Source organism: Hordeum vulgare, chromosome 6H, assembly GCF_904849725.1.
Source record: "Hordeum vulgare subsp. vulgare chromosome 6H, MorexV3_pseudomolecules_assembly, whole genome shotgun sequence".
Classification (NCBI taxonomy): Eukaryota; Viridiplantae; Streptophyta; class Magnoliopsida; order Poales; family Poaceae; genus Hordeum; species Hordeum vulgare.
The window spans coordinates 115,627,364-115,699,054 of record NC_058523.1 but is presented as its reverse complement, the minus strand read 5'-3'; the positions used below and the strand labels follow the sequence as shown (position 1 = coordinate 115,699,054).

The following is a 71,691-nucleotide window of genomic DNA, read 5'->3' as shown; positions in this document are numbered from 1 at the left end:
TAGGCATGTATACCATATATAGTCATACGTGCTTATGGAAAAGAACTTGCATGACATATTTTGTCCTACCCTCCCGTGGCAGCGGGGTCCTAATGGAAACTACGGGATATTAAGGCCTCCTTTTAATAGAGAACTGGACCAAAGCATTAGCACTTAGTGAATACATGAACTCCTCAAACTATGGTCATCACCGGAAATAATCCCAGTTATTGTCACCCGGGGGGATGCAGATCATAACTCGTAATAGGTGTTTATAACTTACAAATTAGGATGAAGAAAACATATATATTCATGAAAACATAATAGGTTCGGATATGAAATCATGGCACTCGGGCCCTAGTGACAAGCATTAAGCATAGCAAAGTCATAGCAACATCAATCTCAGAACATAATGGATACTAGGGATCAAATCCTAACAAAACTAACTCGATTACATGATAGATCTCATCCAACCCATCACCGTCCAGCAAGCCTACAATGGAATTACTTACGAACGATGGAGAGCATAATGAAATTGGTGATGAAGGATGGTTGGTGATGACGACGACATCGATTTCCCCTATCCGAAGCCCGAATCAGACTCCAGATCTACCCTCTCGGGGAAGAACATGAGGTGGCAGCGGCTCCGTATCGTAAAACGCGATGAACTCTTCTCTTTGTTTTTTTATCTCCGGATAGGAATATATAGGAGTGGAAACGAGGTTGGTGGAGCTACAGGGGCCCCACAAGCCAGGGGTGCGCCCTAGGGTGGGCGCGCCGTGCAGGCTTGTGGCCAAGGGGTGGCCCCTCTCTAGTAGATTATTTCGCTAGTATTTTTTATTAATTCGAGAAACATTCTCTGTAAGTTTTCAGGTCAATCCGAGAACTTCTATTTCTGCACAAAAATAACATCAAGGCAATTTTGCTGAAAACAGCATCAGTCGAGGTTAGTGCCATTCAAATCATGCAAATTAGAGTCCAAAACAAGGGCAAAAGAGTTTGGAAAAGTAGTTATGTTGGAGACATATCAACTCCCCCAATCTTAAATATTTGCTTGCCCTCAAGCAATTCAGTTGATAAACTGAAAGTGATAAAGAAAATCTTTTACAAACTCTGTTTGATCTTGATGTTGTAAATATGTCTAACTTATGTTCAGTTCTTTGGCTAAGATTATAGACTAACCATATGCACAATAATATTTAGGTCTCATATTTACTTATTCAATGGCATAATCAACTAGCGAGCAATAATAACAAGTCTCGGATGACAACAACTTTATCAAAACAATGATAATATAATATGATAAACTGGTATCTCGCTAGCCCTTTCTGAGACCGCAAAACATAAATGCAGAGCACCTCGAAGAACAAGGACTGACTAGACATTGTAATTCATGGTAAAAGAGATCCAGTCATACTCATACTCAATAGCAATTAATAGCAAAGCATATGGATGACGGGGGTGCTCTCTAACTAGTGCCTATTTATAAGAAGAGGATGACTCAACGATAAAGTAAAATAGATAGGCCCTTCGCATAGGGAAGCATTGAATTGCAGAGGTGCCAGAGCTCGAGCTTTTAAAACAAGGATGAATCAAAATTTTGGGTGGTATGCTTTCATTGTCAACATAACAACTAAGAGTTCTCAATATCTTCCATGCTAAATACATTATAGGCGGTTCCCAAACAGAATAGTAAAGTTTTTACTCCCCTTCCACCAATCAATCACATTCCACGGCGGGCCAAATCCACGGGTACCGTCCATACAAACAACAATCCTGGGGGAGTTTTGTCTTATTAAATTTGATTTGACTTTTGAGCATGGAACTGGGCATCCCGATTACAAACCACTTTCTCGTGAATGATAGTGAATCAACACATATCTTGAGAATAACCCACCTAGCATGGAAGATACTGATTGCCCCTAGTCACCACATGAGCGATTCGGGCATACAAAACAGAATATTTATTTGAACGTTTAGAGTATGGCACATGCAAATTTACTTGGGGCGGCACATGAATACCGCATATAGGTAGGTATGGTGGACTCATATGGAAATACTTTGGGTTTATAGAAATGGATGCACAAGCGGTATTCCTGCTTAGTACAAGTGGAGGCTAGCAAGAGACTCGGAAGCGACCAACTAGAGAGCGACAACAGTCGTAAACATGCTTTGAGATTAACCAACATTGAGTGCAAGCATGAGTAGGATATAAATCAGCACGAGCATAAACATCATAGAGGCTATGTTGGTTTTGTTTCAACTACATGTGTGAACATGTGCCAAGTCAAGCCACTCTAATCATTCGGAGGAGGATACCATTCTATCATACTACATCACAACCATTTTAATATGTATGTTGGCACTCAATACAAACAATTATTCACTCCTAGCTATGGCAACCCTCACTGGGGTGGTACGAGCAACCTTGCAATAATGGCTGGTGTGATCAACCTCACGAGGCGCGCCCTCAGGACAACACGGTACTCCCTCCGTTGTCGCCGCCGCCGAGGAGGAACAATGACAACCAACACAACGAGGAGGTCGGAGCCTATCAGGAACCTCGCGCAGTGGCTTGCATTCTTAGTGGAGCTCATACCCCCGCGTCAAACTACCAGTTCAAGGAGCTCTATCATGAGGTGAACATCGCCCTCCTAAGGCTGGGGGATGCGAAGCCCCTCAAGTGGTCCCAGTACGCCATCACCTTTGACACCAGGGACAGCCTCAAGTTTGCGGCCGTTGCGGGCACGCTCCCCATGATGTGCATTCCCACCATCAACAACGTCGCGGTCACCAGGACTCTCATCGATGGAGGCGCATGCCTCAACGTGCTCCCGGTTGAAACCTTTGACACGCTCCAGGTTCCTTGCGAACAGCTCATGCCGACCAGGCCGTTCTCTGGGGTGACCGACGGCTCCACCACTCCGCTGGGTAGGTCTGCCTTTCAGTCACCTTCGGCAAGCATGACAACTATCACACCGAGCTCATCGACTTCAATATGGCGCACATTGGCCTCCCGTACAACGTCATCTTGGGATACCCGGCGTTGGCCAAGTTCATGTTGGTGACTCACCATAGTTACAAGGTCCTCAAGATGCCGGGTTGCAGCGGCATCATCACCGTCACCTGCGACGAAAAGGACGCGGTTCCCTCCCTCAAGCGTGCCTACACGGTCGTCGCAGTGGAGCGCTCTGATGATGCTGATGATGATGTGCCTCGCGAGGTCGCACCCCCGAGGAAGAAGTAGTCGCTGCCCACCTCTAGCTCTGCCAAGGCGAAGGGCCCGGCGACTGAGGCCAGGGCCACAAGCCCCGTGCATGCTGTAGGTGCCTTCCCTCTTCTGGCATAGGAAGGCACACCTGGCGCCTCCCTCGGGTCAGGCTCGGGGGCTTCCACCTAGAAGGCATATGACATGGCTGCTACATCGAGAGAGGTGCTCGGGCACCACCTGGAGGTGTGCCTTAATGCACGCCCTCGCGAGCAAGGGGTACGACGCCGGGCACCAGGGGCACATGAGATCATCGCCCACGAGATCGACAAGTTGTGGGAGGCACGCGCCATGCACGGCGAGCGTCGCCTAGAGTGCTTCGTCACGAGGATTATCGCTCCCGGGAGGACCCGTGAGGTGCGCATGTGCGTCGATGTTGCGGGCGTTAGTGGGATCGTCTCCCGAAGCTCCTTCTGGACTTCACGCGTGGGCCTAGGCCGAGGCACCGCCACCGACCATGTTCACATGCCCTTCGGCCTCGAGAACGCCAGTGCTACCTTCCAAAGGTTGGCACAGCTCGCACTGGCGCCTCACATGGCACCGGGACCTCACGAGCCCCCAACTCTACAGGAGGCAGCCGACCCCTGAGGGATTGGCCTTGACGACGTGCTTCATCAAGCAACGTGAAGCTCCCACAATAACACAATCGCCACGTGAATTTTTGTTTAGTTTTAGATCGAGGGCACCCTTCGGGCTGCGTTATCCTCAAGCGTGAGGGCCGCCTTGTGGAATTCTCGCTTTTTTTGTTGTGTGGTAAACCCCGTTATTTCCCTTCAAAGATTATGTCGTTTGCTTGAAATGCATCATTGCTGGTTTGGCGCTTCGTCGGCTCGGGTTCCATGCAGCGGGTGATTTTTGCGTGATCATTCCATGAAGGAACCTCGAACGGCGTCTGTGCTCGGGTTTGTCCCTGTAGCGTTGCTAAATCCAATTGACTAAGCTTCGTATGAAGGGCTTACCCCCACATACGTCATCGTGTGGGGTTCGATGCCAAACATCTTCATGCGATGGCCTCGCAATGATCACCCGGCACGTATCGCCCCCATATCCCAGGTTCCGTAAGCATGCTGATGCACGAGGAATGAGTCCCAACCCGCTTGAAGACTGAGACTAGGAGCTCCTGAGCCTTGTGCTTAGGGTATCTGACACCTCTGTAATCGCCACCCCTAACACGCTCACGTAATAATGAGTTTGTGGTTGTACACGCCACGGAGCCTCCTAAGTGGAAGCCCACGAGGAGCCGCGTCGTGACCTCGGTGGAGGGCTCGTTCCCACGCCCAAGTGGAAGTCCCCATGCTCTGCGCTGGCAGAATTACTGTTGAACTGCGACTATGCCCATGCCCAAGTGGAAGCCACATGCATCACGATGGGGGAGGATCGTCAAAGCTCCATGCTCGCCAGCTTCCCCTTGTACCTCGCACGGGTGGGGGCTAGACACGGTGCCTGTGCTCGGGTTAGTCCCTGCAGCGCTAAAAAATCTAAGTGATCGAGCTGTGTTTCGCGGACTTACCCCCGTGCACATCACCTCCTCGGGTCCTTGGTGTCTAGTTTCCCCGCGCGACACCCAAGCGTAAGCAGGCGGGTGTACGGCGCTCTGATCAATTCGTTTGTATCACAGCTGCTTGCGCGTCAAGGGGGGTTCTTGAGCATCACATCTCAAGAATCTGCACTAGTCCTGTAGCCCCTCACCCCCTGGCGTTCCAGTGGCGGCTGAGGTATGCGCAGGGCTGGGCCCTGCGGATGCAGAGTGCAAAGGCTTTCAACACGAAAAGCGAGTTGCTTGCGCGTCAAGGGGGGTTCTTGAGCATCGCGTCTCAGGAACCTTGACTAGTCATGTAGCCTCTCGCCCCCTGGCATTCAAGTGGCGGCTGAGATACGCGCAGGGCTAGGCCCTGTCGACGCAGAGCGCAAAGGCTCCCGACGGTGAGTACTAAGACCCTTGAGGGAGCTATTTGCGCATCAAGGGGCGATCTTGAGCATCGTGTGTCAGGAACCTTCACTAGTCTTGTAGCATCTCACCCCCTGGCGTTCAAGTGGCGGCTGAGATATGCGCAGGTTTGTGCCCTGCCGACGCAGAGCGCAAAGGCTCCCAACAGTGAACGTGAAGGCCCACAAGCGAGCCGCTTGCGCGTTAAGGGAGGGATCTTGAGCATCACGTCTCAAGAACCTTCACTAGTCATGTAGCCTCTCACCCCCTGATGTTCCACTTGCGACTGATATACGCGCAGGGCTGGGCCCAACCGACGCAGAGCACAAAATAAAGCGAGAAGGAAACAAAGAGTTGAAAAAGAAATTACGGATCACAAATAGTTATTACAAAGTTCAAATTGTTCCATACGATAAAGTTGTCATCTGACGCCTCGTCAAGGCAAGAGTAATCTATTTCAGGACGAGGACACGGGGCTCCTCGCCATCACCACAAAAGAACTTCCCCAGCAGCGTGTTCATGTGGCCCTCCATGGCAGCCGTCAAGTTGCCACGGGATTCCTCGGGCATGGGGCCCATCACCTGTCGGGCTCCTAGGACCGGGGGTACCAAGGCCCGTCGGCCTGCGACCCCAGGCGCAATGCACGACATCGGTTCATTTCGGCCTAGAGGTGGACCCAACAAGCAAGACCCCCGTGAGGGCCCTCTCCTTGCGAGGCAGGTGTCGGGGGCTCGGCATCAAGGGCCTCAAGGTGCGGCTCGCCCCTGAGATGCATCCCGAGGCTACCTAAAGCCCCCGAGGGGTGAACTGGTCAAGGGCAACCAGGTAGTGTCACATGGCCCTGCCCCCTCACATGGGCAATGTGAGATGCACAAGCAGCACAGGAGCGGTGCCAGCCAGCATGTTCCGAGAGGATTTCCCCTTTGGTGCTACGAGGGTAAAGCCAGCTCGCGGGTCCCCAAAGCAACCCCCAAAGGTTTCTTGTTTGGTGCAAGAGGACCAAGACCGGGGGCTCGGTGGCACGAAGGTCACCCCCGAGCCCACCAGCGCGTCACGAAGAAAGGCTTTTGTAGGCAAAGACCACCTTTGTCGAGGCGGGCCATAGTCCTATCCCCTTTCAAAATGGTCGTTGTGGCGACCCTTTCCGTCGAGTCTGTTTTTCACGGGAAGAGGACCAAGCCAGTATAAAAGGAAGGCCCGACCTTTGTAGTAGGGGAGGCTGGTCCAATCCCCATTGTTTTGATTAGCGCAAGAGTCTGTCTTTGTACTCGTCTTACACCCCAAGTAGTCTATACAACCAGGGGTAGAGTTTTACACCACAAGGTGGCCCGGACCTGTTGGGGAACGTTGCATGGGAAACAAAAAAAATCCTACGCACACAAAGACCTATCATGGTGATGTCCATCTACGAGAGGAGATTAGATACACATACCCTTGTAGATCGCTAAGCGGGAAGCATTAAGAAATGCGGTTGATGTAGTGGTATAGCTTCGTGATTCAAATCACCGTCGTCCCACAATCCGTCCCACGATCCGTTTCGATCTAGCGCCGAACGGACGGCACCTCCGCGTTCAGCACCCGTACAACTCGATGACGATCTCGGCCTTCTTGATCCAGCAAGAGAGACGGAGAAGTAGATGAGTTCTCCGGCAGTGTGACGGTGCTCTAGTGGTGGTGATGATCTACTACTGCAGGGCTCCGCCCGAGCTTGGCAGAAATCCGATCTAGAGGAAGAACTACGTGGTATAGGTTTGAGTTGCACGTGGCCAAGTTGTGTCTCAAAAGCCCTAAAACCACCAGTATATATAGGAGGAGGGGAGGGACTAGCATTGGGGCTCAAGGGATCCCCAAGGGCACTGGTCGAAGGAGGAGGTGGACTCCCACCCCAATTCGGTTTGGGGGAAGGAGTCCACTCCTTCCTTCCCACCTCCCTCTTTCCTTTTTTTTCTTTCCTTTGGTATTTTTCCCTTGTGGCGCCATGGCCCTATTGGGCTGGCCTCACCTGCCCACTAAGGGCTGGTGCGCCACCCTAGGTTCACTGGGCTCACTCCCGGGTGGGTGGGCCCCTCCAGGTGAATACCCGGAACCCATTTGTCACTCCCGGTACACTGCCGGAAATGCGCGAAACTTTCTGGTGACCAAATGAAACCATCCTATATATCAATCTTCATTTCCGGACCATTCCATAAAACCTCGTGACGTCCGTGATCTCATCCGGGACTCCGAACAACATTCGGTAACCACACATACAACTCAACTATACTAAAACATCATCGATCCTTAAGTGTGCAGACCCTGCGGGTTCGAGAACTATGTAGACATGACCCGAGACACTCATCGGTCAGTATCCAATAGCAGGACCTGGATGTCCATATTGGATCCTACATATTCTATGAAGATCTTATCGGTTGAACCTATGTGCCAAGGATTCATATAAACCCGTATGTCATTCCCTTTGTCCTTCGGTATGTTACTTGCGCGAGATTCGATCGTCGGTATCCGTATACCTATTTCAATCTCGTTGCCGGCAAGTCTCTTTACTCGTTCCGTAATACAAGGTCCCGTGACTTACACTTGAGTCACATTGCTTGCAAGGCTGGCTTGTGATGTTGTATTACCGAGTGGGCCCCGAGATACCTCTCCGTCACACGGAGTGACAAATCCCAGTCTTGATCCATACTAACTCAATGGACACCTTCGGAGATACCTGTAGAGCACCTTTATAGTCACCCAGTTATGTTGCGATGTTTGATACACACACGGTATTCCTCGAGTGTCAGTGAGTTATAGGATCTCATGGTCATAGGAATAAATACTTGACATGTAGAAAACAATAGCAATAAAATGACACGATCACATGCTACGTTCATAGTTTGGGTCTAGTCCATCACATGATTCTCCTAATGATGTGATCCAGTTATCAGGTGACAACACTTGCGTATGGTTAGAAAATCTTAACCATCCTTGATCAACTGGCAAGCCAACTAGAGACTTGCTAGGGACATTGTTTTGTCTATGTATCCACACATGTATCTATGTTTTCATTCAATACAATTATAGCATGGATAATAAACGATTGTCTTGAAACGGGAAATATAATAATAACTATTTTATCATTGCCTCTAGGGCTTATTTCCAACGGTCTCCCACTTGTACTAGAGTCAATAATCTAGTCCTCACATCGTTATGCGAATTACATTGTTATGAATCTAACACCCATACAGTAGTGTTGATCATGCTTTGCTCGTGGAAGAGGTTTTGTCAGCGGATCTGCTACATTCAGATCCATGTGCACTTTGCAAATATTTTCGTCCTCTCCTTTGACGTTGTCGCGGATGAGGTTGAAGCATCGTTCGATGTGTCTGGTCTTCTTGTGAAACCTTGGTTCCTTTGCTAAAGCAATGGCACCAGTGTTGTCACAGAACAAATTTATTGGATTTAGTGCACTTGGCACAACTCTAAGATCCATCATGAACTGCTTCATCCAGACACCCTCCTTAGTTGCCTCCGAGTCAGCCATGTACTCCGCTTCACATGTAGAATCTGCTACGACGCTTTGCTTCGAACTGCACCAGCTTACCGCACCCCCGTTAAGAATAAATATGTATCCGGTTTGAGACTTAGAGTCATCTGGATCAGTGTCAAAGCTTGCATCGACGTAACCCTTTACGACGAGCTCTTCGTCACCTCCATAAAGGAGAAACATTTCCTTAGTCCTTTTCAGGTACTTCAGAATATTCTTGACCTTCGTCGAGTGATCCACTCCTGGATTACTTTGAAACCTGCCTGCCATACTTATGGCTAGGCTGACGTCCGGTCTAGTGCACAACATTGCATACATGATACTATGGCTGAAGCATAGGGGACGGTACTCATCTTTTCTCCATCTTCCGCAGTTACTGGACACTGAGTCTTACTCAATTTTACACCTTGTAATACTGGGAAGAACCCCTTCTTGGACTGTTCCATTTCTTCAAAACTTTATCAAGGTATGTGCTTTGTGAAAGTCCTATCATGCGTCTCGATCTATCCCTATAGATCTTAATGCCTAGAATGTAAGCAGCTTCTCCTAGGTCCTTCATAGAGAAACTCATATTCAAGTAATCATTTACGCTCTCCAAAATCTCCACCTTGTTTCCAATCAGCAATATGTCATCCACATATAATATTAGAAACGCCACAGAGCTCCCACTCACTTTCTTATAAATACAAGATTCTCCAACCACTTGTATAAACCCAAATGCTTTGATCACCTCATCAAAGCGCGTATTCCAACTCCGAGATGCCTGCACCAGTCCATAAATGGATTGCTGGAGCTTGCACACTTGGTTAGCATTCTCTGGATCCACAAAACCTTCGAGTTGCATCATATACAACTCTTCCTTAAGAAAACCGTGAAGGAACGCCGTTTTGACATCCATCTGCCAGATTTCATAATCGAAAAATGCAACTATTGCTAACATGATTCGGACGGACTTAAGCATCACTACTGATGAGAATGTCTCATCGTAGTCAACTCCTTGAACTTGTGAAAAACCCTTTGCCACAAGTCGAGCTTTATAAACGGCCACATTACCGTCCATGTCCGTCTTCTTCTTCAAGATCCACTTGTTCTGAATAGCCTTGCGGCCTTCAGGTAATACTTCCAAAGTCCACACCTTGTTTTCATACATAGATCCTATCTCGGACTTCATGGCCTCGAGCCATTTGTTGGAATCCGGGCCCACCATTGCTTCTTCATAATTCGCAGGTTCATTGTTGTCTAACAACATGATTGTTAAGACACGATTATCGTACCACTTAGGAGCAGTACGTGATATTGTCGACCTACGAGGTCCGATAGGAACTTGATCCGAAGTTTCATGATCATCATCGTTAACTTCCTCCTCAACCGGCGTCGCTTCAAGAAAGGTTTCCCCTGCCCTACGCCACCATCTAGAGGGATTAGAGGTTCGACAACCTCATCAAGTTCTATCTACCTCCCACTCAATTCTTTCGAGAGAAACTCCTTCTCAAGAAAAGCTCTGTTTTTAGCAACAAACACGTTGCCCTCGGATTTGAGATAGAAGGTGTACCCAACTGTCTCCTTTTGGTAACCTATGAAGACGCACTTTTCCGCTTTGGGTTCTAGCTTTTCAGGCTGAAGCTTTTTGACATAAGCATCACATCCCCAAACTTTAAGAAATGACAACTTTGGTCTTTTGCCATACCACAACTCGTATGGTGTCGTCTCAACGGATTTTGATGGTGCCCTATTTAAAGTGAATGCAGTTGTCTCTAATGCATAATCCCAAAATGATAACGGCAAATCGGTAAGAGACATCATAGATCGCACCATTTCTAATAAAGTACGATTACGATGTTCGGACACACCATTACGCTGTGGTGTTCCAGGCAGTGTCAACTGTGAAACAATTCCACATTGTCTTAAGTGAGCACCAAACTCGAAACTCAGATATTCACCCCCATGATCAGAACGTAGGAACTTGATCTTCTTGTTACGATGATTTTCAACTTCACTCTGAAATTGCTTGAACTTCTCAAACGTTTCAGACTTGTGCTTCATCAAGTAGATATAACCATACCTACTCAAATCATGAGTGAAGGTGAGAAAATAACGATATCCGTCGTGCGCCTCCACACTCATCGGACTGCACACATCAGTATGTATGATTTCCAACAAGTCACTTGCATGCTCCATTGTTCCGGAGAATGGAGTTTATTCATCTTGCCCATGAGGCATGGTTCGCACGTGTCAAGTGATTCAAAATCAAGTGACTCCAAAAGCCCATCGGAATAGAGTTTCTTCATGCGCTTTACACCAATATGACCTAAGCGGAAGTGCCATAAAAACATGGCGCTATCATTGTTAACTCTACATCTTTTGGTCTCAATGTTATGTATATGTGTATCATCACTATCAAGATTCAATATGAACAATCCTCTCACATTGGGTGCATGACCATAAAGATATTACTCATATAAATAGAACAACCATTATTTTCTGACTTAAACGAGTAACCATCTCGCAATAAACAAGATCCAGATATAATGTTCATGCTTAACACATGCACTAAATAACAATTATTTAAGTTCATAACTAATCCTGATGGTAACTGAAGTGAGACTGTGCTGACGGCGATTGCATCAACCTTGGAACCATTTCCCACGCGCATCGTCACTTCATCCTTCGCCAGCCTTCGTTTATTCCGCAGTTCGTGTTTCTAGTTGCAAATATGATCAACAGAACCGGTATCAAATACCCACGCACTACTACGAGAGTTTGTTAAGTACACATCAATAACATGTATATCAAATATACCTCATTTTTCCTTGGCCGCCTTCTTATCAGCCAAATACTTGGGGCAGTTGCGCTTCCAGTGACCCATTCCCTTGCAATAATAACACTCTGTTTCTGGCTTAGGTCCATCCTTGGGTTTCTTCGTCGGATTGGCAACAAGCTTGCCGCTCTTCTTGGAGTTACCCTTCTTGCCTTTGTCGTTTCTCTTGAAACCAGTGGTCTTATTGACCATCAACACTTGATGCTCTTTCCAGAGTTCTGACTCTGTGACTTTTAGCATTGCGAATAACTTGCCGGGTGACTTGTTCATCCCTTGCATGTTATAGTTCAACACAAAGCTCTTATAGCTAGGTGACTGTGATTGAAGAATTCTGTCAGTGATAGCTTCTTGCAGGAGTTTAATCCCCAGCTCACCTAGACGGTTTGAGTACCCAGACATTTTGAGCACATATTCATTGTCACACGAATTCTCCTCCATCTTGCAAGCATAGAATTTATCGGAGGTCTCATACCTTCCGACCTGGGCGTTCTTCTAAAAGATAAACTTCAACTCCTGGAACATCTCATATGATCCATGACGCTCAAAGCAACGTTGAAGTCCCGGTTCTAAGCCATACAAGACTGCACATTGAACTACTGAGTAGTCCTCCTTAGGTGTTAACCAGGTGTTCAAAACATCTTGGCTTGATGTAGCGGGTGGTTCATCTCCTAGCGCTGCATTGAGGACATAATCCTTCTTCCCAGCTTGCACGCGCAACTTTAGATTACGAGCCCAGTCTACAAAGTTGCTTCCATCATCTTTCAACTTAGCTTTCTCTAGGAACGTATTGAAATTCAGGGTTGCTACTGCGTGAGCCATTGATCTACAACATAAAATATTGCAAAGTGGACTTAGACTATGTTTAAGATAATTAGAGTTTAACTAATCAAATTACTGATAAACTCCCACTCAAAAAGTACATCTCTCTAGTCATTTGAGTGGTACATGATCCAAATCCACTATCTCAAGTCCGATCATCACGTGAGTTGAGAATAGTTTCAGTGGTAAGCATATCTATGCTAATCATATCAACTGTACGATTCATGCTTGACCTTTTTGTTTCTTGTGTTCCGAGGCCATGTCTGCACATGCTAGGCTCGTCAAGTTTAACCCGAGTGTTCCGCGTGTGCAACTGTTTTGCACCCGTTGTATGTGAACGTTAAGTCTATCACACACGATCATCACATGGTGTCTCGAAACGACGAACTGTCGCAACGGTGCACAGTCGGGGAGAACACAATTTCATCTTGAAATTTCAGTGAGAGATCACCTTATAATGGTACCGTCGTTCTAAGCAAACTAAGGTGCATAAAAGGATTAACATCACATGCAATTCATAAGTGACATGATATGGCCATGAACATGTGCTTCTTGATCTCCATCACCAAAGCACCGTCATGTTCTTCTTGTCACCGGCACCACACCATGATCTCCATCATCGTGTCGCCATCGAGGTTGTTGTGCTATCTATGCTATTACTACTAAAGCTATGACCTAGCAATATAGTAAACGCATCTGCAAACACAAACGTTAGTTTAAAGACAACCCTATGGCTCCTGCCGGTTGCCATAGCATCGACGTTCAAGTCGATATTAACTATTACAACATGATCATCTCATACATCCAATATATCACATCATGTCTTTGGCCATATCATATCACAAGCATGCCCTGCAAAAACAAGTTAGACGTCCTCTAATTTGTTGTTGCATGTTTTACGTGGCTGCTATGGGTATCTAGTATGATCGCATCTTACTTATGCAAAAACCACAACGGAGATGTGCAAATTGCTATTTAACCTCTCTCCAAGGACCACCTCGGTCAAAACCAATTAGACTAAATTTCAAGAAACAGGCACCCGCCAGTCATCTTTATGCAACGAGTTGCATGTTAGTCGATGAAACTAGTCTCTCGTAAGCGTACGAGTAATGTCGGTCCGGGCCGCTTCAATCCAACAGTACCGCCGAATCGAGAAAAGACTAAGGAGGGCAGCAAATTGAACATCAACTCCCACAAAACCTTTTGTGTTCTACTCAAGATAACATCTATGCATGAACCTAGCTCATGATGCCACTGTTGGGGAACGTTGCATGGGAAAAAAAATACTACGCACGTGAAGACCTATCATGGTGATGTCCATCTACGAGAGGAGATTAGATCCACATACCCTTGTAGATCGCTAAGCGGGAAGCGTTAAGAAACGGGGTTGATTTAGTGGTACAGCTTTGAGATTCAAATCACCGTCGTCCCACGATCCGTCCCACGATCCGTTTTGAACTAGCGCCGAACGGACGGCACCTCTGCGTTCAGCACACATACAACTCGATGATGATCTCGGCCTTCTTAAACCAGCAAGAGAGACGGAGAAGTAGATGAGTTCTCCGGCAGCGTGACGGCGCTCCGGTGGTGGTGATGATCTACTCCTACAGGGCTTCGCCTGAGCTTCGCAGAAATCCAATCTAGAGGAAGAACTATGTGGTATAGGTTTGAGTTGCACGTGGCAAAGTTGTGTCTCAAAATCCCTAAAACCACCAGTATATATAGGAGGAGGGGAGGGGCTAGCCTTGGGGCTCAAGGGAGCCCCAAGGGCGCCGACCGAAGGAGGAGGTGGACTCCCACCCCAATTCGGTTTGGGGGAAGGAGTCCACTCCTTCCTTCCCACCTCCCTCTTTCCTTTTTTCTTTCCTTTAGTATTTTTCCGTTGTGGCGCCATGGCCCTATTGGGCTGGCTTCACCTGCCCACTATGGTCTGGTGCGCCACCCTAGGGTCACTGGGCTCACTCTCGGGTGGGTGGCCCCCTCCCGGTGAATACCCGGAACCCATTCGTCACTCATGGTACACTGCGGGAAATGCCCGAAACTTTCCTCTGACCAAATGAAACCATCCTATATATCAATCTTCGTTTCCGGACCATTCCAGAAACCCTCGTGACGTCCGTGATCTCATCCGGGACTCCAAACAACATTCGGTAACCACACATATAACTAAACTATACTAAAACATCATCGATCCTTAAGTTTGCACACCCTGCGGGTTCGAGAACTATGTAGACATGACCCGAGACACACCTCGGTCAATATCCAATAGAAGGACCTGGATGTCCATATTGGATCCTACATATTCTACAAAGATCTTATCGGTTGAACCTCTATGCCAAGGATTCATATAATCCTGTATGTCATTCCCTTTGTCCTTCGGTATGTTACTTGCCCGAGATTCGATCGTCGGTATCCGTATCCCTATTTCAATCTCGTTGCCGCAAGTCTCTTTAGTAGTTCCGTAATACAAGATCCCGTGACTTACACTTGAGTCATATTGATTGCAAGGCTTGTTTGTGATGTTGTATTACCGAGTGGGCCCCGAGATACCTCTCCGTCACACGGAGTGACAAATCCCAGTCTTGATCCATACTAACTCAACGGACACCTTCGGAGATACCTGTAGAGCACCTTTATAGTCACTCAGTTACGTTGCGACGTTTGATACACACAAGGTATTCCTCCGGTGTCAGTGAGTTATATGATCGCATGGTCATAGGAATAAATACTTGACACGCAGAAAACATTAGCAATAAAATGGCACGATCACATGCTACGTTCATAGTTTGGGTCTAGTCCATCACATGATTCTCCTAATGATGTGATCCAGTTATCAGGTGACAACACTTGTGTATGGTCAGAAAACTTAACCATCCTTGATCAACTAGCTAGCCAACTAGAGGCTTGCTAGGGACATTGTTTTGTCTATGTATCCACACATGTATCTATGTTTTCATTCAATACAATTATAGCATGGATAATAAACGATTATCTTGAAACAAGAAATATAATAATAACTACTTTATCATTGCCTCTAGGGCATATTTCCAACAGGACGTGGGTAAACTGCTCAATTGTTCATGCTTGCTTTCCATAGCTCTAGCCGTCGGGTAGGTGTAGTGAGGTCGAGAGGTAGAACAAGGTTGGAGAGCAAGCGCACCCCGTAGCTCGAACCTTTCTGAGTCTGTGGAGCCCTGATTTCGACATTTGGCGCGTCAGGTAGGGGTGCACAACCGTCCTCCAGCTTCTGATTCGCCTCTAGCTTCACCGACCCCATGGCCGACGGTCACTACACGTGCCCGTAGCGCTCGATGCCGGACAGTCATCACCAGCCCACCAGCATCGCGGCCACCACAGTCGTTGCCCGCGTCACCCAAAGACAACAGGGCCCCTCGTGGCCCCGAACGCGGCCAGGCGACCGCCCCGCTGCACCCCTCGCGGCGTCCCCCTCGGCCTGCATTCATGTGGGAGACTTGAACGCGCAAGACACACTACTCATGGCGGATGAACTGCTTCCCCACCGCCCAATGGACAGAGGGAACGACGCCTAGGTGGACCACATTACCGAGCTTGTCACTGTCGCCAGGAGGGGCTTGGCGCCCTATGCCCCATTTCGTCCCCGGGTGCAAGAAACGGGGGGCTCGGCCAGCGAGCCGCCTCCACCACCACGTGACGATTCGCTCAGGCCTCGGATCAAGGGGCTCGGGTAAGGTCCGGCCGACGTTGTACTCTTGCTCCTCCGGGTCCCGGTGACCGGCGTTGGGACGCCACCGGGCCCCCGCGGGGGCATGCCCGGAAGGGTCGGTGGGATGTTCTGTGCTCACCACAATGTGTGCACCCACAACATGGAGGACTGTCGGGTAGGCGGGTCTGCCCTAGGCTAGCGCACTGCCTGGTGTCGGGCCCGCATTCGCACCGACAGGCCAGGAAGTGCCTCGACTAGCGTCGGTGTCATGCACCTCGTGCCTTCGGTTGTTGCACACCTCCCTCTGGCATAGGATCATATGCATGACACCCTTGTTAGTCCAGGCTCGGGGGCTCCTGACTGGGATTCGCCTGGCTTGGCCGGCACGACATATGGGTGCTCGGGAACCGTGTGGTGGGGCACCTCAACTTGTGTCCCATGAGCTGGAAGCGTGGCGCAAAGCGCCAGGGACGCGGGAGTTTGTCACTCAGGAAACCAGCAAGCTGCAAGAGACGCGGGCCATGCACGCCTCGTGAGGTGAGAGGCCCCACGGCCACTTGAGACGTCACAAACCATCCCCGCAATGTGTTGAAGATTCCAGAGCCAGTCGCACTCCCACCAAGAGGTGAGCCAGGTGTGAGGTTTGTCCTTCATCCTGGCGATGAACTCCCGGATCGCATCGGCAGAGTGACTTCACTACCGGGGAGGACGGGCTTCTGCGCCGTACCGCTGGTCCAGTCCGCGGTCGCCTCTTCCACCGTGCCCGCGCCCGCAAGCACAACCCCTCCCGCGGCTGCACAGTCTCCGTTGTATCTACTTTTCCAAATTCTTTTGCCCTTGTTTTGGACTCTAATTTGCATGATTTGAATGGAACTAACCCGGACTAACGCTGTTTTCAGCAGAATTGCCATGGTGTTGTTTTTGCATAGAAATAAAAGTTCTCGGAATGACCAGAAAATTTACGAGGATTTTTGTGGAATATATAAAAAATACTGGCACAAGAATCAACCGGAGGAGTGGAGCGAGGAGCCCACAAGCCAGGAGGTGCGGCCCCCTTGGCCACGCCTAGCAGGCTTGTGGGGCCCTCAGGGCTCCGCCGCCTCCAAGGAAAAAAATCAAGGAGGAGAGTTCATCGCGCTTTACGATACGGAGGCGCTGCCACCACCTGTTCTTCCTGTGGGGGCAAATCTGGAGTCCGTTCTGGGCTCCGGAGAGGGGAGATCGTCGCCATCGTCATCACCAACCTTCCTTCATCGCCAATTCCATGATGCTCTTCACCGTTCGTGAGTAATATCATCGTAGGCTTGCTAGACGGTGATGGGTTGGATGAGATCTATCATGTAATCGAGTTAATTTTGATGGGGATTAATCCCTAGTATCCACTATGTTATGAGATTGATGTTGCTACTACTTTGCCATGCTTAATTCTTGTCACTAGGGCCCGAGTGCCATGATTTCAGATCTGAACCTATTATGTTCTCGTCAATATATGTGTGTTCTTGATCCTATCTTGCAAGTTGTAGTCACCTACTATGTGTTATGACCTGGCAACCCCGGAGTGACAATAGCCGGAACCACTCCTGGAGATGACCATAGTATGAGGAGTTCATGTATTCACTAAGTGCTAATGCTTTGTTCCGGTTCTCTATTAAAAGGAGAACCTTAATATCCCGTAGTTTCCATTAGGACCCCGCTGCCACGGGAGGGATGGACAATAGATGTCATGCAAGTTCTTTTCCCTAAGCACGTATGACTACATACGGAATACGTGCCTACATTACATTGACGAACTGGAGCTAGTTACATATCTACCCATGTTATAACTGTTGCATGATGAATGTCATCCGGCATAATTATCCATCACCGATCCAATGCATACGAGTTTTCCCTACTGGTCCTTGCTACGTTACTTTGCCGCTATTGCTGTCGCCGCTGCTACTGTTACTCTGTCACTACTGTTGTCACTGCTGCTACTATTATTGTTGTTACTCTTGCTATCACAACACTTTGCTACTGATACTTTGCTACAAATACTAAGTCTTTCAGGTGTGGTTGAATTGACAACTCAACTGCTAATACTCGAGAATATTCTTTGGCTTCTCCTTGTGTCAAATCAACATATTTGGGTTGAATACTCTACTCTCGAAAACTATTGCAATCCCCTATACTTGTGGATTATCAAGACTATTTTCTGGCGCTGTTGCTCGGGAAGCATAGCTCTATTCTCTGAGTCACTTCGGATTTATGTCTGCTGATCACTATGAGGAATCCGAGAGATCCAAAAACTGAAGTCTTTCCCTCAACAACGAGGATAGGTAAAGAACTGCCATCTAGCTCTACACTTGATTCACCTTCAGTTATGAGTAAGTTTGCGACACCACCTCCTGCTAGAAATTTTGATGTGTCGTCTGTGCTTGATGATGTTACTTTTTTTATCCATGATGCTTGTGATGATGTTTTAATTGATACTGCTTTGCCACTAGGTGCATTCCTTGATGCACAAATTGCTAGAGTTGCTGCTGAATGTGATGATACTTCTGAAACTGCTGAGATTATTGAAGTAGAACCTGCTATTTCACCTGTTAGAACTAGCTCTCCTAGATATGAATTGCCTGATATGCCTGAGGGTTATGTTATGGAGGGAGAGATAGCTGAGGACTATCTTGCTTGTAAGGATAGCTATGATCTTGAGAAATTACTGCGCAAGTGGAAAGAAAAATCTTTGAACGCTAGGATGAAATACGACCCGAAGTTTCCTACTTCACCTATCTTTGTGACCGATAAGGATTATGAATTCTCTGTCGACCCTGAGTTAATCACTCTGGTCGAATCTGATCCTTTTCATGGTTATGAGTCTGAAACGGTTGTAGCACATCTTACTAAGCTGCACGATATAGCCACCCTATTCACGAGTGAGGAAAAGATCCGCCACTACTATATCCTTAAGTTGTTTCCTTTCTCGCTAAAGGATGATGCTAAGACTTGGTTCACTTCTCTTGCTCCTGGTTGTGTGCGTAGTCCCCAGGATATGATCTACTACTTCTCTGAGAAATATTTTCCCGCCCATAAGAAACAAGCTGCCTTGCAGGAAATATATAACTTTGTGCAAGTTGAAGAAGAGAGTCTCCCACAAGCTTGGGGGAGGCTTGTCCAGCTACTGAATGCTTTGCCCGATCACCCTCTTGAGAAGAATGAAATACTTGATATCTTCCATAATGGACTAACCGATGCTTCTAAGGACCACCTAGATAGTTGTGCTGGTTGTGTTTTCACGGAACAAACTGTGGAACAAGCTGAGATCTTATTGAATAATATCTTGTGCAATGAGAATGCTTGGACTATTCCCGAACCACCTCCCAAGCCAACTCCGAAGAAAAGAGGTATTCTATTCCTCAATCTGAAGATATGCAAGAAGCTAAGAAATCTATGAAAGAGAAATGCATTAAATCTGAAGATGTCAAAAATCTACCACCTATCGAAGAGATCCATGGTCTTGATAACCCGACACAGGTAGTAGAGGTAAACTCTCTTCGTATATTCAATGAGAGTGATATTCCTTTTGATAAACCTGCTAGCTTATGCCTGGATGAATTTGATAACTTTGTTGCCAAACAACAAAGTTTCAATGATTATGTTAGCAGACAATTGGAACAGAATGCTCGTATGCTTAGTCATTTAAGTGCTTGTGTGGATAGAAATGTCAATGATCTTAAGCTTTTGAGTAAACATGCCCCTATGGTTACTACTCAAGTAGAACAAGTACTTAAGGCTCAAAATGACTTGCTCAATGAGTTGAATGACAATTCTGTTAGAGTCGTCACTAGAGGTGGTAAAATGACCGAGGAACCTTTGTATCCTGAGGGTCATCCTAAGAGAATTGAACAAGATTCTCAAGTAGTTAGCACTGATGCACCTAGTCCTCCTAGAAAGAAAAAGAAAGATGATAGGAACTGGCATGCTAGCAAACTTGTTGCTGTTACACCCGAGAATCCAAACGATGTCTCTGTTTCTGATGCCGAAACACAATCTGGTGATGAACATGAGCCTAATGATAATATCAATAGTGGTGTTCATGATGATGCTCAACCTAGCAATGATAAAGATGTGGAGATTGAACCAGTTGATCTTGATAACCCGCAACCTAAGAATAGGAGATACGATAAGAATGACTTCATTGCTAGGAAGCATGGTAAAGAAAGGGAACCATCGGTTCAGAAAACCATGCCCTTTCCCCCCAAACCATCCAAGAAAAAGGATGATGAGGATTTTGAGCGCTTTGTTGAAATGATTAGACATGTCTTTTTGCAAATGTGTTTGACAGATATGCTCAAAATGTCTCCTTATACTAAGTACATGAAGGATATTGTTACTAATAAGAGGAGGATACCTGAGGTTGAGATTTCCACCATGCTCGCTAATTACACCTTCAAGGGTGGAACTCCTAAGAAACTAGGTGATCCCGGAGTGCCCACTATACCTTGCTCCATTAAAGGCAACTACGTTAGAACTGCTTTATGCGACTTTGGAGTTGGTGTTAGTGTTATGCCTCTCTCTCTTTATCGTAGACTTGAATTGGACAAGTTGACACCCACTGAAATCTCTCTGCAAATGGCTGACAAATCAACTGCTTTCCCTATCGGCATTTGCGAGTATGTGCCTGTTGTAGTTGCTAACGTTACTATCTTAACAGACTTTGTTATTCTGGATATTCCCGAGGATGATGCCATGGCGGTCATCCTTGGAAGACCCTTTTTAAACACTGCACGGGCCGTTATTGAGTGTAACAAAGGCAATGTCAATGGTAATGAGCATACGGTGCACTTTCCGAAGAAACAATATCGAGTACATTGCATCAATGCTATTGAAAAAACTTCATCGATTCTTATTCGGAGCTTCAAATGCCCTATACCTACTGTTAAGATGAAGTATGATTTTCTTGTTGGGGATATGCACATCCCCATTGAGGTAACCTAGTGACTATTCGAAAATTCTCCGTTTTTACGCGATTCGAAAAAAGTTTGTCAAGGAGACTTGATCAACCTCATTGACGGATTTCTTTTGATGACCATGAGATGGATGAATCTGAGAGTCACAGCCCTGTGTTCCAAACCTTTACTTTCGGTTGTTTAGAAGAAAAATAATAGATTTAGCTTTAGTTTTTCCTGTTTTCTGCTTTTTGCGTCCCGTAGAAAACTGTCCCGAAAATAAAAGTTCTCTGAATGCCCTGAAAATCAAGTATGATTTTTTCTGGAATTTTTGAAAAATTCTAAGACGGAGAGCTAGTCAGGGGGATGCCCCAGTGGGCCACAAGCCCAGGAGGCGCGAGCACCCCCCCTGGCCGCGCCTACTAGGCTTGTGGGGCCCACGTGTCCCCCTCCACTTATTCCAGCTCCCATCTCCTTCTCCTACCTCCAGAAAAATTCATTCTACTACTCAAACCCGTGTTATTGCTCTTCTTGCTGCGATTTTCGATCTCCTTGTGCAAAGCCCCATTCACCAAACTATTTTGGGGGAATTGTTCCTTGGTATGTGACTCCTCCATTGGTCCAATTAGTTTTTGCTCTAGTGCCTTATTCGTTGCGTATTTTTGCTGCCTTGGTGACCCTGTTCTTGAGCTTTGCATGCTAATTTTAGCTGGTCCCAAGTAGTTTTTATGTGTGATATGGCCTCTAGGCACTTGTAGGAGTAGTTGCTACGAGTTTCGTTGGGCCTTGTTCCTTTTCCTTAGAGTCACTAAAAATTTCAGAAATTTTCACAGAAAGAAAAAGGAAAGGATGAGGAGGTTCCTAAGAGGCTCTTCAAGTCGTGACCCCAAGGATGATGAAAATGAGAAGAAGAAACCCAAGTATCCGGTCCCCCGAGTTGCAGAAGTTCGAGCATGCGAGTGGCCAAGCGATGTGTTCTTACGCGCCGCCGGACTTTATGAGGACTTTTACTACTTGGTGGAGAACGCAGGCCTTACCGCCTTCATTGAAGATAAGTGTCTGCAATACCTCCTCCTCACTAACATTTTCGTGCAAATATTTAATTTCTATCCAAGGAAGAGTCCTCCAATGGTTGAGTTCAAGTTATATGATATCCCCCAGCGCATGTCACTTCAGGATTTTTGCAATGTTTCCAAATTACCTTATGTTGGGGATATTCATGAACCTCGTCCACGGGACTTAGAGGCTTTCATAGATACTATTGATGTAGGAGAGGAGAGAGCAGTGTATTGCGCTAGAGCTGCTAGCATACATTTTCCCGTGCTTCGGTACTTCTCTTTATTCATGGGAAAATGTTTGACTGGCCGTGGGAAAGCTGGGGCCCTTAGCTCCCCAGATCTTGCGGTTTTGCGCGAAGCCCTTTATAATGATAAAACTTATAGCTTGGGCGCTATAGTGGCTCAACGATTGAACACGAACCGTTCTAAAGGCGTTGTTTATGGAGGTATCTATGCTACCCGTCTTGCTAGACATTTTGATATACCTATTAGAGTGCACGAGGAAGAAGAGATTCTTCTTCCTGAGAGATATCTAGATTATGATAGCATGGTTCGCCATGACTTTCTTGATAAAGATATAAATAAGACGATGATTTATAACCTGGTATTTAGTCAGGGTACTCGTGAGACTATTACTTTGCCTGATCCTTCTTTGTTCAATCTTCATCTAGGCAGGTACATTATTATGCCCTCGGACATCTACGCATATTGGCGCATAGCACCACCACAGGCGCCCGTGCCCGAGCTACCAGTCGAGTACCAAACGCCAGTTTATCAGTGGGAGCCAGAGGAGCTCACACAACAGTGGCACCCTCAGTACACTCTGGAGGACCCCGGAGACAGTTATTTCCCTCCTTGGGAGTAGACTTAGGCCAAAAGCCTAAGCTTGGGGGAGTACGTGTTTCTCACCGACCTTATATTCTTGCTTACGCTTTCACTTTGATAGTCGGTGTTCACACCTTGCCACTGTATCATCCATGCTAGTTTATTTCTTTTTATCATTTTCTTCTCGTGTGTTTCTCTAGTTTTAGAAAACCCAAAAAGATTTCTCGTTCTTCTTTTGCTTGTTGGGAGCTTTCCCGTGTAAATAGTTTTCCTTTTCTTTGGGTCAAGGTAGAAGACCATGGTTACAATATTTAGTGGCTCTCGCATGCATATCTGTTTATCTGTCAAAGAGTCATATTACTTTGTCTTCTCCTTTGTGCTTTCTTGCAGATTCCAGCTTAGTCCAATGCACGAGCACTCTTATTATTGTTCACATCGTTCAGTCGTGCAAGTGAAAGGCAATAATGACGATATATGATGAAGTGACCGAGCCTGAAAAGGCTGGTATGAACTCGATCTATTTTGTTTTTGTAAATATGACTAGCTCATCGTTCCCAATTCAGCTTTATTGTGAGAGAAACATGGTTGCAATGACAACTTAGAGATCATAGTTTCTGATGCCATGCTTAATTAGCTAGGCGCTTATAATGGTTTGTCTTGGATGCCAACATGAATTTTGAGATGATTATGATGTAGTATGATAGGATGGTATCCTCCTTTGAATGATTCAAGTGGCTTGACTTGGCACATGTTTGCGCATGTAGTTGAAACAAAATCAACATAGCCTCTATGATATTCATGTTCATGGTGATTTATGTCCTACTCATGCTTGCACTCAGTGTTGGTTAATTTCAATGCATTTTGATGACTGTTGTCGCTCTCTAGTGGGTCGCTTCCCAGTCTTTTGCTAGCCTTCACTTGTACTAAGCGGGAATACTGCTTGTGCATCCACTTCCATAAACCCAAAGTTGTTCCATATGAGTCCACCATACCTACCTATATGCAGTATCTACATGTCGTTCCAAGTAAATTTGCATGTGCCACTCTCTAAACCCTCAAGTAATAATTTGTTTTGCATGCCCTAACCGCTCATGTGGTGACAAGGGGCGATCAGTATCTTCCATGCTAGGCGTGTTATCCTCGATATGTGTTTATTCATTATCACTCACGAGAAAGGGGGCCGTAATTGGAATGCCCAGTTCCATGCTCAAATCGAAAAGATAATTGCAAACAAAACTCCCCCTGGATTGTTGTTGGTATGGACGGCACCCGAGTATTCGGCTAGTCATGGAGTGTGATTGATCGGTGGTGGGGTGGTCAAAACTTTACTTTTCTGTTTGGGAACCGCCTATAGCATGTGTAGCATGGAAGATGGTGAAAACTCTTGGTCATCGCGTTGATAATGAAAACATGCCACCCAAAACTATCGATCTCTGTTTTAAAAGCTTGAGCTCTGGCACCTCTGCAAATCAATGCTTCCCTCTGCGAAGTGCCTATCTATTTATGTTTCTGTTGAGTCATCCTCTTCTTCCAAAAAGCACCAATTAGAGAGCACCTCCGTCATTTTTATGCTTTGATTTTAATTGTTATTGAGTATGACTGTGACTGGATCTTCTTTGCCATGAATTACAATGTTTAGTCAGCCCTTGGTCTTTGAAGGTGCTCTGCATTTATGTTTTGCTGTCTCAAAAAGAGCTAGCGATATACCATCTGTTCATATTGCTTCATGATTGTTTTGATTGAAGTGTTGACGTTTGAAAATTATTATTATTGCTCGCTAGTTGATTATGCCATTGATATGGGTTCCTCTTGAGACCTAAATGTCATTGCCTATGTCGTTTGCTTATGATCTTGCTCGAAATCTGAATATGAGTTAGACATAATTACAACAACAAGATCAAACAGAGTTCGTAAAAGTTTTTCTTTTGTCTCTTTCAGTTTGTCAACTGAATTGCTTGAGGACAAGCAAGGCTTTAAGCTTGCGGGAGTTGATACGTCTCCGTCGCATCTACTTTTCCGAACTCTTTTGCCCTTGTTTTGGACTCTAATTTGCATGATTTGAATGGAACTAACCCGGACTAATGCTGTTTTCAGCAGAATTGCCATGGTGTTATTTTTGTGCAAAAATAAAAGTTCTCGGAATGACCTGGAAATTTACGAGGATTTTTTGTGGAATATATAAAAAAATACTAGCGCAAGAATCAACCGGAGGAGTGGAGCGAGGATCCCACAAGCCCAGGAGGTGCGGGCCCCCCTGGCTGCGCCTAGCAGGCTTGTGGGGCCCTCAGGGCTCCGCCGCCTCCAACTCTAGCTCTATTTAGTCCCTTTCGTCCAAAAAAACCAAGGAGGAGAGTTCATCACGTTTTACGATACGGAGGCGCCGCCACCACCTGTTATTCCTGTGGAGGGCAGATCTGGAGTCCGCTCTGGGCTCCGGAGAGGGGAGATCGTCGCCATCGTCATCACCAACCTTCCTTCATCGCCAATTCCATGATGCTATTCACCGTTCGTGAGTAATCTCATCGTAGGCTTGCTGGACGATGATGGGTTGGATGAGATCTATCATGTAATCGAGTTAGTTTTGATGGGGATTGATCCCTAGTATCCACTATGTTCTGAGATTGATGTTGCTACTACTTTGCCATGCTTAATGCTTGTCACTAGGGCCCGAGTGCCATGATTTCAGATCTGAACCTATTATGTTCTCGTCAATATATGTGTGTTCTTGATCCTATCTTGCAAGTTGTAGTCACCTACTATGTGCTATGACCCGGCAACCCCGGATTGACAATAGCCGGAACCACTCCCGGAGATGACCATAGTATGAGGAGTTCATGTATTCACTAAGTGCTAATGCTTTGTTCCGGTTCTCTATTAAAAGGAGAACCTTAATATCCCGTAGTTTCCATTAGGACCCCGCTGCCATGGGAGGGATGGACAATAGATGTCATGCAAGTTCTTTTCCCTAAGCACGTATGACTACATACGGAATACATGCCTACATTACATTGATGAATTGGAGCTAGTTACATATCTCCCCATGTTATAATTGTTGCATGATGAATGCCATCCGGCATAATTATCCATCACCAATCCAATGCCTACGAGTTTTTCCTACTGGTCCTTGCTACGTTACTTTGCCGCTATTGATGTTGTCGCTTCTACTATTACTCTGTCGCTACTATTGTCAGTGCTGCTACTATCACCGTTGCTACTGTTGCTATCACACAACTTTGCAACAGATACTAAGTCTTTCAGGTGTGGTTGAATTGACAACTCAACTGCTAATACTCGAGAATATTCTTTGGCTTCCCTTTGTGTCAAATCAACAAATTTGGGTTGAATACTCTACCCTCGATAATTGTTGCGATCCCCTATACTTCTGGGTTATCACGCACTCCGGAGGTCGTCGCATCAACCTTTGTGGCCCTGAGGGTGGTTGTGGCCTCGACAGTTGGCGCAAGGGGCGGGACCTCCGTTGCCTCGACGGATGGCGCTGGAAGCTGGAGCGCCATGGCCTTGGCTGGTGGCGCGTGGGGCTGGGCCATTGTGACCTCAACGCTCGCGCTCTTCCACCGTGCAGAGGGGGCGCTTGGAGCTGTAGTGGCGCCTGTACGCCCGAGCATGGCTCCCGGTCGGTGCAAGCCACCCCCACGCCCGCGGAGACCCCAACCAAGGGATGAGGGCGCGCTTGAGACTTGTGTCACCTTCGCCCCAATGGTGGCCCTCTTATTCTTCTCCTCGCCGCCACCATGGCACGTGCGCCGAAGATGAGTTTACCTGAGTAAACCAATCACGGGTGAGCAGCATGAGGATGGACTAAGGTACTTACTCATCTCCGACGGCCCACTTCCTCTTCTTCTCTACGGAGAGTGATGCGCCCTTGCCACCTTCACGCGCCAGCCAGCCGCCACCAGAGGGGTGCTTGACGCAGTCCCCAGCAAGCTCGGTCTGGCCTCCCTCCTCTCTAGGGGCCTGAAGGGTCCCCCGAAGAGGTACATCCGTTGCTAGGGGAGGCACCGCACCATCGTCAGAGGCTCCCGTTGCCGGCGTATCAACTACCATGGGGCCTAACCCCAGCTCCTTATCTTGAAGCCATGGGCCTAGGGGGAATCACGTGGCGCCGCTTGTCCGTCGCATCGTCATCCCCAAGGTTGCACAAGGACGGATGGAGGTTGCGCGATGGAATCGTGTCAGCGTCCTCCTCCCCTTCTATATCCTCCAAGTCCTCGTTGATGTCGTCCTCGCCCGAGAATGACACTGTGATGGAGGAGACCTTGCACGACCCGACGAGACCCCACTCATCGAAGACTCGCATATCCGCGACCAGTCCCTCCATGTCGTCGCAGGCATACATCGGCGTCGTGGCATGCGGAAGGTCCTAAGGATTTGAGCCAAGCAAAGCCCCCAAGGCTCCATCCAGCTTGTCGTGCGTCAGGCCGCTGACATGTAGGCGCATCGGGTCCCTCCCGCCGGTGAACTCCCAGAAGGGGCATGGGTGTGCCTAAAGCGGCGCGATGCGATGCCCCGGGAACTCCTTGATGATCATCGCCACCGTCAGGCGGGCCTCTACAAGAGAGGCGATTCACTCCAAGACCGGCCCTGCCCTCAGGTCGGTGAGCTTCTTGTGGTTCCACCCGGAGGTTTGCTCGGGCGGACCCATGGGGGTCGCCAGGAGCGGACTTTCCCGACACACGTACATGAAGACCCAGTGGTGTCGGTAGCCTTCCACCTTCTTCCGGCCTTTCGGTGAGTGCCCGCACCCGCGACATCAATGAAGGAGACGCACACAGAGCGTTGACCTGGGGCGGTGAACCACAAGCAGAAGAAGTGGAGAAAGAGCGTCGCCGAGGGCCTCACACCCACGAAAGCCTCGCAGTAAAAGGCAAAGATGGCCAGGAGGAGGACAGAGTTGGGCTGAAGGTGCAGGGCTTGGATCTGATAATGGGAAAGAATGGCGTAGAAGGAATCATAGAACGGCATGACCAGCTCGGCGTAGATGTTGTGGAGGAAGAAGGGGTATGCGGTCTTCGGCAGGCTGCTCGGTGCTGGTGAACCCGGCCAAATGTCGATCATTCCCCCTCGTTCGTGTCGCTGGCCACCAGCAGGAGCATTGTGCCCAAGTCCTCCTCCTCAGAGATTTAGGAGGGCATGAGAGCAGGCCCGGCGGCGGCAGAGCTCGCGGTGGAGGCCGCGGTGTTTCCCTGTTTGCTGGCGGGCGCCATCCGTGAACCAGAGCCACGAGAGGAGCGAGGAGGTGACTCGCTCGGAGATTGGATCTGGCACGTCCTTGCGCGGAGGAAGAAGATGCATAAAGGTGGGTGTGGCGTGAAGGTGAGTAATGATGGCTCCACCCCACGTGCCCATTTTATTTGAGCCAAGGCGGATGCCAAAGTGTTGTGGAAAGGCGGGGAACCTCGCGTCCCGTCGCACGCCATCCGTTCGGCCTGGCCCGCACGGGTGAGAGTCCGCACCGTCTCGCCCTCCGATTGTCGGGTCATCCACATCGCGGGCTCGGGGGCTACTGTCGGGGCTCTGGGGCTCAGGGTACCCAGGCCCGCCTGCCTATAACCCACGTCGTGGCGAGCGTTGTATGCCCGAGAGCGCTCCCCGCCAAGGCCGAGGAATACGACCCTCGCGAGGCCCCCTCCTCATGAGGGGCTCATCATTGATGGTTGCCAGGAACCGTCGGAGCCCCCGTTGAGGTCGTTCCCCCCTGAGGCTCGCACGGTCCTACCTCCATGCGTGGGTGACGTGAGCCTCGTAGGACTATGCCAGGGTCGGTGGCAGCAGGCACGGACAGAGAAGCTTTCCCCTTTGGTGTTAAGGGAGCCGAGCCAGCCCTGCGGGTTCCCAAAGCAACCCCCAAAGGTTTCCTATTTGGTGCAAGAGGTCCAAGGCCGGGGGCTCGGCAGGACGGAAGTCAGCCCCGAGCCCACGAGCGTGTCATGGTGAAGAGATTTAGCCTGTGAAGACCACCTTTGTCAGGGCAGGCTGCAATCGTGTCCCGTTTCAAAATGGTTGTTGTAGCAACCCTTCCCGCCAAGTGTGTTTTTTGGGGGAAGAGGACCAGGGGCAGTATAAAAGAGAGTCCCGTACTCCGTAGCTAGGGATCCACCAACTCCACTAGGGCAAGACCCCCCTTTGTACTTGGCGTCCACCTCAAGCAATCTAGACAAGCAGGAGTGGGGTTTTGCACTGCAAGGTGGCTTGAACCTAGGTAAACTGCATGTGTGTTCTTGTTGGTCTTCCTTAGCTTGAGCCATCAGAGAGTCGACGTGAGGTTGAGAGACAGAACATACTCGAGAGCGATTGCACCCCAGTGTTCGAACCTTTCTGGGTCCGCGGATCCCCGATTCCGACACATATCACCTACGTAGACAAAGGAAAAAAAGCAAGGTATTGGGTCCAGGTAAGGTTGCAATCTCGAATGATCGACCCATGGATAAATTCATGCTTGTCAAAGCACATGGATTCAATCTCATGTCAGTCTTAATGCTTGGTAATCTTGATATGATTGTCATCGTTGGAAAATGTCATTGCATAGTCATCATGGAATCTGACAAATCCAGAGTCTTCGAAGGCTTTAGGAGAGGAGACCTGTATATTGGTGATTTATCTACAGGTCCATAGATGGCCACGTGTCTAATTGAAAAATCTGCATAGGGTTGGCTATGGCATCGACGACTTGGTCAGGCTGGCATGAGGAACTTGCACACTCTCGTGAAGAAGAAGCATGTCATTGGATTGAGGGCGTCAAATTCCTCAAGGACCATTGGTGTGGGCTTGTGAGTTTGGAAAGATGACCAGATCCAAGCATCCCTCTAAGACTATCAAGATTACTACTCGTCCCTTTGAATTGCTTGACATGAACCTAGGCCCTACTCATTATGCCACACTAACAAATCCCGCATCTCTATATGGCTTTGTCATTGTTGATGATTATTCATGTTACACTTGGGTGCATATAATCTGTTACAAAACTGAAGTGCTCGAAGTCTTCAGACAATTTTCCTCAAGGGTTGTGACTAATTTCGGCGTCAAGATCAAGCACATCAGGAGTTATAATGGGATTGAGTTCAAAAACATTGGTCTTGATGATTATCTTGATGAACTTGGTGTTACTCATGAGCTATCTGCCCCATATACTCCTTTATGAAACGGCGTCATGGAGCACAAGAATAGGAGTCTTGTTGAGATGGCTCGAATGATGCTTGAAGGATACCATACCCCTCTTGTTTCTGGCCTGAGGCAATCAACATTGCCTGCCACATCATCAACAAGGTACATCTTCACAAATTCCTCAAGAAGACTTCATATGAACTCCTCACTTACAAGAAACCCAATGTAAGTTATTTCAAAGTCTTTGGTGCAAGATCGTGGATTAGAGATCCTCACCACGGTTCTAAATTTGCACTGAAAGCACATGAGGGTTTTATGCTTGGTTACGGAAAGGACTCGCACACCTATAGAGTCTTCAACAACTATCACAACAAAGTTGTCCAAACTGTAGATGTGTGATTTGATGAAACTAATGGCTCGCAAATAGAGCACCTACCTCCCATGTTAGATGAAATGCCTCGTGAGGAATCTATTAGGTTCAACGATACTGAAGATATCATACCCACTGAGGAACCTCTACCTACTGATGAGGTCATCTCGAACAATGAAGAAATCCATACTAGTGCACCTGAGGAAAATGGTGCTCACTAAAATCCTCAACCTCAACAAAGTAGTCAACATGCTCATCCAAGGGTGGCAAATGAAGTGCACATTGATAAAATCCTCGACAACATCAATGCACGAGGTCCCCTCACTCACTCAAAAGCTTCACATTTAACTAAATTGTGGGCATTTTTCTTTTGTGTCTATCACGGAACCACACAAAGGTTGATGAAGCCTTTATGGAGCCTGAGTGGATTCAAGCAATGCAAGAGGAATTATATAAATTCAAGATCAACAATGTGTGGGAACTTGTAAACCAGCCTAATCCTGACAAGCACAACATCATCGATACCAAGTGGATCTATCGCAACAAGCAAGGCGAAAATGGTCAAGTGATGAGGAATAAGGCTCGTCTTGTAGCACAGGGCTATATACAGGTTGATGGAATTGATTTTGATGAAACTTTTGTATCTGTTGCTAGACTTGAAGCTATTAAAATATTAATTGGTTATGCTAACCATCACAATATCACCTTATATCAAATGGATGTGAAAAGTGCATTCCTCAATGGTAAGCTTGAGGAAGAAGTATATGTTGCTCAGCCCCCAGGTTTTGAAGACTCTAAGCATCCTAACAAAGTCTTCGGACTCAACAAGGCCCTCTATGGTCTCAAGCAGGCCCCTTGGGCGTGGTATGATACTTTGAAGGAATTCCTCATTAAGGAAAGCTTCAAACCCGGTTCACTCGATCCAACTCTTTTTACAAAATCCTATGACAATGAACTATACGTGTGTCAAATATATGTAGATGATACTATTTTGGTTGTATTCACAAAATATTAAAAAGTGACGAATTTGACTACATGATGAGTGAAGAATATCAAATGCCCATGACGGGGGAGTTGAAATTCTTCTTAGGTATTCAAATTCATCATCAACACAATAGAATCTTCATCTTTCAAGACGACGCGTTGGTGATGAAACTTCACCATGTGGTAGTTGCTTCATGCGACTACATTTTTGGTTTGATGGCGTGTTTGATTTCCATACTAAGTTTGTCGCACGTTGAGACACCATAAATTAGGCAACTTTAACTAAGTTACCCTTCGGTTTGGTTTGCTGTCACACTTGCGGCTAAGAAAACACACACGCTAGACCTCACATATCATTTGCTAATAAACGTTTGGCATGATTGCAGTGAAGAGGAAAATACCAAGTGGGTCTCGGGTCGACGTAAAATGGTAAAAATAATTTTAAAAAGTCAAAACAATAAAAAATTCCTAAACATTTTAGAATCAAATATGATTAGGTATTATATTTACGTGATAAGTTTGATGAAGCAGGGGACCGAGGGCCAAGAAAACAAAATCGTGAGAACAAAAAACATGAATATTAACCTTTACATAGTGTCGATTTTAGAGCAACTTCAATGGGGCGACCCATTTCATCTGCCACCGTTTGTTTGGGTCAGCGCACACAAAAATGATGGCTCAACGCGTCGACCCATTGCCAAAACGCGTCTGCTTCGCGTCCGCGCGACCCACTTCCGTCCCAACTTGGGGACTGAAATGCGTCGGTGCGGACGCGCGCCCCCCCCCTCGGTGTCCGCCCCAACCACCGCGGTCAATATAATTTATGATGGCCGTCATCCTCGGGCCCACGCGTCGGCGACGGCGGCCGACCTTTTTTAATCCGAGCATGTGGTGGGTTCCGCCATCTGCTTCCAGAAGCCTGCCCGTCCACATCTCACCACCCCTTTGTTTCCTCGTCAACGACCCAGCAACCATGGACAATGACAACAACCTCATCATCTATGCCCGTGCGATGCTGGCACTGGAGGTCGCCTACCTGCAGGCTAAGAGGGTGATGCACCAGGCGCACCAGCGCACCCGTGCTATGCCCGGCTTCTTCCAGAGCACCCTCGTCGTCCACCCCCACGCGCTTCTTCCAGAGGAGGACGCCTACCTTGAAGCTCAGATGGCGATGCACCATGCGCGCGAGCGTGCCCGTGCTGCACCACCGCCGACACCAGCACTACCCGCGTCGGCAGAGCCCGCCCCCGCTCCGGCACAACCCGACCTCGCCCCCGCGCCGGCACAGCCCGCCCCCGCTCCGGCACAGCCCGACCTCGCCGCCGCCGCCGAGGACGGCTAGTTTTTCTTCTTCTTATTTTCATTAATAATGTAAAGCGTGGACTCTCGTCAGCCTTCGTGGCCGGCTTTTTAATGTTATTATGCATGTTTGGTGCACGCCGGCAAAAATGGGTCGAGCCAGCGTTGGGCGCATACGCCAACCCAAACGTCGAAGTGGACGTTCATGTCTGCCTGGCCGACCCAAACGGACAAAAAGCGGACAAAATCGTCGTCAGTTTGGGGCGGCCCGTTGGAGTTGCCCTTAATTGTTATTTTTTCGTCCAGAATAACATGAAATCATTCGTTTGCGAAAAATATTCATACGAATATCTCTCCCTAATAATAAAGCAGGGATCGCTTCTATCGTCCGTCGCTAGCGTTTTTGTGAAAATCCCCCTCTATTTCTTCGAAATCAACCCGCGGTCCTTTTGTAGGTGGGAAAAAACGTTTCGCGTTTTGTAAAAAAGCCCTTATGTTTTACCGGACCGTACACCGCTCAAGCTCCCTCCTCGTCGAGCTCCCATCGCGCCCCTCGCGCCCTAGATCCGCCTCGCCGCCGACCCTGCACCTCCGCCACGCCCCGCCGCTGGTGACCTTCCCCGTCGGACCTCCGGCCGCTCCGCCACCTCGTCCCTCTCCCTTCTCCTCCTTCCTCTCGATCTCCTCTCACATCTCTTTCTCTTTCTCGCTTACAGGGACCTCCACAAGGACCAGGGTGCCGCCGTTCCTCAATCTCGCCGGATTCGGCCGCCTCCACGCGCAAATCCGTCGGAAATGAATCCACCCCGACCAGATCCGCCCGGATCCAACCGGGCCCCGCCGTCGTAGCCACCGGAGAGCCGCCCCGCTTGACCTACAACGCCTCTGTTACCTGTCCCTGCACGCATCTGCACGAGGATGATGCTCGCGGCGCTCGCATGGGTCGCGCCCCAGCCGGTCCGTCTGAAATGGATCCGCCCGGATCCAACCGGGCCACGCCATCGTCGTTACGAGGGGCCGCCCCGTTCTACATACAGTGCCGCCACTGCCTGTCGCTGCAAGGGAACGACCGCTCGTCCCCTCGCTCGTAGCGCTCACATGGGTCGGCTATGACGCATCAAGCCTAGGTCCATCCCAAGCTCCGTCCCCGCAGCTGCTCCACCCGCTTCATCTACTCCCAATGCCTTTGCCTAAAAAAAATCTACTCCCAATGCCTCACCACTGCCTCCAGTGCCAACTCCGTCGCTACCATCGCCTGGCCGCTTTGGCATCGTCGGCGAGGACGGCGCTACGCGTGATGACTTTGACATCGGCGGCGGTGTCAATGAAACCGATCTAGCCACAAGCAGCGAAGGAGGCAACATGGTTCATGGATTGGGAAGTTCCCTGCCTACCCCGCCAGCATGAGGGAGTACATTCCCTGCGTCGACAACGACAAGGAGATCAGGCGTTTTCCCTCCACGGAGCGTGGGGAGCGATTCAAGCGGCACATGCCCGGAGCTGCCTCGTGCCATCCCCCGAGGGATATAAGGTGTCCATCCGTGGCCTCCGAGCAGAGATGAGGTGAGCATTTGTGTTAATTCTTGCATGTTCAACTGGCAAAGAACCTTTTTGGTTTTATTGGAAATGGAACATGGCTTTGTAATGTAGTAATCTTCTTCTTTGGTTTCTCCTAACAAGTCTCGGCACACAGGGTTTATTGTTTCACTAATCACATCGCTCAAAGTTTTAGCTTGAATGAACTAGACATGATGTAAGGAACGTTTGATGTATGCTATTATTGCTACAGAATCGAATTGAACCAACTGAATTGGTCTTTCCCCCAGAAATTGCAGCATCAATGTAACTAAATTTCTATAATGTAATTATGTGAATTGCACGTGTGGTTCATACATGCTTGCTTGATGACAAGGAGGGCAAAATTGGATTACCAAGGCTAAAGGTAAATTTACAATTCCTGTGAGAGGAACCCAATTCATACATGGAATAAATCAATACCTGGATCAAATATCTCAGGTTTCCCTTGATTATATTATAAATTACTCAAACTAAAGGTAACTTTAAATTGCTTAAAACATCAAAGTAAACGAGTAGTTTCTAGAGAGTGTATACATAAAAGTAGAACTTAACACATACGGATTCTAGACGCATCAGTGCTTAACAGGAATATGCAAAACACAAATTATTTGTCCCGGTCCTATAAACATCCTGGCCTCAGCATAAACTTTTAAACCAATGTTTTGAGCATGTGAGCACGGCTCAGATAAAGGATCTAGATGATCAGCTAATCGGGCAAGTCTTAGCACTCAGCCTTCAAATGTATGGCTGCCGAGCTATACAGAAGGTTCTTGATGTCTTCTAAAGTAGAATAGCCGGCCATATTATCATCTTAAAAACAATTACAAGTAATCATATGGTTTTAGCTGGGATGTCATTCCTCCGTGAAAAAATCATTTTAGTTCGACATTGCCAAACTGTGTTTTACCGTAATTAATTAGCCAAGCCAATATAATTCCCTTTTCCCTTTATTGGCTCATGTCTATATTTTTTGCATTAAGATCTGCACATGGTGTGAATGCTAAACAAGATGTGCATACTATGTATGCTTAGTTAGTGATGAAATATTTTTGATATGTGTGCAGAAAAGCGACTTGGGCTTCAACCGTCCCGTGTGTTGCGTGAAGACTAAACATCTCTAGCTGTATACTCTGTTTGCATGTTGGCATCTCTGTTTTTTCATCTACAAGGCGCCGGGGCTATGCATGCGCTTTCCATCGAAAAAAAAAAAGGTAATAGGAGCTGTTGAGAATGTTGATTCTGTAGCTAGCCGATTAGAGATGTGGAGAATGAGTAATTACACACTTCTTGTTACTCTGCTGTAGAAATTTAGAACTAGAGAGTGGGTGGACATAGAAAGTTCTTAGTTGTAATCTACTTGAGACTGAAAGCTGTTAGAGTTGTTGTTGTTGGCAGATGTAATGGCATGTTGTAACATAACATATACACATGATGAGGGTAGTACTTAATCTGGTTTTGTGCAATGCTGGAGCTATGTATCTAAGCTTTGTTTTTTATTTTATTCGATGATTGTTTGCACTCTTTTAATAACAACATAATTAATTTTGCATGGTCATCATAATATGAAAAGTTTCATATATATATATATATATATGAAATTAGGAATAAAAATGTTCTGTCTCCAGAGAAAATTAGAGAAATAAGAGATTCATATTGTTCTCTCGCTTTACTAGAATGCATGTTAGTTTTAAACAGTTGCAACTTTCATCTTACAACGCCAAATATCCTATGTGCAAATGGCCTTGAAAATATATTCTTACAAAAGACAAAATATATACGCTTGCTTTACTCTACAAATAGCCTTGAAAATATATTATACAAAAGACAAAAATACTTTGTGCATGAATTAAAAATCCAAGTTAAAAATATCTTAGCAGAAAAGGGAAAATATATAAAGTACTTTAAGAAATGAATCGAGAACCTTGATTATAGTTATCCGTTTTCCGTCACGTTGTTGGAATATTTTGATTTTTTCAGATTTTACACTTCCCCTTTATAAATTATATGTTATTTCTATATTTCCCCCCTTTTATATGATTATTAGTTTATTTTAAAAAAATGTATTTGGACAAGTTTGCAATTTTAGCAAAATATTTATTTATGATTTTCCATATTTTTTGAAGTTTATAAACTTACTATTTAATATTTCGTGCGGTGCAACGCACGGACAATTATACTAGAAATATTTATTTATAATTATCCATATTTTTTGAAGTACATAAATTTATTATTTAAGACATTTGTACTACTACATAAAATATACCAAACCATAAGCCCATAGTAGGTACTCCCTCCGTTCCTAAATATAAGTCTTTTAAAAGATTTCACTAAAAGACCACATACGAAGCAAAATGAACGAATCTATATTCTAAAATATGTCTATATATATCCGTATGTAATCCTTTAGTGGAACCTCTAAAAGGACTTATATTTAGGAACGGAGGGAGTAGTACGTAGCTTGCTAATTCAGTTCACGCTAAGCTGTTGTATGATGGAGATACCTTGTTGAGCGACAGCGCCTGCGCCGGCCAACAGCAGCCAGCCAATCAGAACACAGGAAGCCCCACGCCACGGATCGCTCCACCACGATCCGCGTCATACCAAATCCTCACCATCCAATTCCTGCGGATCCAACGCTCAAAACCCACCTCGCCTCCCGAAACACCAACGCGCGGAAAATGCAAAATTTGCCAGGCTCGCCCGCGCCTCCCTCCTCCCCCGTTAAAAAGGACCCCCAACCCCCCTTCCCTTCTTCGTCCTCAAATCCATCCATCCATCCCCAAATCTCCCAGCCAAACCAACCCTCTCGCCCCCACCGTCCACCACCACCAAGGAAACCCGATGGCCCGCACGAAGCAGACGGCGAGGAAGTCCACCGGCGGCAAGGCGCCGCGGAAGCAGCTGGCGACCAAGGCGGCGCGCAAGTCGGCCCCGGCCACGGGCGGCGTCAAGAAGCCGCACCGCTTCCGCCCGGGCACCGTGGCGCTCCGGGAGATCCGCAAGTACCAGAAGAGCACCGAGCTGCTCATCCGCAAGCTGCCCTTCCAGCGCCTCGTGCGGGAGATCGCGCAGGACTTCAAGACCGACCTCCGCTTCCAGAGCTCCGCCGTCTCCGCCCTCCAGGAGGCCGCCGAGGCGTACCTGGTGGGGCTCTTCGAGGACACCAACCTCTGCGCCATCCACGCCAAGCGCGTCACCATCATGCCCAAGGACATCCAGCTCGCAAGACGCATCAGAGGAGAGAGGGCCTAGGCTTCCTAGTTTCTGTTTCATCTGCAGGTGTATAAGATTAGCATGTGTTGCGTGGTGGAGTGATCTGATGTCGTGGTAGGAAGATCCCTTGCTCTTGCTACGGTGTGATGTTCTAGTGCAGTGCTTGATGTTACCATCTTGTTGTCATCAGCAATCTGAATGGAAGTTGGCTATCAGATCTCTCTCCATTTTGTGCTTTTCTGACGCATTTTGTTGTTTGTAAGCCTGAAATATCAACGAATCGTTTCTTTGATGGATCATGGTTACTGTCAAAAAGGTTTCTTGTAATTTAAGATAGAATTCTGAACCAAATCTTCAGTTTGTTCCATCTAATCTCATACTTTGGTTACTCCCCTGTTAAGTATGCTACACAGGGAGTTTCTTGCAAGGAGTTCATACTAGATTTATACGGAGGAAACTTTTGTCCTGGCAATAGCTGTTGCAACAGTCGTCAGTTTTCTTCATAGATGATACACAAACGAAATATGCAGGGGTGAACTCTAGCGTGATACTTTATTTGTTTGGTGCTTCACTTGCCATACGATCTACAATTTTGAGGTTTAATTATCTTCTACCAAAATCTGTTAGTCTTCTTTTTGTGCTTCAGTTATACCTTCTTATAGTTATAGATTATTCAGTTTGAGTACAGTGCAGAAGGCACGATAGTACCGCACAAGAAAAAGATTTTCACATGATGTGCTTAAGAAGGGATAATCAGTTGATGGGCGTCACCTGTGATAATTATCTTAGCCATGCTCGGTTGTTTGTGCTTGCTCTGCTAGTGCACAGAGGCAGCTTGTGTCACAGCCTAACACCAGAATAGTCGGTACTCTTACAACACAATTTTGAACATCTCTTTGTAAAAACAAAAACAAATCTGAAAGAATTTTGTCACGCATGTATGGAGGTCGTAGGCAGAATAGTATCTTCTCAGGCAGTCCTTCGCATCATGAAGTTCCGGCTTCTCATTCCATACCGAGTGTTCCATTGACAATGTCCCCTACTCTCAAACTAATAATTGGTGACGAATCTGTTGAATCGCAATGACTATGGCCCTCTTTGGATACTCTAACTTGGCTAGAGGTTAGAGTTAGTTTCTAACTTTAGTCTAACCATGAATTAACTCTAGCCTTTGGTGGTGTTTGGATGCAAAGGTTAGTTTGACAATAAATGCATTTTTTTCAATCATGTGTATCTTTTAACCAGGATTTGTTGTGGCCAGCTTTTGTGTAGGCCTGGTGCGGCCGGCGGTGCGAGCAGGGCGAGCGCGGCCGGCGGGGGCGAGCAGGCCGAGCGGGGGCGAGCAGGCCGCGCGGGGCGAGCGCGGCCGGGCGGGGCGAGCAAGGCCGGCGGGGCGAGCGCGGCCGGGCGGGGCGCGCGCGGCGGGCGGGGCGAGCGCGGCCTAGGGCGGCCGGGCGGGGCGAGCGCGGCCTAGGGCGGCCGGGCGGGGCGAGGGCGAGCGCGGCCGAGCGGGGCTAGCGCGGCCGGGCGGGCGAGGGCGAGCGCGGCAGGGCGGGGCGAGCGCGGCCGGCGGGGGCGAGCAGGCCGCGCGGGGCGAGCGCGGCCGGCGGGGCGAGCGCGGCCGGGCGGGGCGAGCAAGGCCGGCGGGGCGAGCGCGGCCGGGCGGGGCGCGCGCGGCGGGCGGGGCGAGCGCGGCCTAGGGCGGCCGGGCGGGGCGAGGGCGAGCGCGGCCGGCGGGGCGAGCGCGGCCGAGCGGGGCTAGCACGGCCGGGCGGGCGAGGGCGAGCGCGGCAGGGCGGGGCGAGCGCGGCGGGCGGGGCGAGTGTGGCCGAGCGCGGCCGGGCGGGGCGAGGACGAGCGCGGCAGGCGGGGCGAGCGCGGCCGAGCGACGTGGGATGATGGAGAGGAAAGGATCTGATGCGGTCAAAATATTATTATTTTTACCTGTCCGTCCCCAACTAGCTCCAATTAGCACCTCTTCTCGGGGCTAGTTTTTTATGGATTAGTTTGCATCTAACCCAAACTAGCCCATGTGTTTGGATACTTTAGGAGCTAGTTCAGTTCAAACTAGCTCTAGCAGTGGGATCCAAATAGGGCCTACGAAGAATGAAGGAAACACACTTGATCGGTGGTCATAATGAACTGCTTTTTCTGACGGTTGGTGTAACAGAAAAATGTTGAAATGACTCCTGATGCATGTAGTGGATGCACAAGATCACTAGTGGTATATGAATAGTTAGTTGTGAAAGGTATAAACTGCTGAAACCATTTATCTTCTCTAAATGTCACACACACAACCACTCTAAACATGAGTGCCTTTACGCTGTGAGCCTACGATAGTTCGGTCTTCACACGTCACCTTCTTACTAATACAAGTTAACAAATAAAAGAAGTCAACAACCAACATAACAAGGTTGATGAAAAATCACGTGTGTATAAGACCGCACATACATCAGAGAAGAATTTTGAGTTTAAGAGCCCACAAATGTTACAAAAACTTAACCCTCTTTCAGTCGTGTTTTAGGTATTAGATAGTCACGCATGAGGGAAAGTGTTCTTGGTGCTTAAATGCCCTTGGAGCTACGAGTCAAATGTTTATATCACCCTTGGTGCTTAAATGTCATATAAGAGCCCAAATGTCGTGCACGAATTGATAGGGAATATCAACATAGTTCTTTTCTTCATCGATCCTGAAGAAATAGTCACCATTGGCAATAGGAAGACTCGATGGAGTCGGCATGGTAACTTCTCAGGGCTTTGGACTATGAAGCAACAGCTTTTTGTTGCATACTGAGTGTTTCATTCCTGACGTCTCCTAATCTCAAGCTATACCCTTACTTAAACCTGGGCATAGTCCGGGCCGGGCTGGGCTTTGGGCCGGGCTTTAAAAAGCCCAAATGGGAAAAATCAGGCCCGAGCCCGACCCGGCCTGACCGTTGGGCCTAACAAATCGGTCCCGAACATGCAAATCCCGGTAAAGCCTGCCAGGCCCGGCCCGATCTAGGCTTAAAAAATACGTTTTGCAAGCCCGAGCCTGGCCCGGTCTACTCTTCGGGCTTACTTTTCAGGCCCGAGCCCGGCCCAATGGCACGATCAGGCCCGGCCCGGCCCAGGATTTTCGGGCCGGGTGGGGTCGGGCCGCCCGGGCCGGGCTGCCCATGCCCAGATGTACCCTTACCCATCTTTCCTGTTGTTTTCCTTATAATTGGCGGTGAAGGTGGTGAACCCCAATGACTCTAAATAACGGAGACAACACACCTGATCTATGGTCATATACAAATTGGTCTAGAACTTCTCCTCGGCGATGCCTTCAAGAAGGGAACGCCATCGCCGGCCTTGGCATCTAGCCAAGAGCAGGTTTTCACCCAGATCTGTTCGGAGAACTCCATCCAGCTTCTTGTGCATGGGTCGCCGCCTTCTCTGCTGGAGACTAGATCAAAGGATCCAGACGCCGCCACCTGAACGGCCGAAGCACCATCATGGTGCCAAAGCAGCCCGACACTGACTGGACTGCGAGTGGGAAGACCGAGACTGCAAAGGTGACACCTTCAAGAAGGTAACGACGCGTGGGCGCCGTCGTCACCCGCCACGACCGAAGTCAGATCACGGATTTCACCGGCAACCGTCCGTCCCCACTCCATGCACAGCCAGCTGGCCGACCACCTCCGACGAAGAAGAAGGCCACCACCACCAAGCCTAGGGTCGGCGCCCCAGAGATCCTCGTGTTGCACATCAAGTCCATGAGCAGTGCACCGCTAACGGGATTGAGATCGATAGCACACCGAATCAGCCCGACTGAGCCAAGGCCAGATCCGTCGCTGCTGGTGCCGTCCTCCTACGCCGCCGCTGCACCACAGCCATGCCGTCGTCGATCTGCGTCACCGCCGCCGATCTGGCCGGAAAGGAGAGCCGCCTCCCAACCAGATCGAGATCCAACAAGTTTCTACTATGTCAAAACAATTTTGCTGGAAGCAAATCCTAGTATTGTTAGATGCAAATTTTCATTGGATGGAAACATCGTGTGAAAATAAATTACAAGCTATTTGACATCTTAATTGGTTAAAAATTATTTTAGACAAGGAAATAGTTAAAATTTACAATTTACATGATTTTCCTTTAAAAAAATATGTAAGTGTGTGCAAGAGACACCTTTTCCAGCGCATACTTGACTTCTGCCGGCACTTGGCAGTGCTTCCGCCGTTGATCTCGACAGTAGGCCAAGTCGTTATCCCTTGCTAGTAAACTGGGGTGCTTTACCAGGGCCGGTCCATACATATTCAGGGCCCTGGGCGAGATGACAAAATGAGGTCCTTGTGGACATATAAAAATTAAGAATATATTCTATTTTGAAAGAAATTTAGTACATAGCATAGATTGATGGTCGAGAGAACTACATTATAATAGTATGGAAATAATGTGGTTCTACAAAACATCGATCTTCTAAGTTGCACAAAGAAACTATGATCTCGCTCTTCTAAGTATGAAAACCTTGCCAAAACAGATAGCAACTTGAACAATTTGTGCTTTTTTCACTTTCTTTTCTCCCAGATAAACATTTTTTAAAGCGTACGTCACAAAACAATTGCAAAAAAACTGTCAATACAAGGAACAGAAGCACCCGAATATGGGCATATGGCTTGATGTTGAATTTTTGATGTAGTTTTCAAGATCTGAAAGGTTGCAACACTCCCCCCCCCCCCTTCTCATCTCTGGATCCAATGAAGGTTTGAAGAATAGGCCACAGAAAAGTAGGAACTAGGAAGAGAAGAATTGAAGGTGTCAGATGGAGCAACCCAAGGCGAAGGAGCGGGTTGTTTAACAACGAATGAAAAGAGTACTTGATTAGGCGAAGGAGTGAGACATACCATCTTTGATGTGGTGATGCCTCAAACGTTCTATTGATGGGAATGTTTAGGATGCAATGAAAGGTGATTGGGGATAGGGATAGCACCATCGGTCTTCATTAATGGATGCACGGAAGCGCCACCTCAAAATTGAAAGTGTACGGGAGCAGCGGAGCTGTTCTTTGGGATTGGAGAATTTGGGGAAGGATCTGATGAGGCGAGGTGACTAGAAGAGATCGATGGAGTGCTGCAGCAGCGTGCGATCGGTTCTTTTGGTCCGGGACTGCTAGGTACGTGGTGGGCTTGGGACTTTTTCTTTGACACATTTTGGGCCTTTTTTCTGTTATTTTTCTGACATAAAAAGGAAAATATCCTAATACGTACATTGTACAAGTACCTAGAACGGGGCTCCTACCTCACAGGGGCCAGGACGGTCGCCCCGTTGCCCCGGCCTATGGGCCGGCCCTGTGCTTTACGTATCTTACACATAGAAAAACTTTCACTTGTCTCCCATCTCATCCCATATCCATATGAGCAGCATTGTATCAACTGCATTCAGTTTTTCTTTCTACATCAACACAAGCAGCTTCATATGGTGTCTTTACGAAAAAGAAACAATAAGCAGCATGTGCTTGTCTCCTCAGTTCAAGATTTAAGGTATTTTTTTCAGCTACTAACAGCAAGACACAAAGCGCCGTTTTATTCCAGAAAACTGAATGCCATGGCAGAAATAGGTATTCAAAAGGACACTTGTCTTGGAATTTGATTTGCTGGGAAATACTGGAGTGAAACACTATACTTCATATAAGAGAGGAGCAAAACATGTCTTAGTAGTAAAATTACAGATGACAAAGTAGCTCAAGATGATTGTGATTTTTTCCCCTCACGTTAGTACAAATTAGCCAGCTTTTATGTTGACCAACGGGCAGTTGTACAACCATTTGAACTGAACTAAAACTGAGCCATCCACAGAGTTTTAGAACACGGATGAGTACCAATGAAAACGCACACTTAATTTCGGAGAACGTTTCTGCATAAACAACAAAGATAAGAATAACCAAGTACAGCATGATGTCCATAATCAGGCGCCAAGTACAGCATTCCAACGCCAAGAGTAGTGCTGAAAGTACTCCCTCCGTCCGGAAATACTTGTCCTAAAAATGCATGTATCTAGACTTAGTTTAGTTATAGATACATTCATTTTATTCATTTCTAGGACAAGTATTTCCGGACGGAGGGAGAAGTACAGAACCGAATCGTGATGCATCAACGGCAAGCATCAGAGATTCGGTTGAACAGCAGCTCCTCTTCAGATGGAGACAATTGGACACTTTCCCCCTTGGTGGCATAGCTCTTCTCCTGAACTTGAGCAAGCCCTTGAGGTAAAGAAGGCCAGCGGAAGCTGTCCAAGATTGATATACGGCTGCAGAGAAGCTGTCCAAGGTGACCAGATTCAGATACAGAGAACCAACAATCGCATTGCATTCATATTCATCACCTCCCATTGCAACTGAGGAACTGGCTACAGAGACCGGCAGGACAACCAACACACGCACTCTGACCAACTGACTGCATTCAGATCCATCGCCTTCCACTAGCTACACGGACAGATGGAACAACAACGCACGCACACACTCAGAATTCAGAAACGAAACCACAGCACCAGAAACAGCCGCAGCAGCTAGCAGAGCCTACTCGATGGAGACTGGAGCAGCGGGCGCAGGTCAGCCGCCGAATCCGTAGAGGGTGCGTCCCTGTCGCTTGAGCGCGTAGACGACGTCCATGGCGGTGACGGTCTTGCGGCGGGCGTGCTCGGTGTAGGTGACGGCGTCGCGGATGACGTTCTCGAGGAAGATCTTGAGCACACCGCGGGTCTCCTCGTAGATGAGCCCCGAGATGCGCTTCACGCCGCCACGCCTGGCCAGACGCCGGATGGCCGGCTTGGTGATGCCCTGGATGTTGTCGCGCAGCACCTTCCGGTGACGCTTGGCGCCGCCCTTGCCGAGGCCCTTCCCTCCCTTGCCGCGACCGGACATGGTTGACGGCTTCCTTCCTCCCTTGGAGCTGACTGAGATGGAAATGGAGGAGGAGCGGTGGTGAGAGTCGGGAGGAATGGGGGGATTTAAGAAGGGAAGAGGGTGCAGCCTGCCGTTGGATCCGTACGGGGTTCGACGGCTAAGATGGTGATCCGGGACAGGGGCGCGGATCGGTGACGTGGCACAGGAATTTCATCGTCCCATGAGGCGGGAGACACTGAGAAGAATTGGAATTTCCCGGTTATAAGGCCCTGTTTCTTTAAAAAGTTTTTGGATTTTTTTAGTCCCAATTAAAAAGTCTTTAGTCACTACTCGTTTCTTTTCAAGTACTCCCTCCGTTCTTAAATATAAGTCTTTGTAGAGATTTCACTAGTGGACTACATACGGATGTATATAGACATAAATTAGAGTGTACATTCAATCATTTTGCTTTGTATGTAGACATCTAGTGAAATCGCTTAAAAGACTTATATTTAGGAACGGAGGGAGTACTAAACATGGACTAGAGGTCATTAAATAACATGTAAAAAGATCATATTACCCCTAGTAATATATTAGAAATTATTAAATGACATGCTAAAAGTAGGGGCACTGTTGGAAAAAGTCCCTTACATAAGGACTTCTTCCTTTAGTCCTAAATACCCCCTTTTAGTTCCTAAAAGTCCCTCTTGCTTCTTTCACATGGGACTAAAAGGGACTTTTTTTAGTCCCTATACCAAAAAGTCCCTGAAAAAAACACCCCGTAAGCAAGAGTTATGTTTTTTCATTTTTGCTAATAATAGCCTATGTACATCACTAGGAGTAGCACGTTAGGTGATTTAAGAAGAACGCTGTGATAAATGTTCATGATATTTGACCTTTTCACATGTTTCTGGAAAAGAGTTTGAGCTTTTCAAAGTATATTCATCATGATTTTTAAGAAGTGTTCACATATTTTTAAAAAACATGCATTCTTGTAATATGTTCATTAAATTTAGAAGAAGTGTTCTTGAAATTTTAAAAGGTATTCACATTTTTTTAACATACAATGTAAAATGTATTCTTGTATGTACCAAAATTGTCCATGTATTTGAACAAAGTGTTCATGAAGCTTATTAATGTTCACACATTTAAAAAAATATGTTTGTGTATTTGTCAAAAATACTATATATCTAAAAGGTATATACAAAAATAAAATATTAAAAAAAGGAAATAATAATGTAAATAAAAATATCAAAAATTAACGGGAAAAATAAGTAAAAACAAACTATATAATAAAAGTGTCTAAACAACATATACGAACACAAAAAGTCAAAAGAAAAATAAAATTAAGGCATCGTTGCCAAAATATATGAAGTGGACACGGCCCCTCTAGCCACTATTTAGATATATTATAATCTAACACTCTTCATCCCTCAAAGGCTATGAATGATTTATGCACTTGGATCAAGACTTCTGACCATTTTTGTTTACTCGATCAACCTATGATCACTTTAGTTTTCAGGAGTGAAAACGGCTGCTCCTCCCGTAACAAAATTGGGCTTCTCTGGTGAATCTGGCCAACATGGGCCTATGAATGCTTAGTCGGGTGGCAGACAAAAGGTGAAGTAAGCGGTGCCGCTTCAGCCCCCCCCCTCCTTCTCCCCTCTCCCACGGCCTGTGTGACGACATCCGCTCTAGGTTTCCCTATCCCCCTTCAAAATTGGCCGCCGTGGGATCCTTTTCCGTCGAAGCTATGAGGGAAGAGGACCCGGACCTTCACTATAAATAGAGAGGGTAGGATACTTGATAGAGGGAGTTCATTCCGACGGTAGAGCAATACACATAGCCATTTAGCCTCCGGAGTCTTGAGAACACTGTACTAGTTCATCCACCACCTCCGCGAAAGGCAATCTCCAAAAAGCCCGAAATCCGACAAGTACCGCCAACGACAAAAGTAGGCACATCCGCTCCTGTTGACAGCGAGGAAGAGTAATGCATGGTAGGTGGGCTGAACATCGTTGGTCGATTAGCCGCTTGACGGCGACGTGGAGGCATACAACTTCATCTCGGGGCTCCAGGGGCGAAGCTAGAGAGCGCCGAGGCGAAACTGCAGAAGGAAAAGCTTCAGTTCTCGGGGTTCATGACGGGGCATGGTAAACGAGAGCTGACGATCATTTAGTATAGGTTTAGAATTGGGTAGTGTGATTTATATGAAAAATGTAATGAATTTCATTTGTTTTTTATGAAAAATGTTCGAGATGTAATGAATCTTGTTCATTTTATATGAAAATTCATCGTGTTTGCATGAACTCGTCCGGTTAATTCAAACAGGTTGAAGTATATGTGAGCAATGTTGAATGATCGCCTTTGGTATCAGTGTCCACTAACTGGCCCCCTTTTTGAGAACAAATGCCGAAATAAATCTGCAGGTGAGCGTTGGAGATGCACTTAATTCCAACTACTATCCACAACCAAACAACAAAATTAGAATTCTACTACCTCTGTCCGAAAATACTTGTTCTAGAGATGAATATATCTAGACTTATTTTAATTATAGATACATCAATTATATACATTTTTAGGATAGATATTTCCGGACGGAGGGAGTAGCAAATTTCAATACAGATTTGCAATAGAAAATCGACAAAGGTCGTTGAAGTGTTTGTAATAGAAAATCCCTGCGCTCTGATTGGTCCATCCGGTGCTCACGCGGATCGACCCCCCCCCCTCCGGCGAACTTCCTTCCCCCCAATAAAACCCGCGCCCCCTGCGCCGTCCCAACCCACAAACTCAGAGCAGAGCAGAGCAGCGCGCAGTAATCCCAATCCAGCACCGGCTCCCCACACCTCGAGTGGTTTGCCGTTCGCCGGAGAAGCAGCAAGAAGATGGCCGGAAGGAAGGGCGGCGAGAGGAAGAAGGCGGTGACCCGCTCCGTGAAGGCCGGGCTCCAGTTCCCCGTCGGCCGCATCGGGCGCTACCTCAAGAAGGGCCGCTACGCGCAGCGCGTCGGCTCCGGCGCCCCCGTCTACCTCGCCGCCGTCCTCGAGTACCTCGCCGCCGAGGTATACGCAGATCTTCTCGCTGTCCTCCAGCGTCTGCTCTGCTCTGCGCTGTTCTTCTTGTGCTGGACAGATGTCTGATTACGTTTTTGGTTGAATGAATCGCAGCTGCTGGAGCTCGCCGGCAACGCCGCCAAGGACAACAAGAAGACACGCATCATCCCGCGCCACCTGCTGCTCGCCGTCCGCAACGACCAGGAGCTCGGCAGGCTGCTCGCCGGCGTCACCATCGCCCACGGCGGCGTCATCCCCAACATCAACTCCGTGCTGCTCCCCAAGAAGTCCCCCGCTGCCGCCGAGAAGGAGGCCACCAAGTCGCCCAAGAAGAAGGCCGCCACCAAGTCTCCCAAGAAGAAGACCGCGGCCACCAAAGAGTAGCCGTCCCCATGGCCCTAGCCAGTGTGTACTCTGTTCCATTTCTCATGGACAAGATGACTAGTCTGTAGGTAGCTGCCCTTTTGTCAGATTCGTCGAGCAAGAGCGGCATTGTATCTCTGATTTCTGTGGGAATCTTAGCAATTCTCTTGTTCTACATATGGCCCTCTGCAATTGATCTTGTGAATGCTTGCCACCTGCTGAACGTTTGCTACTAGTACTCCCTTTGTCCGGAAATACTTGTCGTAGGAATGGATGTATCTAGATGTATTTTAGTTTTAGATACATTCATTTGTATTATTTTTGTGACAAGTAATTCCACTTGTCGTAGGAATGGATGGATCTAGATGTATTTTAGTTCTAGATACATTCATTTGTATCATTTTTGTGACAAGTAATTCCGGACGGAGGGAGTATTAAGTAAGTTTATTTGTATGAAATTCTCTCTTCTATCGTCTGAAAATTTCCCTTGCTCTTTGCTCACTGAAACAAACAAGGTACTCAATTTCAGCCACCCATCTTATGTTCCCACCAAGCTGCAGAGAACTGAATCTTTGCTATGTGATGGTGGTGCTAAACTGGACAAGGTGAAGTTGGAAGGTAATGAGCAAGATTGTTCAGAAGTCTTGCAGCAAAAACATGTCAAACTATAGCGTGACCATGCTCAAAATGTTGTTGCAGACAATTTAACCTTTCAAACCACAAACCTGGGGAACATTTGGCTGCTACTCCATCCGTTCCTAAATATAAGACCTTTTAGAGATTGCATTATAAACTACATACGGATGTACATAGACATATTCTAAAGTGTAGATTCACTCATTTTGCTCCGTATGTAATCTTCTAATGAAATCTCTAAAAGGTCTTATATTTTGAAACGGAGGGAGTAGATGCAAACTAAACTAACTAGCAGATGAGATACTACTTATTTTGAATTCACCTGAAGCAGAAACATATTTTTTTTTATTGAGAAAAAAAGGCATTCAGTTTTGTTTCTGCATCAACGCATGCAGCAGCTTCATATTTAAGGGAAAATGGAACACCATCAGCAGAGACACATGCAGCATGTTCACAGTTAAGGGATTGCTAAGCCATAGAGCTGCAGTTCGCAGAAACCGAACAGAAACTTTCCACATCCTTTTCGACAAACAACAAATCCAACACAACTCGCATCCTGGGCATTCTGGTAACAATACAAGGGATTGCCAAGAGTGATGAGATCCTGAAAACTGTGTGTTGATCATGGTACAAATTCAAATCTTAATAGCATTACCACAGCATTGCTATCTTTTCGACATACACATTTATATCTAATAGTACAAACCCAGGCGCATGCACGCACATCACGGAACAAAGTTTAAGCAGAGATTAGAAGTTGCAATCTCGACCACACTACATGGGACACAAGACTTTAGCTTGCCTCAACGCTTGCAAAAATAAATGAAAGGAGGTTAAGTGACAGGACCAACACCAACTATATGTGTCTTCATGCCAGTTGACTCATGTTTACAGAAGACCTGCATAGCATATAAAAAGAAAAATCCTACAGCAGAAAAGCCATCTCTGCATCTGCCACCGGAATGTAATTCCAGTTCATCGGTCAAACCAATCTGTACAAGTCATTCATCCAAAAGCTACTAAAGTTACATCGCCGATTTTTTGTATGATCCAAACAGTAAACGTTGGATTCACTAATATTGTGGACTTCTACCAAAACCTCCAAATTTGGATCTTCTCAGCATTAACACAATGCCAGCAATACAAACATAGAGAAGCAATAGGTAATTTGTAGAATACTGGCACACCAAGAAATTCTATTGCCACCATCATGTTTTTGGCCGCATTCCATCTTAGTAGAGGCTAAAAGTTGGTTGTTTAAAGAAGTCCATCAGAGGCCAATTCTGAACAGTTTAGCTTATCAAATCATTTAAAACAGTTCTTTTGTTTTGATATGCATATGAGGGTCATGGGGTAGAAAAGGAGGAACGTCTGGTTTCCAGCTCAGCTCGTAGTCGTACTTTTCTTATCAGTAGATACACTTCCATTCAATCTACAATATATTTCATTCTTTTTAATTTTAAATCTGTACAACATCGAAACAATACCTTGGCCAACACTTCTAATGATAAATGTTAGTGCAAGATGCAATTCATGATAAAAGTAGCATTTATGGTGAATCTGGCCATTTTGATCATGCATTTAATATGAAGTATTGAACACCTAACATGACCAAATGTGGAGAAAACATACTGCCCACAAACCATTATTACAAATAGTTGGATAACTGGCAGTTACATATGCCAGTTAGAAAAACATTGAGAGATATGCTGAGAAAATATTTAAGCAAACCAGTTGGCATTAGAACAATTGTCCATAAAACTGTAACAACTGCAAGCAAAATGATAAATAGTCCTAGTATTTACTGAGAGCATGCTCTTCAAGTATCATAATAGTCTGTAATGATCCCAAATATCATATCACCAATGTGAAACAGGCAAATGGCATAGCTATAAATCTGTATAAACAAAGAACATACACAGCAAATGAGAGGGAACAACATACAAATAAAACTATGACTTGATATATCCATAACGATGAAAAATAATCAAATTCAATGTGGCATGTGGTAGAAGAGGAACAAAAGAGCTTCCATGAAGCACGTGAAATATGATGTATTTATTTATGCGACCGCTAAACATGGCATCATTCTCATCTACGAGCAGACACAAACAAATGCACAAAAAAGGGAAGGGTCCTAAGTCAGCAGTCAGCAGAGGAGCTAGAGGGAGAACCTGTCTAACAGAACTGGGAGAGTATTAAGGAGAAGGTAACTGAAAAGAAGGCAGGTCGATGAACAAGGAAGGAAAGTGAAAGAGCACATCCAATAGAGAGGGGGCAGAACATCAGAGAAGGTAGGTGGGTGAAGGCATGAGGAAGAGAATGGAGAGCTGCTAATGAAGGGATGAGAAAGCATGGTGTCCAGAAAAGATCAAATATGTAGCCTGACAGGAGGGCGTTGCAGGTGGCCAGATGAGCAACAGCTAAGCAAAGTGTCGTAGAGAAAACCTGGATCCTCTCTTGTGCTTGAGAAATGGCAGTAAAAAAGGAAAGCAATATATTTTGTTTAAGAAGAGTTCAAGTGCCTGAACCTGCTTGCAGAAGATAAGCTTACCTGCTCAACGCATCACAATAGCATATCTAACCGGACAAGAATCTTATGTGTACAAAAGATCAGCTCCATCATGTCCACCACCAATGGATGTTTCTGCAAGCATAAAAGGTCAAACAACCAACGACATTCCAACAAAAAGCCAAACAGATACAAGGACATTTCAAGATATTTAGATACAGTTTGAGGCAGCATGAAGGAAAGATAAAAAAAACAGACCTCCTGTCAAATTTAATGAATATTCCAAAAAAAAAAGAGTAAAGACTGATTATCATAAAAATGAAAAAGACGCACACTCAGACTATTAGCTTGTCAGAAGAGACAGTTATCCAGAATTATTACGCTCATTCCCCGCCATATTGGAAATATAGAAATATAATCTTCGAGTAAATTTAGCCTAAAAGGAAATGAATTTATTAGTTTTCTCTGGTAGAAAATGACTTGCTACTCGCAGCAGTGACCCTCATAAAAGTGATAAAATGAAAAATCATTTGTATATTTCAAATAAATTCATCATTATGAGTTTAAGATTTGTAGAATGAGATAACAATATTGAATGGAAGAATCAGAGCTATCTTTAAGCTTCCAATGTATCTATTGAGTCATGTAGTTATCTTCAACTTCACAATATTATGTTGTCTTATTTTGAGAGAAAAACTGGACTGCAGCTATGCACTAAAACCATTCAGTTCCTGCAGATGTCAATACTCAGGCAAGAGTCAAATTTTGTTCAATTATAACACAAATAATTTGCAAATCTTGGTATTCATTGTTTTATTGTATGCATGGGTATTTATATAATAAAGTGATAAATACAGTTTGCTAGCTCTGACTTCATGGGTATTTATATAATAAAGTGATAAATACAGTTTGCTAGCTCTGACTTCAACCATAAACATTACTGAGTGAAGTTAACATTAGGCCAATGCCCACTGCCTGGCTACAGAACGTAAGATAAATACACATAACACTAAAAGATATTTTCTAGATCATAATCATTACATCCGTGGCATGCAAGCCTCAAAACAGAACACTGCATCGCTATATGTTGAAAGGTCATCAAGCCGCAAAAAAAACCTGATATGACACTACTTAAAATTGATAGCTTAACAAGAAAGTGTGTGCACGGTATTACATCAAACAATTATCAAAAAATAACTTGGTTTTATTATACCCATGGCATAAATTATGATATTACCTGCAGTATAGACACTTTCGAATGAGTGATAGTAAGTGATGATGTTGGTTCCCAAGACTTTCTCAAACTGTAGTGACTCAACCTGTAACATGACAAGACCGTCAATTGTCCACAAGAGAACCACATTATTTTCCTCAGCAAACCCTAGTATTATTTGGCTCCCCATTTCCTCTGCTTCCAAGTGAAGTAGCTGGTCATTTCCAATGGTTCTTCCCAACACCCATGAAGCAACACCATCAGAATTGGCCCTTCTGTTCCAAAATTGGGTGCTGAAGCCTGATAAAACGAGGAGACCAATTCCACCGCCATCTGCCCGTATCAGCGACAACTGAAAAAACCTGAGGTCATTTACTGGCATAGGTATCACAGTTAGTCTTTGCCTATCCATATCAAATTCAAGGATCCCAACCGAACTCCCAGCAAGCAACCAGTAAAGAGAACCCCCAGCCAGCACAGCAGGCTGGGTCATAGAAATCATGGTGCGATCCTCAGATTGAAGCGGTGTTGTGATAAGAATGCCCCATATACCGGATTCCGACGAGTAAACGTAGGCAACCGCTTGCGTAATTTGTCTCTCACTGCTGCCAACCAAGGCCACCTGGAAGTGGTTGACGTCTCCGGCAGAGCGAAGCACCGCCCCGCTGATGGAATATTCATCCATGTCGAACCCTGGGGGGAAGGCAATGCGGTGCTGCTCGCCGGTGACGGGGTCCCACACAAGGAGCTCGAGACGCTTCCCAAGGAAGACGAGCACGAGGCCATGGCGGCATCCGAAGGAGACGAAGTGTCCGTCACGATCTTCATGTTGCAAGGAGAAGCGTTCGGGCGAGACACGATCCGGGGCCTTGAGGGAAGGTACGAAGGAGAACCCGTTGTCTACTTGGAAGAAACCGAGGAGGGGAGGGTTGCGGCGGTGGCGGCGGCAGAAGCCTGGATCGGAGACGATGCCGCGCCAGCGCTTGCAGACGAGGGATGCGCGGGGGAGGGAGGACGGCTGTGGGGGGAGGCGGAGGAGGATCTCGGAGAGGAGGTCGTCGTCCTCCAGCGGCGGCAACGCCGGCGAGGGGTCGTGGCGGCGGAGGCTACTCATCTCGGCCTAGGCGCCGACGCGATGCCGGATTTTTTCTACAGTAGAAATGGTGGGGGTATGTGTAGACGGTTAGAAATTTAGGGTTTGTGGTCTACCCCTATTCCTCTACGCTTATCTGTGGTGCCGCTCACAATCGCATATCTGAGGCTAGGGGGTAGGGACCTTCTTATACTGCGTTTCCAAAGAGTCCACCTCTTTTACAGTTATAAGATTCCTAGTCTTTAAACTAGTTTCCGGATAGAGTCCAGATCAAACTACCAACCACGATATAATTTGTCTGTTAGCGGATCCTATCCGTCGAGTCCCCGAAGCACGCGCTTGTGAGCAACGCATCATAACAGAGTATAAATTCCTCTAATTATGTAGATCAATATTAGGGCCGTAATCTAATTACACGATCTAGCTTCTTCCAATTATCAGCGTACCCGGGTAGTCTTTCCAATATATAAAATATATTGTATTCCGCTGATAATTGACCAGCTTCCTAAAGTATATACTTAAGTATTCCAACAAGTAATAATTCCATGATAATCATGTAAAGTAATTTCATGTATAAATACATGTATGATTCCATACTGAGGTATTTCAAATATTAGCAATTCCTATTATTTGAATATAGTTGCAGGACCCGTAATTCCAACATAGACTCGATCTGAGTCTGTTCGTTGTTGCTGCCTGGGCGCCCCATGCCGCGCCTGCCTGCTTGCCGTTGCATGCACGCGTTTGCCCCGCGTTGCTGCTCGCCTGCCCTGCGCAACATCAGCCGCTCGCTCGCTGCTGCTTGGGCGCCTCGTGCCGTGCTTGCCCCTAGCCGCGCCAGCCGCCCGCTCACGCTTGCCCTTACCTGCTCGCGTCGTCCGCCACGCGCGTTGCTGTTGCTGGCATCTGCCCCGTGCTGTGTTGCTGCTTGCGCCGCCCACCCCGGGCGCGTTGCGTGCTCGCCAGCCTGCTCGCGCCTGCGAGCCTCGCCGACCGCTTGCGCCAGCGCGTCCTGCTGCTTGCCTGCCCGCGGACGGATCCGTGGGCAGGCAGACTACGACAGGGCACTGCATCGGTGGCCTCAACGGAGCGGCGGCGTCTTCTCTCTGGTCGCACGGGTCGTGAAGTAAGTGCCATGTGTCTCTATTTTCTGAGACCAACCAGGACACGGGCGGACGTGAGCGTCCGTTTCTGTCCGTCCGCGAGCATTTGTGGCGCAAGTTTGGAAAACCAACTGCGAGAGTTGTTCATTTGGGCTTTCCGTTGGGTCTACGTTTTTCCCAAACGAACACGGACAAACAAGGATGGGGTCGCGGGTTGGAGTTGACCTCAAGTCTACAATGGATGAGAATGGTGTTTTGTCACTCAACCTCCATGAAGACCGACATTTAAAAAAATAAATATCAAAATTTCGGTTTTAAAAAATCAGGAAAAATTATACAACTAAATAAGGTTGTGATCCATGTCTGTGTAAAATTTCAAGCCAAATTATTTTGAAACACGACATGTAAAAAGACAAATTCATAATATAGAATGATAAATAGTATCATGTGTTAAAAAGCTTTAGATTTGACCTTTTTGTATAACATCCGTCTTAAGGTATTTAGCTCTAAAAATTTACACACTTGTATATTATGTATTCATCTATCTATGTATTCTTTTTAGAATTTTTTAAACGTTAAATACGAATTTTCACAGGAATTTAAAGTTTGCATTTGAAGGCCTTCATGCAGCTCGGCCTCCAAAAGCTATTTCCGACAATGGATGTACATTTTACCCTAAAAAGCACATTCTACATTTTGTATCACATATACATGTAGGTGCGTTATATATACTAGCACAATGCCCGTGTGTTGCAACGGGAAGAAAATATTTATTTTTTTATGCGTAAAATACAATTATTTTATAGGCAAGACTCTTCGCATTTTAGTATGGATTTTAAACAAACAACTTCGAATTTAAACATTAAACTGTGCAACTAAAGCTCATTTTTGTCTTTGTGTGTCCGAAACACCCACCTCTCAAACGTGATGATCTTGGGTCGAGATATAGTAGTATCTTGATAATCCGTCCATGCATAACCTTTCTGCCCAACACCTACGAAAAATAGTAGGCACGATAGAAAAAACATATTAAAAGAGAAGATGAGAAAAAAAAATGGTGGAAAAGCGAGCTCGGTGGCGTGGAGTCGCACCAATGATCTTTTTTTAAGATTTCAGGACTGCCTCACCTATAGCCGATGGGGAGGAAGATGAGCGCGGCTGAACGCGCAGTTGCCTAGGGAGCGACATACGATTTCGGTAGCGAGGAGTTTCGAGGCTTGATATATTGACTGGTGTTAATTTATATAGTTATGGATCGGGCCGTGATGCTTCGAGGCTCGTGCAGAGTCCTTGTTCGAAACTGGTCAAGCGAGGCGAGATCATGCGGTGAACGACGCTCGTTTTGAATTATTATTAGGTGCCCTTGGGCCGGGTGCGCTTGTGTCGTTCATGAACAAAATGGTTTTGAATTACGGGTTGAATAACAAAAATTACAGGTTTTTATTTATAAAAATATCGTGATAGGTTTTCCGACAGAAGCAATAGCCTATTTATTATTAGGTATAGATTCTTTAAATTTACCATGCAAATATATATATTCTTTAAATTCTTTGGAATGAGTAATTTTATTTTCAAGCTACATGAAAAAATATGGATCCATAACAACAAATAGTAAGTCCAATTCTTATTCACATATTTGATCAAACGTACACTCGGTAGGAGGACCACGATATCTTCCGCTAAAGGCTTCAACTGCAATACAAAGTCTATGCTTCATCCTAGCCCATTCCACGACCGCGGTATTGGTGGTGAAGAAAACTAAACCTTTTTATTTGTTAACACTTCACCCATAGCAATCAACGTATATTTGCAATATTTGATACAACCTATCTGCACTTTAATCAGCTGCACTAATGAAGATGAGATTATCATCGATAAAAAGTAGATGATTCACCATGACGATCTGTATGCCACCCAAATTCCTATCCACAAAATTCTTTACAAAATGATTGAAAAGAGAGGTTCAACCTCCTACGCATAACAGAAACAAAAAGGGGAGCATCGGGTCACCTTGCTTAACCCTGTGGAAGGGGCTCCGCTCCCTCCCCGCTCCCGCGACCGCGTTGCCCCGCCGGGCGATTGGCCGCGGCCAACCTCCCCCTTCCTCTAGCCCCGTCCTCTTCCTATCCTCTCCGTCGTCGTCGCTAGCACCCGCGACTGACCTGGCCCCGGGTTCGCTGGTGGCGGCAGCTCCTTGCCCTTCCCTTCCCGGTGGCTCTCCGACGCGGGGAGAAGCTGTACTAGGGGATGCTCCTAGGCGGCGGGGCTCCCTGGCGCGGTATGGGCGGACGACTGGGCGGCGGCTACGTCGTTGGCGGCGGCCTCTCGGCCCAGATCTGGGCTAGGGCGGGCCAACGGCTAAGCGGGTCTGCGGCGGAAGTTTTGGGAGATGGGGGAGCAGCGATGAGCGACTGGGTGCTGGCGGCGCCGTTGCCACCACGCTGCAGCATGGCCGACAGGGCTTAGCGGACCCGTTTCGGACCTGGCCGGGCCAGGGGTGGCCTGGTATGCCCTGCTGCTGCGTCCGGTCGATGACCATGGTGGTGTCGGAGGTGCGAGCCTTCTGCACGTCAGCGGTGGAGGTGGATCTCCTCCCTCTTAGTTTTGGGGCTACTGCTCCATCGTTTGGCCCAACTCTCCGGTCTCCTTGGCCTCGCGTTGGTGTTCGCGGTGAGACTGCGTGGATGGTGGCGCAGCCGTGCTGGCCCGTGGGGTTTGGCGGTGGTTTGGCTGGTCGACTCCGATTGGACGATGGGGTGTGGAGTGCGGGAGAAATCCTTGAAGGTTCGTCCGGCTCCGATGCGGTGACACCGGCGGGTGCCACCATTCCTTCGTGGAGGGTGTCGGTGGTAGCCATCCCCTACCTCCTTCCACGTGCCGGGGGAAACCCTAGGACTCGTCCAGACAGCAGTGTCGTCGCCGTCGCATCCCTTCTTGGAGGTGTTGCTTGGCATGCGGCGGATCGGAGCCTCGGGCTATGGTGGTTTGTCTCCGGAAGGCGCAATAGTGGCGGATCATCCGCTCTTTGTCGAGCTAACGCTGTTGGGATTTGTTTTATTTTTTATTTTTTTGGCTTGATGTGCTGTTCGCACCAACAATGGTCTCTATACAGTGTTGGTTGCTTTGTATACAAAGCGGGGGGAACTTTTTTTCGGTTGCTTTATATACAGTGTTGGTTGCACTAACAATTCTCCATTCATATAAATAGTGAACCTGACCAAGCGTGACACACTTCATAATCAAACGGACAAAATCGATGCCAAAACCAAGGTTGAGTAGCATAGCCTCTGAATAATGTCATTCTACCCGTTTATAGGCTTTCATCATATCAAGTTTGATAGAACACGAGTAAATTTATGAACTAATCGTGTGCTTAAACTACACAGGCATATCCGGAAGTAACACAAGACGGTTAGGTTCCACTTTGACGGAAAGAAGGAAGATAGTGTTGTGTGGCGATTTTATTTCTCTTTGGGTCGTAGGAAAACCATCCTATTAAGATGGGGTCTGTGTTAGAAGGTATGTATGTAATCAAATCACGTACACGAAACAAATATTGCACCCACATTACCTTCCTAAGTTTTCAAGGAGATCTTCAGTTTCTAACAATTTGCATGTACTTGTACACCCAACTAGCTAAATGCCCGTGAGTTGCCACGGAATAAAAAATGTATTGAATTTGGTTTCCATTCATATAGTGACAAGTATCCACCCTCGCCTACTTCTTTCATAATTGCATCAGATATGTCCATGTCTAGTATATGATAATTAATAAAAAAATATGGCATCATACTTGAGGAAATGTGTGTAAAAGCCTACGTAATGACTCACATCTGTTTTGTACAGTTAAAGAATTAAGGAACAACATGCAGAAAAGTGGCTTACCATACTCCTCATCACGTCATGGGGCCCCATAAATTGACTCAAACACAAATTTCACTCCGACGACTAATGTCATAGGCGTGACGTTATACATTGTCCTCTGTCAGTCCTGGCCATTGGCCCCCGGGTTAAGGTCGACCTGGCAGCAATGGTGACATGTGTGATGACAGAGAACAAATGGAGTCGAATTGAGGATTAGGCAGCACATGTGATTAATAAAGTAACATAACCAGCAATCAATGATTGCCATTGCGACGGGGGAGAATGGTAGAGGCAAGGATCGGGTGGGGACTCACCGAAGAGAAAGGCATCGCTGAGTAGATCGACAAAGACGTCACCGGTCCGCGGTTCCTTGCAACATTAGGTTCTTGCACCATGCCTTCATCGCTGCCCTTGCTGGCCCTTACCCAAAGATATTCACATGTAACCTTTTTTACCTTGGGGTGGGGGGCATATGAAGAATGACGAACACAACTTTAATACTACAAGGATATATAAAACATTTTCAGAAATGTAGAAAGATGTATGCAATGTAATAAAATCAACCTTCCGATTATATAGGTAGAACCAGCCAACAATTGATACAACTATTATTCTGGGGGAAATATGGCACCAACACTCCATCTACTTTCTTTGCCAATTGTAGATGGAAAACAAATAGATATAATCAAAAATTATGTTGTATTCATGATCAGCATAACCAACATACCAGTTACATAAATAAACAAAGGAGAAGATAAAAAATAGCTACTTTTAAAGCAAAAGGCCGCAACTCAGTTCCTCTATAAAAATGAAATTGTACCATTGATATCCTTTAAATCTAACATGACAACAGTCAGCTGAAAAAAAAACAAATAATATAAAAGTACATTGTAGCCATAAAAATTGATAAAATCTTATTAGGTATATCAAGACAAAATGCTAGCTTCATCGGAATATTTTTTTGAAGGATTGTCTAACTGATAATGAAAATCAAACACTGAAAACCAATTTGACCATTTCATGCAAAGTCAGCAAATAGACAATCTCTTATGACATGACAAGATTTTATTAAATTCAACATGAACAGATCCTTAAGTATCCGAGTAGCATATAATATCCAAACCTCGAAGAATAAAACAAAATACAGAGATGAGTAGCTCTTAATGCATGTATGTACGTAGCTAACCTGAATCATGAAATAAGGGGCAAGAAATGTGACCTACCTGTACAATCTTTACATCAGATGTGCAGTTATGGGAATCTCAAAGTTGATTGTGCAAGTAATTAAGATGTACGTATTTTAAAGACATGTAATCCTCCTGCGTACGCTCCTATCAAAAGAATTGGAGTGTAGATCAGGAAAGAAACACATGCGATGGACGGGGCGATGGCACATGCTGAAGTGAAAATTGACAACATGAGAACTATGGAGGGATGAAAAAACCCGGATCTGAATTGTTTAACTCACATGCACATACATACATACAGGGTTCGTACTTGTGCCATGGGCGTACGTGGAGGGACTGGGATCATGTCGGCTTGGGATGCTCAGCAGCGGACATAATCATGGCTGTGCTCAGCCCGATCACGACTTCGGCTATGGCGTGGACCTGCTGGAGGGCAGCCCAAGCGCGACGAGGCCGATGACATACCTGTAGCCGGTGCCGATGCGTGTGTCCCTAGGCGGGCGTTCAACCTGCTCCTCTCCATAGCATCCGCTCCTAGGCCACCATCTGCTTCCTCTTCTAAACGGCTGCCGGCGCTTTCCGCATCGAAGCGGCAACAGTGGAATGGCGGAGGCACAATAGCATACAGTGTCCAAGCGATGGTGACGGAGACCAGCGTCAAAGGGGGCGACATGCATGGCGGCACGATGGCGATCGAGACGGCGGCTTCCTTCAACCCTCTCGTCGCGACATCTCCTGTACGGCGAGGCAGATGTGGCCCTCCTCCGGTGAGGTCATGCTCGATGTAGTCATCCTCCATGTCGGATGGATTACGTGTTGTCGCCGCCCCGCCTCAGGCCACCGTCTTGGAGGAGAGGCTCGGTTGGCGAGAAATCTGGAGATGGAGACGGGGGAGGGGGAGTGGAGACGTGCGAGCAATCTGGAAGGGTTTTCGGTTTTCTCTAGCATGGAACGTGGTTTTTTTTCCTGCGATTTTTTATCTCACGAGAGAGAGGTGGAATAGCGATCGCAGGAGGTGGGATCGCTAGATGTGGTCGAACCATCACGACTATCATGTTTCTCACTTGTACGCAATTCACGCTAGCGAAATCCTAACTCCTTAATTAAACCAATTTTCTGAGAGACCAGAAGAACATTGTCTATGTCACTGAAGAATTTGACTTAACTACAAGAGATTTCCAACGGCTTCACTCTAAGGATTGGTTATGTGTAGGCTTTGAGATTGGCATCTTTTGGAAACTTTTTCTTAGTATTACCTCGACCCCCTTTAACAGTACGGTGTTACTATAACTTAAAAGACAGGAAATGAAACTACGAAACAAAGTCTTCACGCTTCAAAGTCCTCGCATCAATATCTACAAGGACACACCAAAATCACTAAGGGACACTAGCTGCACTTACAAATAGAAAATTCAGAAGACGAACTGATACGTCCATTTTGCATCATGTTTTGTTACTGTTATTTTTAGTATTTTTATGCATTATACCACTTGGTGGAGTAATTCTAATGCCTTTTCTCACATAATATGCAAGGTTTACATCAAGAGGGAGAATGTCGACAGATGAAATTCTGGACCTGAAAAAGATACGTCAAAGATACCTATTCTACACATCTACAAATGGGCTGAAACTTCACGGAGATTTATTTTGGAATAAATATAAAATACTAGAGGAAAGAAGTACTAGAGGGGGGCTACCAGGTTCCCACTAGGAACCAGGGTGTGTCGGCCTCCCCTGGCGCGGCCACGTGGGTAGTGCGTCCCCTGTCCCACCTCCCGCGACAATCTTGTGATATAAATTCTCTTTTAACCTAAAAAAAATTAGGAAAGGACTTTCGGGACAAAGCGCCGCCGTCTCTAGGTGGAACCTGGGCAGGAGCACTTTTGCCCTCCGGTGGCGTGATTCCGCCGGAGGAACTTTCCTCCTGGAGGGGGAAATCGAGGCCATCGTTATCACCAACAACCCTCTCATCTTGGTGAGGCCAATATTGATCAACATCTTCATCAGCATCGTCTCCTCTGAAAACCCTAGTTCATCTCTTGTACTCAGTCTTGTACCGGAACCTCAGATTGGTACCTGGGTGTGACTAGTAGTGTTGATTACATATTGTAGTTGATGCTTCATGGTTTATTTGGTGGAATGTCATATGTTCAGATCCAGTATGCTATTTAATACCTCTATGATCGTGAGTATGTTTATCACTTGTGAGTAGTTACTTCTCTTCTTGAGGCCACAGAAGAAGTCATGTTGCAAATAGTCATGTGAAGTTGATATTCGTCCGATATTTTGATGATATGAATGTTGTGATCTCCTTAGTGGTGTTATGTGAACGTCGACTACATAACACTTCACCATCTTTGGGCCTAATGGAATGCATAGTGGAGTATTAATTAGATGGTGGGTTGCGAGAGTGACATAAACTTAAACCCTAGTTTATGCGCTATTCCGTAAGGGGATGATTTGAATCCCTATGTTTAATGCTATGTTTAGAATTTATTCTTAATACTTTTCTCGTAGTTGCGGATGCTTGCTTGAGGGTTAATCATGAGTAAGAGACTTGTTCAATTAATAATAACATCCGAGCACTAGTCCACCCACATATCAAATTATCAAAATACCGAACGTGAATTAACCCGACATGACAAAAGTGACTAGATGAAATTCCCGTGTGCCCTCAAGAATGCTTTGCCTATTATAAGAAACTGTTTCGACCTGTCCTTTGCCACAAAAGGATTGGGATACCTTGCTGCACTATTGTTACTGTTGTTACTCGTTACATGTTCCAATTATCTTGCTATCAAACAACTTGTTACCACTATTTCAGTGATTGCTGAAATTACCTTGCTGAAAATCGCTTGTCATTTCCTTCTGCTCCTTGTTAGGTTCGACATTCTTACTTATCGAAGGACTACGATTGATCCCCTATACTTGTGGGTCATCCAGACTCTTTTCTGGTGTTGTTGCCGGGGAGTGAAGTGCCTTTGATAAGCGGAATTTGGTGAGGAAACATTTATATTACGTGCTAAAATTTACTTGTCACTATGGAAAGTAATCATTCGAGGGGTTTGTTCGGGGTATCTTCACCTCGACCGGAAACACAAATAGTTGTCCCTAAACCTGCTGAACCTATTGAAATTTTTTATTATGAAATTCCTTCGGGTATGATAGAAAAACTGCTAGCTAATCCTTATGCGGGAGATGGAACAAAAATCCCGATATGCACCTAATCTATGTGGATGAAGTTTGTGGATTATTTAAGCTTGCGGGTTTATCCATAGATGAAGTCAAGAAGAAGGTTTTCCCTTTATCTTTTGGGGGAAAAGCATTAACATGGTATAGGCTATGTGATGATATGGGATCTTGGAATTGGAATCGATTAAAATTGGAGTTTCACCAAAAAAAATTATCGTATGCATCTTGTTCATCGTGATCGGAATTTTATCTATATATTTTGGCCTCGTGAAGGAGAAAGTATCGCTCTAGCTTGGGGGAGGCTGAAGTCAATGTTATATTCATGCCCCAATTATGAGCTCCCGAGGGAAATTTTTATTCAGAATTTTTATGCTCGGCTTTCTCGTAATGATCAAAGCATGCTTGATACTTCTTGTTCTGGTTCTTTTATGAACAAGACTATTGAATTCAGGCGAGATCTTTTGGAAATAATTAAATGCAACTATGAAGATTGGGAACTCGATGAAGGTAAAGAGTTAGGTAAGAAACTTAAGTTTGATCGTGTTAAATCTTTTATAAATACCGATGCTTTCAGTGATTTTAGCACTAAATATGGAGTTGACTCTGAGATAGATAGTAGCCTCATTCCGTGAAACCTTTGCTACTCATGTTGATCTCCCTAAAGAGAAGTGGTTTAAATATCATCCACCTATTAAAGAAAAAGTTGAGGATGAAACTATCATTTATAATATCGACCTAGTTGTGCCTACTGCTTATATTGAGAAACCACCTTTCCCTGTTACGATAAAGGAACATGCTGAAGCTTCGACCATGGTTAACAAAAGTTATGCTAGAACAACCAAACCCTCTGAGAAAATCAAGGTAGAACCTAGTACTGCTATGGTTAAAGATCTCTTGGTCGATAATATTGATGGGCATGCTATTTATTTCTATGATGAAGCTACTAGAATTGCCAAACCTGGTACTAAAGATAAAAATAAACCCGTTGTTGGCATGCTTGTCGTTTCAGTCAAATAAGAGATCATTGATATCATGGTTTATGTGATATGAGTGCTAGTGTTAGTGCTATTCCTTTTACCTTGTATCAAGAATTTATGCATGAGATAGCGCCTGCTCAAATAGAAGACATAGATGTTACTATTAAACTTGCTAATATAGACACCATCACACCACTTGGGATTGTTAGAGATGTTGAAGTCTTGTGTGGAAAAGTAAAATTACCCTACTGATTTTCTAGTACTTGGCTCGCCACAAGATGATTTTTGTCCCATAATATTTGGTAGACCCTTCTTGAACATTGTAAATGCTCATATATATTGCAAAAAGGAAATTGTCAGTATTAATTTTGGTGGTATGTCTCATGAGTTTCATTTCTGCAAGTTTAGTAAGCAACCCCATGATAAAGAATTGCCTAGTAAAGATGAAGTAATTGCTCTTGCTTTTATTGTCATTCCTCCTACCGGTCCATTAGAACAATATTTGCTAGACCATGAAAATGATATGCATATGCGTGAAAGAAATGAACTAGATAATATGTTCTTTGAGCAAAAGCCTATCCTTTAACACAACCTGCCTATTGAAACTCTAGGAGGTCCTCCTACACCCAAGGGTGATCCTGTATTTGAATTAAAGTAATTACGTGACACTTTGAAATATGCTTATCTTGATGAAAAGAAGATATATCATGTTATTATCAGTGCTAACCTTAGAGAGCATGAACAAGAAAGATTGTTAAAAACTTTAAGGAAACACCGAGATGATATTGGGTATACTCTTGATGATCTTTAGGGCATTAGTCCCACTCTATGTCACACAAGATTAATATGGAATCAAATGCTAAACCTGTTGTTGATCACCAACGAAGACTGAATCCCAAAATGAAAGAAGTGGTAAGATATGAAATATTAAAGCTTTTGGAAGCATGTATAATTTATCCCATAGCTGATAGTAAATGGGTAAGTCCCGTTCATTGTGTTCCTAATAAAGGAGGTATTACTATTGTTCCTAATGATAAAAATGCACTCATTCCACAAAGAATTGTGACTGGCTATAAAATGGTAATTGATTTTTAGAAAATCAAACAAGGCTACTAGAAAAGATCATTATCATTTACCTTTCATAGACCAAATGTTAGAAAGATTATTGAAGCACACACATTTTTTGCTTTCTAGATGTTTATTCTCGTTTCCCTCTAATACCTGTGTCACAATCTGATCAAGAGAAAACCACCTTTAATTGTCCTGTTGGAACCTATGCTTATAGACGTATGCCTTTTGGATTATGCAATGCACCTGCTACCTTTCAAAGATGTATGACTCCTATATTCTCTGATTTTTGTGAAAATATTATTGAGGTTTTTATGGATGATTTTTCCATTTATGGAACTTCTTTTGATGACTTCTTAAGCAACCTTGATCGAGTTTTGAAGAGATGTGAGCAAACTAACCTTGTCTTGAATTGGGAGAAGTGCCACTTTATGGTAAATGAAGGTATTGTCTTGGGTCATAAAATTTCCGAACGAGGTATTGAGGTGGATAAGGTTAAAATTGATGCAATTGAGAAGATGCCATATCCTAAAGATATTAAAGGTATCTATAGTTTCCTTGGTCATGTTGGTTTCCATAGGAGGTTTATTAAAGACTTATTTAAAATTTCTAGGCCTCTTACTAATTTATTACAAAAGGATGTTCCTTTTCGTTTGTGATGATGATTGCGTAGAAGCCTTTGAAACACTTAAGAAAGCCTTAACTTCTGCACCTATTGTTCAACCACCTGATTGGAACTTGCCTTTCAAAATTACGTGTGATGCTAGTGACTATGTTGTTGATGCTGTTCTAGGGCAAAGAGTTGATAAGATATTAAATGGTATCCATTATGCTAGTGAAACTCTAGACGATGCCGAGAGAAATTATGCTACCACTGATAAATAATTCTTGGCAGTTGTATTTGCTTGTGATGAATTCAGATCTTACATTGTTGATTCTAAAGTAATTGTTCACACTGATCATGCTGCTAATAAATATCTTATGGAAAAGAAAGATACTAAACCTAGACTTATTAGGTGGGTTCTTTTCCTACAAGAATTTGATTTACATATCATTGATAAGAAAGGAGCTGAGAACTCCATAGATGATAACTTGTCTAGGTTAGAAAATGTTCTTGATGACCCACTACCTATTGATGATAGCTTCCCTGATGAACAACTAGCTATGGTCAATGTTTCTCACAACACACCATGCTTTTCTGATTATGCTAATTACATGGTTGCTAAATACATACAACCTCATTTCACCTATCAGCAAAAGAAAAAAATCTTCTTTGATTTGAGACATTACTTCTGGGATGACCCACCTCTTTATAAAGAGGGGGTAGATGGTATTATTAGACGTTGTATACCTAAGCATGAACAGGGACAAATCTTTCGGAAGTGTCACTCCGAGGCTTATGGAGGACACCATGCGGGGGATAGAACTGCACACAAGGTATTACAGTCTGGATTTTATTAGCCTACTCTTTCCAAAGATGCTCGTAAGTTTGTCCTCTCGTGTGATGAATGTCAAAGAATTGGTAATATTAGTAGACGTCAGGAAATGCCTATGAATTATTCACTTTTTATTGAACCATTTGATGTTTGGGGATTTGATTATATGGGACCTTTTCCTTCCTCTAATGGGTATACACAAATTTTGTGTGTTGTTGATTATGTCACTAAATGGATAGAAGCTATTCCAACCAACAATGTTGATCATACCACCTCTATTAAAATGCTTAGGAAAGTTATTTTCCCACGTTTTGGAGTCCCTAGATACTTAATGACTCATGGTGGTTCACATTTTATTCATGGCGCTTTTCGTAAGTTGCTTGGTAGATATGATGTTAACCATAGAATTGCATCTCCCTATCATCCTCAATCTAGTGGTCAAGTAGAATTAACCAATAGGGAAATAAAATTAATATTGCAAAATACTGTCAATAGATCCCGAAAGAATCAGTCTAAGAAATTAGATGATGCATTGTGGGCCTATAGAACAAGTTATAAAAATCCTATGGGTATGTCTCCTTATAAAATGGTTTATGGTAAAGCATGTCATTTACCTCTTGAGTTAGAACATAAAGCTTATTGATCAATTAAAGAACTCAACTATGATTTCAAATTTGCTGGTGAAAAGTGGTTATTTGATATCAACTCATTAGATGAATGGAGAACTCAAGCTTATGAAAATTCCAAACTATTCAAAGAAAAAGTTAAAAGATGGATGACAAAAGAATACAAAAGCGAGAATTCAAAGTTGGTGAACATGTTCTATTGTAAAATTTCGTCTTAAATTTTTTGCAAGAAAACTTCTCTCCAAATGGGAAGGACCATATATCATCGAAGAAGTTTATCGGTCTGGAGCTATTAAGATCAATAATCGCGAAGGTACTAACCCGAAGGCGACCAATGGACAAAGAATAAAGCACTATATTTCAGGTACACCAATTAATGTTGAAACAAATATCATCCAAACCATGACACGAGAGGAGCACATTAAGGAGACCTTCGAGAACACTCGAGAATCCTTAAAAGGAAGAGGTATGTGATATGGTAAGTAAATAGACTCAGAAAAATCCGCAAAAATATTTTCTGTCAGTTTTGGAATTTTAGAAAAATTAGGAAATTGATAAACACACGGGAAGGCAACCCGGGTGCCCACTAGGCACCAAGGCACGCCAGCCCCCTAGCGCGTCCTAGTGGCTAGTGGGCCCCTCGGGCACCTTCCTCGCTCTGTTTTCTTGTGGGACATGTATTTCCTTGATAAAAATTCTATGTATATATCTCCCGATGCTTTGACCCCGTACCATGAAAAAAATTCATCTATTCTTGTTTCGTGTTGTTTTCCTCGCAGATCTGGAATTATGCCGTCTCAAGATTCAGAGGGAGAGAGCTATGTCGCTGACTACATCGCGAACCCTAAGGTCCACGGGGAGGTGGACCACTACGGTTGGACTATGGAGGAGGAGGAAGACGAAGATATGAAGGAAGCAAAGGAGGATAGCTCCTAGGAAGAGGAGGATCCACTACCTCAACCCAGAGATATGCATGTGTAATTCAAGAAGTCAAGCCTCCCTAACAAGTACAAACCTAAGGTCCAATTTATCCCTTCCCCTTTTCTGCAGGAGAGCAAAGCAACCTTATGTGAAATGATATTAAACCTGGAGTTGGAGAATAGGATCCGAGGGAGGATAATTTTAGCCTCAGACGCAAGTTGGAAAATAAAAATGCTACACCACCACCACCTCCATCTTCATCACCAAAGAAGGAGACTTGAGTACACGGGTATGGGCACTCCCCTTGGCTTGTGCCAAGCTTGGGGAGGTGCCCCGGTATCGTATCACCATCACTATTATTGTCTTTATCCATCTTAGTTTGATATTTAGCTATTTTGTGATTTAGTCAAATAAAAGTTTAGTTCGATCCATATTTTCGAGTGCTAGTTTCGTGATCTATCTATCTATATATCTATGTAATCAAGTGAGAGTTATATAATAAAGTTTAGTTTGAGTTCTGCTTATTTACTTCCTTGTTGCAATCATTATAAAGGAAAATAATGAAAAAGTTCATAGGCTACTCTTATAGTAAGTAGTGACACCATATAAGGAAAAGTATAAATAGTAAAATTTGTTAAAGATTGACAAACATAGCATTGGTTGGTAATGCAACACAGGAAAGAATTAATTAGGGAAGAGAAGATTTACATGCAAATACACTATCCTTGACATTGTTTATGATTGTGAGCCCTCGTTAATTATAGTATGCCAAAACTGTTGACATTGGACAAGGAAGACAACATAATGATTTATGTTTGTTTACATTCACATAGAATTAATATTGTCATAGATCCTCTAACATGTGGTGCTTTCCCAATATCTTTGCTAGCCAAAACTCCGCACTAAGTAGAGATACTACTTGTGCATCCCAAACCTTAAGCCCAAATCCTTGTTTTAAGAGCCCACCATACCTACCTATGGATTGAGTAAAATCCTTCAAGTAAGTTTTCATCGGTCCACAAAGCAATAAAAAATTGCTGCTAAACATGTTTGATCATTTAGTGTCAGGGAAATTAAGCATTGTACAAACTTGTGATGGCGATAATAAAAGCGACTAACCACATAATAAATGTTTTCATCACAAGGAGCAATATAACGTAACATTCCTTTCACTAAGAGATTTGACATACAACCAAGAAAAGCGCATGACAACCTCGGCTTCCCTGCAGAAAGGGCCTATCTTTTACTTTTATGCAAGAGTCAAAGTATTCTTCTCTACTCCTTTTTATTTTTTCCTTTGCAAGCATCATGTGGTGGGGAAATATCTAAGCATTTATATCTAGTTGAATGTGAATGGACATGAGTTATTATTTTTGACATCACCCTTGAGGTGAATACGTTGTGAGGCAACACTTTAAGACCCTATATTTCCATGTGTCCGATTGAAACCTTTTGTTCATATGTATGCGATGATTGTTAGTAAGCATAAAAGACTAAATGATGCTTGAGTATGTAGACTTGCTTAAAAGCTCCAATATGTGAACCTTCTTGAAAATATGATGAATTGTGTTGCAAATTCGACTGAAAACAAAGTTTACTAGTTTTCAACAGATTTTATGCTTCATACTTCGACGATGTGATGAATCGTTACTTGTTTATGAGAAGTTCTTATGATGAAAGTTATATGACAAAAATGTTGTGATGAAATATTTTGTAAAATTTATTTGATGTTATAATAATGAGCATGATGCTACTATGTCTGTATTTTGTTTTTAACGACACCTCTCTCTCAAAGCATGTGGTCATGATTATCGTTATTGGCTTTCGCTTGAGGATAAGCGAGGTCTAAGCTTGGGGGAGTTGATACGTCCATTTTGCATCATGTTTTATTACTTTTATTTTTAGTGTTTTTTTTGCATTATACCACTTGGTGGAGTAATTCTAATGCCTTTTCTCTCATAATATGCAAGGTTTACATCAAGAGGGAGAATGCCGGCAGATGGAATTCTGGACCTGAAAAAGGTACGACAAAGATACGTATTCTGCACATCTCCAAATGGGTTGAAACTTCATGGAGATTTATTTTGGAATAAAAAAATACTGGAGGAAAGAAGTACCAGAGGGGGCCTACGAGGTGACCACTAGGGACCGGGGCGCGCCAACCCCCCTAGTGCGGCGAGGTGGGAAGTGCGCCCCCTGGTCCACCTCTAGTGACCATATCTCGTATAAATTTTCTTTTATTCTGAAAAAAATCAGGAGAGGACTTTCGGGATGAAACGCCGCTGTCTCGAAACGGAACCTGGGCATGAGCACTTTTGCCCTCCGGTGGACCGATTCCGCGAGAGGAATTTCCCTCCCCAAGGGGGAAATCGAGGCCATCGTCATCACCAACAACACTCTCATCTTGGGGAGGCCAATCTTCATCAACACCATCTCCTCTCAAAACCCTAGTTCATCTCTTGTGCTCAATCTTGTATAGGAACCTCAGATTGATACCTGGGATGTGACTAGTAGTGTTGATTACATCTTGTAGTTGATACTTGAAAGCACATATGCTCCCTTGGTGATTTTGATAATTCATGACAACATACATTGTCTCTTGGACTAACACTTTTACCTAGATGTTTCAGGATTAGTCCATGGAGAGCTATGGCTTAAGGTTTATGTGGAGATACCCCTGGATGCAAGAAAGGAATATTATTAGCTCAAGCTTCAAGCTAAAAGACTCTTCATTTTATAGTTGTGAGATATCACTTTTGAGTCCATAGGAAAGCCAATACTATTAAAAGGGGGTGAGGTAGTAAAATGAACTAATTGCTGAAATGCTCAAAGTTAGCCACCAAAACACTCAGTCATTTTTCCCACATTTCCACTCTGTCAAATTGCACATTCACAAATTCGGTGTCACCAACATTTCCATATCGGACCCACTGAGTTTGAACCTCATACAGAACCCTAGCCATTCCCGCCAAATAAGTTCAACCAAAACTGCATCAGTGCTACCGTGTTCAGTGTGACCAACATTCTGTTGCCAAGATACACAAAATCGGAATTTTCGAGTTTGAGTATTGATGCCACTGAGTTTGGCAATCTAACCGTTAGTCATCTTTTCGGTGCCACCGAGTTGTATATATCGGTCTCACCGAGATTCAAAAGTTCACACCTTTAGTGCTAGTCGGCACCACCGAGTTTCCTACTTCGGTGTCACCGAGTTTGCTCTTTTGTGTGTAACGGTTGGATTTTGGCTGCTGCCTATATATATCCCTTCACCCACCTCTCATTCGTGAGAGATACACTTAGACCACACACATCATTTCCAGATCCATTTTCTGAGAGAGAACCACCTATTCATGTGTTGAGACCAAGATATTACAATCCAATCATTTGAAACTTGATCTCTAGCCTCCCCAAACTGCTTTCCACCAAATCAACTTCTCCTACCCATGCATATTCTGTGACAGAGTGATTTTTGTTGAGGAGATTATCATTAGAAGCACAAGAGCAAGGAGTTCATTGATCTACCCCATCTATTACCTTTTGGAGGGTGGTGCCTCCTAGATTGGTTAGGTGTCGCTTGGGAGCCTCCTACTTCATGTCGTGGAGTTGAACCAAGATGTTTGTAAGGGCAAGGAGATTGCCTACTTCATGAAGATCTACCGTGAGTAAGGCTAGTCCTCCGTGGACGGAAGTCGTGGTGGGATAGACAAGGCCGCTTCTTTGTGGACCCCCCATGGGTGGAGCCCTCCATGGACTCTCGCGTCCTTTACCCTCTGTGGATTGAAATCTCCACTAACATGGACGTACGATAGCGCCACCTATCGCAACCATGCCAAAAATCGCCGTGTCAACCCCATGCGTTTGATCTCCCTACCTTACTCCTCTACATTACACTTGCATGTTTTACTTTCCGATGCTATACTCATAGAACTGCATGTGTAGGGTGACCTAGACTTGTTACAATTGCTAGATTTCCGCCCTCCTAGAAATTAGGTTAGGCTAGAATTTTTATATTGACAAGTAGTCCATTCACCCCCCCCCTCTATGCACATCTTCTATCGACCCCTCAATTGGTACCAGAGCAAGGTCTCCAAAACCTTGGTTTAACCGCCATTGGAGGAAGATGAATGTGGCTAGTTCCGAGATTTTTAGTTGTAGAGTGCCTATTCTTGATGGGGAGTACTTTAGAAAATGGAAATACGAAATGCTTGATATA

General features: G+C 45.5%; 5 protein-coding genes across 7 annotated transcripts; 3 read left to right on the top strand and 2 right to left on the bottom strand.

Annotated features, from left to right (window-relative positions):
* The first annotated feature begins 33,080 nt into the window (after positions 1-33,080).
* LOC123401491 lies at positions 33,081-35,643 on the top strand. Of its 2 annotated transcripts, XR_006611098.1 has the most exons (3): positions 33,115-33,212; positions 33,319-34,165; positions 35,245-35,643. XR_006611098.1 is itself a non-coding variant. In XM_045095314.1 (2 exons), exons 1-2 carry the CDS (start codon positions 33,096-33,098, stop codon positions 33,691-33,693), a joined length of 504 nt encoding a protein of 167 aa, XP_044951249.1. In that variant the 5' UTR covers positions 33,081-33,095; the 3' UTR covers positions 33,694-34,431. The 2 variants fall into 2 exon arrangements, 1 of the variants encoding a protein (XP_044951249.1); XM_045095314.1 differs by lacking the exon at positions 35,245-35,643 and having other exon boundaries at positions 33,081-33,224; positions 33,319-34,431.
* Positions 35,644-36,940: 1,297 nt separating this feature from the next.
* LOC123401492 (histone H3.2) lies at positions 36,941-37,608 on the top strand. The gene has a single exon (XM_045095315.1). It carries the CDS (start codon positions 37,022-37,024, stop codon positions 37,430-37,432), a length of 411 nt encoding a protein of 136 aa, XP_044951250.1. The 5' UTR covers positions 36,941-37,021; the 3' UTR covers positions 37,433-37,608.
* A 6,087-nt stretch (positions 37,609-43,695) lies between these two features.
* LOC123401490 (histone H4) lies at positions 43,696-44,342 on the bottom strand. Its single transcript, XM_045095313.1, has one exon. It carries the CDS (start codon positions 44,271-44,273, stop codon positions 43,962-43,964), a length of 312 nt encoding a protein of 103 aa, XP_044951248.1. The 5' UTR covers positions 44,274-44,342; the 3' UTR covers positions 43,696-43,961.
* A 2,676-nt stretch (positions 44,343-47,018) lies between these two features.
* Positions 47,019-47,825, top strand: LOC123401489 (protein H2A.6). The gene is made up of 2 exons (XM_045095312.1): positions 47,019-47,296; positions 47,402-47,825. Exons 1-2 carry the CDS (start codon positions 47,120-47,122, stop codon positions 47,669-47,671), a joined length of 447 nt encoding a protein of 148 aa, XP_044951247.1. The 5' UTR covers positions 47,019-47,119; the 3' UTR covers positions 47,672-47,825.
* Positions 47,826-48,790: 965 nt separating this feature from the next.
* LOC123401488 (putative F-box protein At3g16210) lies at positions 48,791-53,326 on the bottom strand. 2 transcript variants are annotated; one of them, XM_045095311.1, is made up of 2 exons: positions 52,036-53,326; positions 48,791-51,234 (listed from the first exon to the last, which is right to left on the bottom strand). In XM_045095311.1, the coding sequence occupies exons 1-2, from the start codon at positions 53,123-53,125 to the stop codon at positions 51,230-51,232; spliced, it is 1,095 nt and encodes a 364-aa protein (XP_044951246.1). In that variant the 5' UTR covers positions 53,126-53,326; the 3' UTR covers positions 48,791-51,229. The 2 variants fall into 2 exon arrangements, with proteins under 2 accessions (XP_044951246.1, XP_044951245.1); XM_045095310.1 differs by having other exon boundaries at positions 48,791-50,933; positions 52,036-53,324.
* Between the last annotated feature and the right edge of the window lie 18,365 nt (positions 53,327-71,691).

Coding starts and splice junctions, on each gene's coding strand:
- LOC123401491 (XM_045095314.1), top strand. CDS start 33,096: ATGTTTTACCGGACCGTACACCGCTCAAGCTCCCTCCTCGTCGAGCTC. Junction 33,225..33,318: donor CGCCGCTGGTGACCTTCCCC/GTCGGACCTCCG, acceptor TCTCGCTTACAG/GGACCTCCACAAGGACCAGG.
- LOC123401488 (XM_045095310.1), bottom strand. CDS start 53,125: ATGAGTAGCCTCCGCCGCCACGACCCCTCGCCGGCGTTGCCGCCGCTG. Junction 50,934..52,035: donor CGAAAGTGTCTATACTGCAG/GTAATATCATAA, acceptor TTATGCTTGCAG/AAACATCCATTGGTGGTGGA.
- LOC123401489 (XM_045095312.1), top strand. CDS start 47,120: ATGGCCGGAAGGAAGGGCGGCGAGAGGAAGAAGGCGGTGACCCGCTCC. Junction 47,297..47,401: donor TCGAGTACCTCGCCGCCGAG/GTATACGCAGAT, acceptor AATGAATCGCAG/CTGCTGGAGCTCGCCGGCAA.
- LOC123401492 (XM_045095315.1), top strand. CDS start 37,022: ATGGCCCGCACGAAGCAGACGGCGAGGAAGTCCACCGGCGGCAAGGCG.
- LOC123401490 (XM_045095313.1), bottom strand. CDS start 44,273: ATGTCCGGTCGCGGCAAGGGAGGGAAGGGCCTCGGCAAGGGCGGCGCC.